At 37.3% G+C, this 69,653-nt stretch overlaps 2 protein-coding genes and 4 pseudogenes across 2 annotated transcripts; 5 read left to right on the top strand and 1 right to left on the bottom strand.

Moving 5' to 3' along the window:
* Window positions 1-6,751: 6,751 nt before the first annotated feature.
* On the bottom strand, window positions 6,752-7,003 carry LOC110214595 (normal mucosa of esophagus-specific gene 1 protein pseudogene; annotated as a pseudogene).
* A 2,277-nt stretch (window positions 7,004-9,280) lies between these two features.
* On the top strand, window positions 9,281-10,222 carry LOC110214594 (olfactory receptor 13D1-like). The gene has a single exon (XM_020995582.1). It carries the CDS (start codon window positions 9,281-9,283, stop codon window positions 10,220-10,222), a length of 942 nt encoding a protein of 313 aa, XP_020851241.1.
* Window positions 10,223-14,492: 4,270 nt separating this feature from the next.
* Window positions 14,493-27,139, top strand: LOC110214659 (olfactory receptor 13D1-like; annotated as a pseudogene).
* A 1,327-nt stretch (window positions 27,140-28,466) lies between these two features.
* LOC110214502 (olfactory receptor 13D1-like) lies at window positions 28,467-36,930 on the top strand (annotated as a pseudogene).
* Window positions 36,931-55,109: 18,179 nt separating this feature from the next.
* LOC110214577 (olfactory receptor 13D1-like) lies at window positions 55,110-56,079 on the top strand. The gene has a single exon (XM_020995562.2). The coding sequence runs from the start codon at window positions 55,138-55,140 to the stop codon at window positions 56,077-56,079; it is 942 nt and encodes a 313-aa protein (XP_020851221.2). The 5' UTR covers window positions 55,110-55,137.
* Window positions 56,080-59,345: 3,266 nt separating this feature from the next.
* LOC144456511 (olfactory receptor 13D1-like) lies at window positions 59,346-64,034 on the top strand (annotated as a pseudogene).
* Window positions 64,035-69,653: the final 5,619 nt, after the last annotated feature.

Below are 69,653 nucleotides of genomic sequence, written 5' to 3'. Positions count from 1 at the left end.
CTCCCTGGAAATCCCTTGTCAAGTTCTCATGGAGCCATTAATAATTCCTCTTTGAATTTGACTATTCAATCTGTTCTAAATCCATCTACTTATGTTATCATCTATTTCATGTCTCTACATTTTCTTTACAATAATAGTACAAGATATTTTATCAAGTGTTTTGCTAAGGTATAAATAAAACATATTCACAACATTCCCCTAATCAAAAAATAATTATAATAACCTGTGAAAACAGGAACAGGTTTGGTTTAACATGATTTGTTTTTAGTTTCTTTAAAAAAAATTTTAAGGCAGCTGGGGTTAAGTGACTTGCCCAGGGTCACACAGCTAGTAAGTGTCAAGTGTTTGGACTGAGGCCGAATTGAAACTCAGGTCCTCCTGACTTTAGGGCCAGTGCTCTATCCACTGCACCACATAGCTGCCCCTGACATGACTTGTTTTTAAAGAAACCATGCTCTTTCTTTGTAATCACTGCTTCCTTTTGTAGATGCTTGCTGATCAACTTTTTAATGATCCCATTCTGTAATTTTCCCAGCAATTCAAGATGAGTTCATTGGCATTGATTTTATAGACTCTTCTCTCTTCCTCCTTTAAAAAATAGGGGCAACATTAATCTTTCTCACCATCTTGTGGTGTTTTTCCATTTATTGATGATATTTCACACTGTCTGGATCAGCAATCATATCTGCTAGTTCTTTTGCAGTCATATGGGCCAGGGGATTTGAATTCATCAAGGATAACTTCTCACACTCATATCTCCTTAATTATCTTGAATATTAAGGCACTGTTAGCCATTTTTGTTTTGTCATTTCCAATGCAAGGGTCATTGCTTTCATACAGAAAATAAAAACAACTATGAGTATAACTTCTCTGTATCCTCTCTCTTAACTATCATTATCTCATTCATCCCCAAGCTATGATATTTCTCTTATCTTCCTACTTCCCTCCATATAGTTGGTTTTAAGCCTTAGCACTCTTAATACTATTTCATCAGGACTCTTGTCAAGACACTTAATATCTAAATACTCTAGGCAAATATCTAAGATTATAAATTGTAGTGAAGGTGCAGATCTGCATTATTTGAGGCAGTTCCCTGTAACAATGAAATCACAGTCCCTATCTCAGCTTTTTGTCTTATATCTATCTTTGGAACATTTATTTTTAAAACCTAATTTGGTTCATGAACTCTCTGAGCATTCATATCCATCTTTTTGGACAATTACAATTTTTTCTCCTCATTGAAATTACTTTCTTTTGTGCCTTCAGAATTTTATTCTTCAGAATTTCTTATATTACCTAGGGTGATTTCCCCTGTAGAATTTCATCCATGCAATCCTGCCTATTATTCCTCTGAAGACTTTGCAATCTTTCTAAAATTATGCCCAAACTATACCCAGCTTTCTTTTCCTACCCTGTCACAAATTTTAGTATCAAGTGGTCTCTTTTTCCCAGAGTTCCCACCATTTCTATCTTAACAACAGTGCCTCCCAGATAGTGACAGTCAAATACATAATATAATTTAATCCTAGTTGGTTTCTTGAAATGTTGACAAATAAATTGTCATTATTGCAAGTCAAGAAGTTACCATAGAGAAGGAAAGCTAAAAAAAAAAAAGCTGTCTAGATAATTGAAGATTCCAATAACTATTGTGTATCATACCTCTATACCAGGTCTACGTGTCTCCTAAACAATTCACCTGTTTCCTCTTTTTGTTCCAGTGTCCTGTAGTATGCTCTAATTACTAAATCACTTCTGTTCCTCTTTTCATTTATCTTCACGTAAGTGTACTCCAGTATGTTTTATTTTATGGTTTTCTGTATTTTCCAACATCTCAGAAAATTGTTAAAATATAAAAAAAACGATATTGTATTTCAAATCATGATTAGAGAAAACATATAAAAATACACTGCAAAAGTCAACAACAGAGATAAAACACATTACAATAGCAAAGAGAAACCCTAACTTTGATTCGCTGATACATATGTAGTTGTTTGTCCTTCACTTTTGAAGATGATCAATGACATCATTGGGCAATGGCTTGACTCATGTGTGAATTGGAGTTAAGTGAGGCTGAGTTGCACAAAGTCATCAGCATCCCTCTCTTTTCCAGAGTCATCGAAATCAAGACAAAAGTCAAGACAATTGGTGATGGCCTGGGATGCAATGGATGACCTTGGAATTTTTTATGTCTGGCCAAGCTCGAAGTGTTCCATAACACCTGATTTTGCTGCCTTAATGGCTTTTGAAACAAATTGTTTTCATCTAATCATTTTTCTGGGGATAGTCTTCATAAGCTTGTGATAGACATCCTGCTAACTCACCAACAGGTTTGAAGAGAGTCCGTTACCCTTAACATATAATCGTAAAAATATGGAATTATAATCACATACAATATTTTCCAAAGAACAAAAAAAAAGGAAAAAGGAAAGAAAGCAACAGTCCTAGAATAAAATTCTACTATTACCTTTTTTTTATAGTTGAGAAAACTGAATGAAAAAAGAACATAACCACTCCAGGAGGTAGATATTATTATGATCCCCATTTTACAGTTGAGGAGACTAAGATAAAGTTTGAATGGCTTGCCCAGGGATAAGAAGGAAGGAAGTATTTGAGGCCAGATTGGAACTCAGGTCTTCCTGATTGCAGGCCCAGTGGTCTATCTACTGCACTACTTAGCTGCATCTACATCCCCTAGTGTTCTAAGCCCAAGATTAGCACTCCTGGTATAGGGGAATCACAGAAGTGGCTGGCTCCTTAGAAAAGAACCTAAGATAGAGCCTGGTGAACAAGAACTGAATAGCATTCCTCTTGTGATTGACGTAGATGACTATCATCACCTATGCTGTTGAAAAAAGTTAACTGGATAGTGTTGAGACAACAATCTCTTTCTCACTTACCTTATATGAAGGAGAAGATGAGAGGCAAGAGATTGACAGGAACTATAGATACATCTTATCACAGTCCAAACTTAACATCTAAAATATTTAAGAATATGCTAAAAGTTGCGAAAGTAATTCTTAGCCTACAATTAATTAATCATGAAAATATACAAACATACATTTTAAAAGAGAAAGGAAATTGTTGACTTCAGAATGCCCTACTTGACACGTAATCAAAAAGATGAAAATTTGGACAACCTTGAGGTATCTCCTAATACCTATCAAATTAGCATAAATCCCTAAAGTAAATGAAACTCAAATTAGGCAGAATTGTAGATGGACAGATATGCTTGTTCACTTATAAACTTGCAGAATCTTTTTGAGAGCAATCTGGAAGGACATAGAAAAAAATTACAAAAGTAAACAAATTCTTAGACCAAATAAATCTAATGTTGGGAATATAACCTGAAAGAGTTATTAAATTTTTTGTTTTGGTTTTTTTAGGCAATTGGGATTAAGTGACTTGCCCAGGGTCACACAGCTAGTAAGTGTCAAATGTTTGGTCTCAGGCCAGATTTGAACTCAGGTCTTCCTGACTTCAGGGCCGGTGCTCTATCCACTGCACCACTTAGCTGCCCCAAGAGTTATTAAATTTTTTAAAAGAGCTATCTGTTTAAAGATTTTCAGATTAGTAATGGGGAGCAGAAACAACCTAAATGTCCAAAAGTAGAAGAAAGGTTAAATAACGTGTAAATTTGTGTGATAGAATACATGCAATTAACACAGACAAATATGAACAATAGAAGGAAATTTGGAAAGATCTTTATGAAATAATGCAAAGAGGAAAAAAAAACAGCAGAATGGATATACCCTAATGATTACAGTATGAGAAAAAGCATTAACAACAATGAATGGAAAAATAAAAAATACTAAGGATGTTGAGGTAATGACCAAAACATTGTTGCAATATCTGATGGGTAGGAATTGCTTAAAACATAGTTACTGAGAAAGTTGAGTTGATGGTGTTGGTATCCAGTTTTATTTTTTAATAAATTTTATTTTATTTTTTATTTATTTTTAAATAATTTTAATTTTTAATAATTACTATTTATTTTAATTTATTTTTAAGAGTAAAACCATGGGAATAAGGAGTCATCACAATAGCAGCACCCTCCAGACCACAAGTCCTACTTTTAGCTCAGTCCTCACAGTCATTATCCAAGGAAGCAAACCTATGGAGAAGAGTCAGCCATCCCTACCACTGTCAACTGCCACTCATTAGGTTGGCAAGCCAATGTAACTGAATCAACAAGACACCCTGGGGAAAGACAGAAAGCTGCATGTTCCAGGCAGGCCATCCACCACCACCACTTAGACCACCATCTTCCCTTAGACCTCTGTGGAAACAACCCAGGACCCTGAACCCAGAATCTTGGGAATTCTTCAGCCAAGTTCTTTCTGCCATCATCCTGAGAAGCAACCCATGTGGAGATATGGCCTGGCAATTGCTATCTGCAGGTGCTATAGCTACATCTAATGAAGACACAAAAAAAAAAGAGTTCTTTTCCCCAGAGGCTTTTCTATTGTCAGCTGGTTGAACATCAGAAACTGATATGATTTTATTAGTGGAAATGATATTAAAGAGGCATCCATTTGCTTTACCATTACATCTTAAGGACCACAGGATTTTTCCATATAACTTCTCTATGTTTTGTCTTCCCTATTACACTATTAGCTTCTTGAGAGCAAGGAATCTCTTATTTTTTCTATTTGTTTTTCCAAACTTATCGCTGTGTTTTGCATATAGTAAACATTTCATAAACATGTTACTCATTCACTCATTTTTCTAGTCTCTAAGGTTATTTTTGGATCTCATCTCTATAATTCAGCATATCATCTCTTCCTCTAAAGTTTACATCATACACAAATATGATAAACACACAAACCACTTATAAAAATTTTGAAAGCAACAGGGTCAAGGACAGATCTTTAGCGTCTACTAGACATCACCTGACACCACTGACATCAATATGGTATTCACCACTCTTTAGGTTCAGTCCTTTAATCAGTTCTAAATTCTTCTAACTGTACTCATACAGTCCACATCTCCCAATTTTGCCCACGTGACAACTATTTCACTCATGACTATAGATGGCCAAGTTCTAGCCTTGCCTGGAAGCTACACTCATGCTATATTCTTATTGTACATGCCCATTGTATGTTAGACTTTGGGGCTATTGAGAAGTAGGTCAACATAAGAAGATATTAGTAAGTTTGAATTGGAATTCCATAGCCAACAACACTCATAGATACAACAGAGATGTGGGAGATTTTGCTCAGTCATCTGCATAATTGTGTTCTTCCTCTATATTTATGTTGGTCAGAAGAAATTTGAAATTGTTTTCCTCTTTGCACTTTATTTGTTGTGCCATCAATTAACACCACCTAATAAGTTTGATGTAATTAGATTGTTACAACATCCCTAAAGCTTTGAAAGTTGTTAACTTCCATGCAGTTCTGTACAAAGATTTAAAAGTCTTCAGGGATTACAAAGTTTCCCCGAGGAACACTTTTGGGAAGGTTGTGGGGATGGAGAGTTAAACTGGCATCCAGATCCAGTGGCTGATCACTTGGAACCACCCATGGTCCACAGGCAATTGCAGGTATTTATGCAGAATTGTAAATAGAGTTCTCTCCTCTATTCAAATTAATGTCGTGGCCTTAGAGTGGAAAGGGAAACATTCTCTTGAGCCAGGCAATATTTCATGAACGTTTCTGAATGAAGAATGCAAATAGCATAGGAACAAAGGTAATGATGTAAACTAGCTTAAGTAAAATCAATTTTAGCCATAAAGAAAGCCAGTAGATAGGCCAGACAGGCGTAATAATTCTTTTAGTTCTCCCTCAAAGATATGCTTGAAAGTGTGCTTAAAGTAGTTTTTGTTAAAAGAAAAAAAAAACAGGAAGAACACAGTGAAGAGACGAGCAGCTCTACATCTCAAACTTAGAGGTAAATGGAAATGTGGGAAGGGTCGTTTTCAGAGATACCAATAAAAATGAAAGTTATGAATGGGCCTTTGGGAAAAAATACTGAAAATAAAAGTCATATAAAGTGAGAGGATTGGACTCAGTTATCTCGGTGTCCTCTCAGCTCTAAATCTATGATCCTAAAATCCTATGTCTTGTGACCGTCTGTAGGATATGTGGGGCAAATTGAAGAAACTTGTAATGGAAGCTGTAGGCAACTCCAAAAAAAAAAAAAAGGCAAGACAAAACAGAGAAGTAAGGTTGCTGGAAAAGGAAGGAACTATTTCTGATTATTGAAATCTCTCAACTCTCTTGCTTATGAATGGCTACAGCCTCAGAGCACTCTGTCATCCTGCACCAAATTGTGGAGAGTTAGATTTTGAGTCACTTTTAAATGCGTTTTCTCATCTGTGAAATCATATGAACTCTACAATTGCTTTCATTTTCAACATTCTATATTCTAAAGCAGAAGTTCTGAACTTTTTAATGTCATAGACACTTTATGAATCTCTTCTCAGAATAATTTTCTTAAAAGAATAAAATAAAAAGCTAATCGTATTGAAGTACTCTTATCAGATATAATTTACAAAGGCAAGTTGACATCTTAGGTTAAGAAACCTTAAAGAAGAACCCCTTTTACTTGAAGCTGTTCTATTTTATCTTCTGTATTCTAAGTTACTTTTCCACCTTTCTGTTTTTTCAAAGATACTTTGTGTCCCACCATTATGTTGTCTTCTAATATCTTTGCAAGCTTTAGCATACTTAATTCTATGTTCCAGATTTATTCTAGCTATAGCATTCTATAGTTCTATGGTTCCATAGAGTGTGATTTAGATGGAGACTCCTTATTTGATCAATTGTTCGACAGTCTGAAGCTCTTCAACAGGCTTCCACTTTTGGTTAATTGTGAAAAGCTTTTGAGGCTGATAAGGATTCACATTTTCAGGTGGTTCTGGATTTTTCTGTCTGTTAAGGATCACATCAGTTTTGAAAAGGGAGTATTTGGACATGTAGGCTGCTCCAATTCCAGCAAAACTCACAAATGTGATCAAAGGAATAAGTTCTTTCTTTTTCATCATGAATTGTAAGAGGTTCATGACTGCAACTTTTGGGGTGATCTTTCCTTACCAGTGATGATGACCAGGTATTTGAGTGACTGTTGCTAAAGCTGAGAACTGTATCCTGTCTATGGTTCCAAATACAATACTCTTAGACAAGAGTAGCTAAAGAGAAGTCACTGTACATATTTCAGAGAGAAAAGTTATTTATATTCCTTATTTACTTATCTCCTCAAATTATTTAAGGAGGTGGTTGAATATATAAAAAATTAATATGTAAAATAAATAATATGTGGATATTTAGAGTATATTACTTCATTCTTTGCCTTTATGGACCCCAAAGACTAGTGTAATGGCTGGTATATAGCTGGTGCTAAATAAAGCCTTGGTGATCAATTGTATACACTCTCATGATGCTACTGCAACCTGTCTCTTTGAAATTCCCTCTCCATTTCTTTTTCTGAATCGTCATATTCTTTCTATTCCTTTCAGCTGAGTGTTCTCTAAAGTTGAGCCTTCAGCACAAAAACTACTGTCTCTACACTTTTTCACCTGGTGAGGTGAGGTAAGCACATGTCCTCATTCATAAGTTTATAAATGAGACTGCTTAAATAGAGAAAGTTACTAGTAGGCCATGGTAAAGACAATGGAGGGACTTGTAATAATCAATGATGCTTGAGGGATTGGGAACAGCTGACCTCAAGAGCCATAGTTTCTAGAGCATTAGGCATATAACATCAAAATTTAAAAATCAAGCTGATTGGATCCTCTCTAAATTTATGTTATCGAACTACAAATGGGCCCTCAATGGAAAACAACATTTCTTTTATTTTGCCATAAAAATAATGAGTATGAAGAATTCAGAGGAACTTGAAAAGACTTATATAAGCTGATATGTGAAGTAAGTAGAATTAAGAGAACAAGTTACTAAGAATCATCTTTGAATGCCTACTCCTCAGCAGATAACCTAATATTTCTCTGTTTTATTTAAGACTTTAACTTCACAATCTCTTCTCAGCAGATCATGGATTAGAACATAGATCTAAAGCTGAAAGGAACCACAGAGGGTCATCTTGCTCTAAAGTTGAGGAAACTGAGTCCCAGGGAAAGTAAGTGGAGTATAGTGTCACAAAAATTGCAAGAATCAGAGGGGGGATTTGAATGCTGGTCTCCTGAGTGCAGAACTAGTGGTCTTTCCACTGTACCATTCTCCTTCTTATGTCCTTGCCTTTCTGACCTTATTGAGATCAATTTCTTCCAATGGATACTGCTTCAAGGCATCTAGCTGGCATAGTGGATACAGAGCCAGGGCTGGAAGAAGACTCATCTTCCTGAGTTCAAATCTGACCTCAGACACTTATTAGCTATATGACTCTGGGCAAGTCACTTAATCCTGTTTGCCTCCATTTCCTCATTTGTAAAATGAGCCAGAGAAGGAAATAGCAAACCACTCCAGTATCTCTGCCAAATGGGGTCATGAAGGGTCAGACATGACTGAAATGACTCAACAATAACAACAGTACTGCTTCAAAGTCTTTCTCCATTATGTACTCTAAGCTTTTGACTGTCTTCATCTATATTACCCTTTTCTAGATGAAGTTTAAAGAATGTTTTGGTTATACTTTAAAAAACAATTGTTTCACTTTCTAATAAGCCCTCACTCTATAGAAACTTTTCTCACAGCAAAGATGGACAAGCAAAATAAACCAGCACAAAATCCACTTCCACCAACATATGTTTCCTTCCACTCCTATAGACCTTCACTGATCTTCCCAGGGGATGAACATTGTCAGTATTCTGAAGTTGAAATTGCGCAATCGCACCAACCACTTTTCTGATATTTTCTGCCTTGTTTTCCTTTCCATCATTATAATCTTTTGGTAATTTGTTCTCTTAATCCTGCTTGCCTCATACAACATCAATTCATACAAGGCTTCTAATTTTCTCTGAATTCTTCATATTCATCATCTCTTAAGGCAAAGTAATTCTCCATTGCATTCACATGCTGCAATTTAGTCCATCTTTTCCCAGTTATGAGCACTGATTTTGTTGTTATTTTTACTCTCAAGTGAAAATTTTGTTACAAATATTGGTGGTCACATTTGCTTCGGGTTGCACGCACATTTTTCATATTTTCCTAATTTTTGCCCTTATGCATGTATTTAAATACCTGTACCACTGAATGAAAAAAAAATCAATATTGAAAAAAAGAAATAGTGCAAAATATGAAGCTAATTACAAATGTGTTACTATTCATTCCAGCTGTTTTGAGGTGTGCCCTTTCCTAAATCCTGCAGTTGGCACAGTTAAAATAGCATGAACAAGGAGAATTACACAGCTGTGACTGAGTTTTTTCTGGTAGGGCTTTCTCATTACCCAGGCCTCCTGCTAGCTCTTTATGTACTCTGCCTGGTGATGTACCTGGTGATCCTGTTGGGAAACAGCATCCTCATTATCATCAGCATCCTGGATCCCCACCTTCACACCCCTATGTATTTTTTCCTTGGGAACCTCTACTTTTTGGACATCTGCTACACATCCTCCTCTATCCCTCAAATGCTGATAAATGTTATGTCTGAGAGAAAAACCATCTCCTTCATTGGGTGTGCCCTGCAGATGGTTATTTCTCTTGGACTGGGGTGCACAGAGTGCGTTCTCCTGGCAGTGATGGCCTATGACAGGTATGTTGCCATCTGCAATCCCCTAAGATACACCATCATCATGAACAAGGGACTCTGTGCACAAGTGGCTGCTTGGACCTGGATAACAGGATTTCTGGTCTCTCTGGTACAAACTGTGCTTGCCCTTATAAAGCCTTTCTGTGGAAATATCATTGATCATCTTACTTGTGAAATCCTGGCCCTTCTCAAGCTTCTCTGTGGAGACATTTCCCTTAATGTTTTTATCATGACAGTTGCAAGTATTGTTATTTTAATTACTCCTCTGTTGCTGATTTTCTTCTCCTATATCTTTATCATCTTCACCATCCTGAGGATCACCTCTAGTGAAGGGAGGAAGAAAGCCTTTTCTACTTGCTCAGCCCACCTGACCATGGTGATCTTGTTCTATGGTTCAGCCCTTTTCATATACATGAAGCCCAAGTCCAAGGACACTAAGACATCTGATGAGCTTATCGGGCTGTCCTATGGGGTCATCACTCCAATGCTAAATCCCATTATCTACAGTCTAAGGAACAAGGAGGTAAAAAATGCTATGGAGAAATTCTTCATTAGAAATCTGCACTTCAAGAGAATGTGAAGTGCTTTAAGGTTTACAGTAGGTTTGTATTTTGTCTTGGACATTGTACTTGGTATTCAATGATAACATTGCTCTCCCTGGTGTCAAGTATATTATTATGGATGCAAAGCTTAATGTGTGATTCTTCTCCTTTCCACGCAGGGTATTAATGTGTTACATTTGAGGCACAGTTCCTATCCCTAGGTCTCTTGCTGTATGTGTTCTGCAGGTCAACATCTTGGTCTCATGTGGTTTACAAAACTTTTTATTATAATAAATCATATATAAACACAGAAATTGATTGCTTCATAGGTTGACAACTGAAAAAAATCATGTTTCCATTTGGTTAATGTCAGATTGAGCAAAATATGTTGCTAAGATATAGGAACTTTTGAGGTAAGACTATAATTTATATTAATATATTCATTCAAATATTCAACACATATGCATTAAGCACCCATAGTGTATACTACATTGTGATAAGTGATGAGAGATACAGGAAGTTAAAAAAATACAAGTTCCTTGTTCTCACAGAAATTACTCTATAATAGAAATCAAAAAAATGACAAAAAGGAAGATTTAGAAAGGACCTCAGGGATTTTCTTGATCAAATCATATCAGACCAAAATTCCAGTCTATATCATCTCCCAAAAATGGTCATCCAATGTCATTTGAAGGACAATTCACATCTCCAGCACCTAACAGAATGCCTGGTAAAGAGTAGGCACTTCAAAGTGGAGCAGTGGATAGAGTGCAAAGCCTGGAATCAGGAGGACCTGAGTTCAAATCCAGCCCCAGACACTTACAAGCTGTGTGACTCTGGGCAAGTCACTCAAGCTCTGTTTACCTCAGTTTCCTCGGCTGTAAAATGGGGACCATGGAAAGGGAAATGGCAAAACATTCCAGTTTCTTTGTGAAGATAAAATAGGTGATGTACCTGGTGATCCTCTTGGGAAACAGCATCCTCATTATCATCAGCATCCTGGATCTCCACCTTCACACCCCTATGTATTTTTTCCTTGGGAACCTCTACTTTTTGGACATCTGCTACACATCTTTCTCTGTCTCTCAAATGCTGATAAATGTTATGTCTGAGAGGAAATCTGTCTCCTTCATTGGGTGTGCCCTGCAGCTGGTTAATATGTTTTGGTTATACTTTTAAAAACAATAGCTTCATAAAAATAGGGTCATGAAGAGTCAGATGTGAATAAACAATTTAGCAAGAACAACAATTAATGGGAAAGGTGAAACCCATTGAACCAGTTTGTTTTTTTAAGAACCAGAACAATTTGTATATTTTGGAAATGAATAATAATACAAAACTTTTGTTGAAAAAACAACTTATCTATGGGAATTTTTAAACACTGATAACCATTTTCAAGCTAAACTTCACAGATGCTGTAATTCTGATGTGAACTTTGGAAAATTAATTGGATTCATCATATTGGAGCACCAATTAGTGAATATGTGTTTAAGGAATGTGACTCTTCCCTTGGGAAATTATTAATTTGATGTTATATTTAATATTTTAGGTAATTTGGACTTGATGAATTTCAAGATAACAATGGAATGAAAATTAGATTTTAGCTAAATCTATACGGAATTATTTTCTCATTTCTTATTACCTTCTACACAATGTCTTTCCTGATACCACCAACATGCTAGTGCCCTCACTATTACCTTGTATTTACCTACTTTATATTTCTTTTTATTTATTCTGAATACATTTATTCTGTGTGTGTGTATATATACATATATATACATTATACATATGTGTGTGTGTGTGTGTGTATATATATATATATATATACAATATATGCATGTGTACAAGTCTCCCCTCATCGAATGCAAGCTCATTCCAAAAAGGAATTGTTTCAATTTTGTCTTTATATTTTCAGTGCCTAGGCCAGTACCTGGCACTTAGCAAGAACTTAATACATTTTTACTTATTGATTATTTGAGAATGTCTTTAATTGGCAATATTAGTGGAGGGGAGTACACAGTTATTATCTAGTCCATCTTTGATCTTTGCTGTAGACCATAGCTGATAGACAATATCACGACACACCTTTTCAACTATTATGATTTTTTAGTAAACCAACACAGAATGCTAAAACTGGGAATTATAAATGTAATATTTCATATAGATAATTCAATGAATTAATGTCATAAGACTTCTGCAAAGTTTTTTGTTTCATGTAACATAGTTACTTACTGATATTTTGTTTTGTGTTTTGTGAAGCACCTTCATAAGTTTTTAGAATAATTCAGCCATTTTTGAGAACTTTATGAAATTATGCTATTAATGGTTGGGAAAAATTTACTGCATGGCTTAGAGAATGATGTATATATGACATTTAGGGTTACATGCTGAGAATCTGCCATAGTGATAGGTTTAATAATTAAAGTAATATCATAGGTCTTCACAAAACTCAACACACACACAACCACGTATAAACATATATGCACAAACACTCCCACTTATCTGTGTCTTTCTTAAACTGGTGTTCCAAAATGAAGATAGTACTTCAGATGTGGACTGGTCAGGAAAGAATACAGAGGGATAATGATTGTTATTCCTAAAAACTATCCCTCTCTTCCATCTCAAAATTTGCTTTTTGTGGGGCAGCTAGGTGGCACACTGGATAGAGCACCGACTCTGAAGTCAGGAGTACCTGAGTTCAAATCCAGCCTCAGACCAAACACTTGACACACTTACTAGCTGTGTGACCTTGGGCAAGTCACTTGACTCCAATTGCCTAAAAAAGCAAACAAAAAAAAATTTGCTTTTTGGGCTACTGCATCACATCAATGACTCATCCAATAAAAACCCCAGATCTTTTTTTTTCAAACTACTATTTAGGACTTTAGGACTTCTTTTATTTCTCCTTATTGGATTTCATTTTATTAGACTCAGTGCAATACTCTAGGTCAACAGTATTGTTTTGGAACCTTCCTCTGTCATTTGTGTCAATTATCCCTCACCACTTTGTGCCCCTTGCAAATGTGGTGAATGTGCCGACTCTACCTTTATCTTTCCTAAATCATTGATAAAAGTGTATGAAAAGAGGATAAATCATTGGAACAGTTTCCTGGAGACTTTTTGCTGAGCTGACATTGAACCATTAACAATTCTCGTTAAATAAGGCTATTCTACCAGTTCCAAATCTATCTAGTTAAAATTATCACTCCATGTATATCATTTCACAAGAATAGTAGGAAGTAATTTATAAAATGTTTTGCTATAGTTTAGGTAAAAGATTTTCATACTCTTCCTCTTATCAAAAATCCTATCCAAATAGAAAGCAATGTTGGGCTGACATAACTTGTTTGTGATGAGTTGATGTTGGCACTTATAACCAATGACTGTTTCTAGATTTCCTCTAATGAACTCTACAATTTTTCTAGGAATTTAAATCAAGTTCACTTCCCTATAGGTTATGGATTCTGTTCTTTTTCCTTTTAAAAAGTCAGGACAATGTTAACCTTCTTACTATCCTGCTGTATCTCTTATGTTATCCATGATATTTCCTATATGATTGATTCAGTAAGCACATCTGCAATCCTTTCATGACCTGAGCATGTAGCTCATAATTGCCCTTGTGGTGTGTGTATCTCGCCACTTTGTTTTGTCTGTGAATAATATCCCCACATGTAAGTCTGACTATGGCCTGTCAAATACTGGTGAAAGAAGTGGAGGTGGCACTCATTGAGACACCAAGGTCGAGAATCAGGACTTGGAATCTGGACCCATGCTGCAGCAGATGTTCATATACATAGCCATTGTGTGGAAAGATGTAATGGGTTTGATCCAGAACCATAGCTGCCTATACACGGAGGTATTTTTTAAAAATATGGGGATTCAAATCAATCATAATCATTTGCATAACTACATTACTCCTCTCATGTTTGGCTTATCAAGAAGAAATTTGAAAGCATCTCCCTGTTCTGCATTTTGTCTGTTGTGCGATCAGTTAAAAGCACCAAATAAGTTGAATTGAATGGAATCATTAGAATATCCCTAAAGCTTTATTTATTTATTTATTGGCTAGGCAATGTGGTAAAGTGACTTGCCCAGGGTCACACAGCTTATGAAGTGTTATGTGTCTGAGGCCGGATTTGAACTCAGGTCCTCCAGAATCCAGAGACAGTGCTCTAACCACTGCACCACCTAGCTGCCCCTTCCCTAAAGCTTTAAAAGTTAACTTTCATACAGTTCCTATATAAATGTTTAAATGACTGCAGGGATTACAAAGATTCCTTAAAGACCACTTTGGGGAAGGTTGTGAGGATGAAGAGTTCAACTTCATCCAGACGCAGTGGTAGATCATTTGAAATCATCCAGGGTCCACAGGCTTCTGTAGGCATTAGGATGGAGATGCTTACATAGTGCTGCTCTCTACTCTAATATCATGGCCTTGCTTTGGGAAGGAAGTATTCTTGAGCAAAGCAATATTTTATGAATGTTTTTAATTACATAGGAAAATCACATGGAAGAAAAGTAATGATATGAACTAGTTTGAGTAAGAACAATTGTCTCTATAAAGAAGGCCAATAGATAGGACACAGAGGCTTTATGTTTATGACTTTGGTGCTCCCTCAAGTCACCAAGACTTGCTTGTTAATGTTCTTAAAGTAGTACCCTTGTGCAAAAACAGGAAGAACACCAGTTCAATAGAGAGGAAAGAATCAGTTTTACATCTCACACTTAAAGGTAAATGAGAATGGTGGGGACTGTTTGGGAAGGATTGTTTTCAGAGATGCCAATGGAAGTGGGAGCTGGGAATGGGACTTTGGCTAGAAATATTGAAAGGCCATGTCAAAATATAATTTTGAACTCAATGACCTTTAAGAGTCCTCTCAGCTCTAAATCTATGATCTTAAAATCCTACATTCCATGATCTTGTGCATAAGACTTGGTGGGAATAATAAAGAAATAAGGAAACTTTTCATGGAAGCTGGAGACAGTTCAAATGAAAAAGAGGAGAGGGAAAACAACAGAAAAGTATGGTTGCTAGAGTAAGAAGAGTTCCATGTCTGAGAAAAAGAATCTCTCAACTCTCTTGCTCATGAATGAACTCCAGAGTACTTTTTGCCAGCTTCCACCAAGTTACTTTGTGACTAGCTTTGGATTCACTTTTAGATGAATCTTCCCATCTATAGAATCATATGAACTCTAAGGTTACTTCTAGTTCCAACCTCTATGTTTTAATGTTTCTCATACATCTATTATTTTACCTTCTATATTCTTTTTTAAAATAGTATTTTATTTTTTCTCAATTACATATCAAGACAATTTTTAGGTGAGGTTTGTGGCTGGTTTGCTGGGACACTTCCTATCCTAGACCACGCACCCCTTTTGCCCAAAATAGACTTTTCCTGCTGATCTTTCAAGTTTCTCAGGCTCAAAGATTGTTTCACCCCATCTTTTTACTGGTTCTGCCATCAAAGATTTGTTTTGTGGTTCTATTTTATGGTTGTTTGGAGGTAAATATGGGAGAATTAAGGCAATTTACTACTTATTCTGCCATCTTGGTTCCTGGAAATACCTTTTATATTCTTATTCTAAGACATTCTTCTACCTTTCTGTTCTATTATTTTCAGTTTTGAGGTTCTTTGAACCCTGCAAAATAATGTCTTCTAATATCCCTGACAATTCTGACATTCTTATTTCTATGTTCCAAGATTTGTTTTAGCTCTAACATTCTATAGATCTATGATTCCAAATTCACTTAAAAAATGGATCTAGAATAAACAAAGCTAAACAGAGACCACTATACATTCATGAGAGAGAAAATAATATGTGTCCCTTCTCTCTTCAAAAATGTGCCTAAGAATGTGATATGTAGATAGATATACACACATCTGAATGAGCTTTATTATATATATGAGATACCTATCTCATATATATCATAGTATATTATGAGAATGTGCTTTATTATCTATATGTGTATGTAGATATATGTATATGTGTATGTACAACATGTATATGTATATGGGGAAATTGAAAGTATGAGTTATTTCATTCTTTGTCTTTATATATCCAAAATCTAGCATAATGCCTGGTACATAACAAGTGATAAATAAATACTTAGCAGTTGATTTGTTGTGTGCATTCCCATGGTTCTCCTCTTCAAACCTCTTCAAACAGTCCTTCCTATATTTTTCTAGCTCTCTGTGGTCTTCCCCTTTCTTACAATTGAATACCTGCCACAGTTGTGTCCTTGACACTTTCCTCTACTTTTTCAGTATACTTTCTCTCCCTGTGATGAAAACCCCAAACTATGTGTCTTCATAGATAAGTCTATAAATGAGATTGCCTCTTTTGACCAGGGAAAAGTATTTAGCCTTGATAAAACTTGTAAAAGAATTTGTAATCAGTACTGGCATTTTAGAGGATGGGGAGATTGCTGACTTCAGAAGGCATAAGTTTATAACAATTGGTCATATAACCTCTAAAGCACAAAATCATGCTACCTGGTTCCACTAAACAATTTATGCTTTTAAACTTCACATGTGCCTCCAGTGTTACATAGCATTGATTTCATTTTTCTCTGCATTTTCCTTAGCTGATGATCTAACACTTCTCTGTTTTACTGAAGTCCCCAATTCTACCCAATCCCTATTCTCAGCAAAACAGCTTGTAGATCCATAGGTTGAGGGGATTTCAGAGGTCATCTAGTTCAGAGGTATCAAACATTCAGCCCATAAGCTGCATTACAGCTGCAATGCTCCCACCAATGGCCAGAACCAAAGTAAAATGTAATTGGGAAATATTTAGCAAAATAAATAAAAATACTATAGAATTTAGATAATGTTAATATGTAGTTTTTTAAGTCAATATGCAGCTTGCAGGGATCCTTATATATACCTTAGTGGCCCCTATTTCTGTGAATTTGACACTACTATTTTAGTCCAACCCTTTCATTTTATGGGTAAGGAAATGGAAGTCCAGGAAGACTGAGTGACTTACCCAATGTCAAAAAAAGAGTAAGTATTCTCAGACCTGTATTGCCCCAACTTCCCTTCTCCATTACTCTAAACCTCTGTCTTCATCTATTTTACCCTTCCCTAGATTTTGAAAAAGCTCAATATCTTGTTTATACTTTAAAAAAATGAATACTATCATTTTCTAATAGCCCTCACTCCATAGAAGACTTCTTTATAAAAAAAAGAAAGATGAGTAAGCAAAACAAACCAACATAGTCCATATCAAATTACACATGCCTCATTCTACTCCTATTAACCAAAACTTTAATACCTAACTTTTCTTCTTCGGTCAAGATTTGGTACTGACACTTTTCTATCTTTTCTTTTACATTATTGAGTCATTCTATATAAATTGTTTTCTTAAGGCTTCCACTTCCGGGAGCCAAGATGGTGGAGTGAAAAGGTAGTCACTCTCACCCTCCCCTATCAACCTCTGAAAACCCAGAAAATATCACCCTAGAAAAAGAGAAACCTGGAACAGCTGAACTAAGAAGAAAGACAGGGAACAGCAGTGCAGCAACCCAGCAAACCAGTTTCCCAGTGGCTCAGCAAAAATAAGGGATGCAGCACTACAAAGGGTCCCAGGCAGATAAGCACCCTGCAGCATTCATCTGAAAGGAGCTGAAAAAAACAACCTAGAGTCTTCCTAAAGTCCCAGTCTTGCTGATTTCAACCCAACACCTCCATCAACCAGGAGGAGATCCTGAAGCCCAGGTGGTACAGCAGCAAACACCAACACCTGGACCTCCAAGTGCCTCAGTGAGGGTGGGGGGAACCAGTGGAAACCAGCTCAGAAAAACACCATGTGCCTCAGCACTCTACCGTAAAGGAATCTCCCAGTGCATTAGCAGAAACAAGGGAGGCAGCATTGCAAGGGACCCCAGGGAGACAAACACCCTGCAGCACCCATCTGAAAGGAGCTGAAGAAAGCTAAAGGAAAGGAAAAGCAGGCAACCTAGAATTACCTGAAAGTTCCAGCCTTGCTGATTCCAGCCCAATATGAGGTAAGCTGCCAGAACCCTACAGCCTCCAATTGCCAACATAAGAGGCCCCAGCACACAAAGCCAGTGACCAAGACCTAGGCTCCCAGCACAAGAAACTTGGGTCAGTGCCTTCTGTTCCCCAGCAGAAGAGCTCAATCTCTTTAAAGGCCAGGGGGAAAAGAAACGATGAGTAAAAAGAAACATACCATAGATTCATATTATGAGAAGATCAAGACAGAAATTCTGAAGAGGACGACATGGTCAACAAACCCACATCTGCAACATCAAAAGGGAATATGAAATGGTCTGAAGCCCAAAAAGCCTTCTTAGAAGAGCTTAAGAAGGATTTTAAAAGTCTAAGGAGAGAGGTAGAAGAGTCCTTAAAAAATGCTATTGGCCAATTGGAAAGAAAGTACACTGAAGAAAACAAGTCCCTAAAAAGCACAATTGGCAAACTGGAAAAAAAATACACTGAAGAAAACAAATTCCTTTAAAATACAATTGGCCAATTGAAGAAGGAAGTACAAAAACTAACAGAAGAAAACAATCTGTTAAAAACTAGAATTGGACAAATGGAAACTAATGACTCTATGAGAGAGCAAGAATCAGTCAAACAGAAACAAAAAAATGAAAAAATGGATGAAAACTTAAAATGCCTCATTGGTAAAACAACCAACCTGGAAAATCGATCCAGGAGAGACAATCTAAAAATCATTGGACTACCTGAAAATCATGATGAGAAAAAGAGCCTGGACAGTACCTTTCAGGAAATCATAAAGGAAAACTGCCCGGAAGTCCTAGAACCAGAAGGGAAAATAAACATAGAAAGAATCCACCGATCACCACCTGAAAGAGATCCCAAATTGACAACGCCAAGGAATATAATAACAAAATTACAAAATTACCAGATGAAAGAGAAGGTGCTGCAAGCAGCCAGAAAGAAACAATTTAAATATCATGGAACCACAGTCAGGATTACACAGGACCTTGCAGCTTCTACATTAAAAGACCGCAGGGCGTGGAACATGATATTCCATAAGGCAAAGGAGCTTGGATTGCAGCCAAGGATCAACTACCCTGCAAAAATGAGCATGATTTTTCAAGGGAGAAGACAGATATTCAATGACATAGGGGAGCTCCAAACCTTCCTCATAAAAAGACCAGAGCTCAACAAAAAATTTGATCTTCAAGTCCAAGATTCAAGAAAGACATAAAAAGATAAATGGGACAGAAAGACACAAAATGTTGTTAATAAGGGTGGACTGTTTACATCCCTACAAGGGAAGATGACACTTGCAACTCTTGAGAACTATATTGTTATTACATCATGTTAAAGGAATACACATAAATGGGGTGGATATTAGTTGACTTTGATGTAATGATAAAAAAAAATCTAATGAAGTGGGTTAAATGGATCCAAGTAAGTGGATTAGTCTGATCTTAGAAAATGTTCTGAGAAAGAAGGAGGCAGACAAGGGTAAATTATGTTACAGGAAAAGACAGAAAATCTTATTACAGCAAAGGGAAAGAAGGGGGGGGAGCATTGTTTGAACCTTACTCTCATCAGATTTGGCTCAAGAAGAGAATAACATAGTCAGTTAGGTATGGAAATCTAACTTGCCCTATGGGTAGTAGGAGGGAAAAGGGGAAAGAAAAGGGGGGGGATGGAAGGGAGGAAAGAAGCAGTGGGGGCAAAGGGGATGAGGGAGGAGGGGGAAAATAGAAGGGAGGAGAGACTGAAGGAAATGGTGGTCAAAAGCAAAGTACTGGTGAGTGGGGGAAGGGAGAGAGGAGAAAGAAAAGCATAAACAGGGTGAAAAAAGGATGGAGAAAAAGACAGATAGTAATCATAACTGTGAAAGTTGAATCACTATCTTTTTTTTCTCTTCTGTTGAATTTTGTTTCCTCTTTCTGATGGTTCCTCCCATTGGTTTAATTTTTACTTACAACTTCACTAATGAGAAAACATGTTTAATAGAGAAGTAAATGTATAGCCTATATCAGATTATGCACCATTTTGGGGAGGGAGGTAGGAAGGAAGGGGGAGAAAAATTTTAAATTGAAAAGCATATGGAAGTGATTGTTGATAAAAAAGTGATTGTAAATCAAAACAAATTAATAAAATATGGAAAAAAGGAATTGTTTTCTTGATTCTCAATCTCTATCTTCACTCTTGACATGCAACATCAGTTCATATGAGTCTTTCCAAATTTCTCTGAATTTTTCGTATTCATAATGTCCTATGGCAAAAGTATATTTTATTATATCCATTTACCACAATTATTTTTCCTACTACTACTTGATAAGCATCATCTTATTATACTTCTTTTCTTTTAATTATTGCACAAAAATAATGCTACAATCATTTCTTTATAGAATCATAAGTGTAGGGCTATATACTTTTCAAAATGTTTCTTCCATCTCTGAGGTATGTGGCAATTGTTCTTCAGTTGTCTTTCAGTCATGTCCAATTCTCTATGAACCTTTGGGGTTTTCTTGGCAAAGATACTGGAGCAGTTTGCCATTTCTTCCTCCAGATTATTTTACAGATGAGGAAACTGAGGCAAACAGAGTTAAGTGACTTGCCCAGGGTCACACAACTAGGAAATGTCTGAGGCCACATTTTAACTCAGAAAGATGAGTCTTCCTGACTCCAGGCACTGAATTCTATCCACTGTGCCACCTAGTTGCCCATATGGACAGTAGTGTTATTGTATAGTTCACTGATATTTTTTGCATAGCCTCAAATTGTTTTCAAGAATAATTTGACAAATTAATAGCTCTAACTGGTCAAACACTCCATGAGTGCATCTGCTTTCTGACAGTCTCTCAAATGTGTATCATTTTTATGGTTGTCATCTTTGATGTTGTAATTTGTATGAATGAAATGAATTATATTAATTTGCATTTTTCTTATGATTGGTAATTACTGGTATTCTTTCTCATGCTTCTTCATAGTTTGTATTCATCTTTCAAAAGGTCTCTGTTTACATCCTTGAATTGCTTATTTATTGGAGCTTGGCACCTGTATATCTTTGTATATATTGAATAAATTTTCTATTTGTCTTGGGAAACTATCTTTATTATAGATACTTGTTATGAAAATCTTCCCCAGTAGACGCTATTCATATTCTAGTTGCACTGATTTTATTCACTGTATTCAGAGGAAGAAGTATCCATATTTTTTGTCAAGTTTAAATTTTCTCATATTTTTCATCCTGCCTGATTCTATTTCTTCAAAGACCCTTCTTCATCAATCAACCTTCTTTCCTCAGTCTCTCCCTTTCTAGGGACTCCATTGCTCCTTTCAAAGATGTTCCATTCTAGTTTATTTTTTTTTAAAAGGTAGCATTCTACTCTTATCTCTCAATTTATCACTCCTCTCCTTGAAAAAGCCTTATGTATTTATTGCTTTTATTTACTCTTTTCCCATTCACTTCTCTGCCTGGGAAATTTGGCTTCTAACTCTGCCACTCAACTGACATTATTCTTTCAAAGGTTCCCAATGACACTTAATTGCCAACTCTGATGAACAATTCTTAGTTCTCATCCTTCTTGATCTCTCTGAATCATTTACATAATTGACTACATTCTTCTCTGAGATAATCACTCTTTCTTGAGTTTCAATATTGCTGGATTGCTATGTACATCCCACTCCTTTAATGTGAATGTACCTAAGGCTTTTACAAAGAATCTCTTATTTTCTTTCTAAACACTTTCTCTGAGTGATCTCATGAGCTCAGAAGGATTCAGTTATCTTTTATATTGAGATGACTTCCATATATACATATATGTGTGTATAGATGTAGCCATACTCTTGCTTTTGAACTAAGCATCTTCAACTGGATGTACCACAAGCATGTCCAACGTCAAATTTCCAAAGCAGGACTCATCATCTTATACCCTAACCCTTCCTCCAAACCTCCATATTTCTAACAAAGAACCATTATCTTTCTATTCACTTAAGTTGCAAAACTGAGCTCTTTCATCTCTTTCAGGCCTTATATCCAATCTATTGTCAAGTCTTGTCTATTTTGTTCCATATCTCTCACAGCTATTCCCTTATCTTCATTCCATTATCTTCATGAACCACAATCCTGGTTCATGCCCACTTCACTTTTCTCCTGGGCTTTTGGAAGAGCCTCCTAACTGAACTCCAAGCTTCTAGACTCTTCTCCCTTTAATTGACTCCCTACACAGTTAGCAAAATAGTGATACCAAAACCTATTTTATCATACCACTCCATGTTTCAGTAGCTCCCTATTGCCTCTAGGACAAATTAAAAACTTCTCAGTATAGCATTTATTGGCCCTCACAATCTGGCCATAGCTTGTCTTTCCACCTTTTTGGTTTACTGAACATTATTCCTCGCCTTGACCCTGTTTTCAAGTCCATTTGGCTTATTTCCTGTCACCTGAACTCAGCACTTAATCCCCTAGCTCTGCCCTTCTATAGGTTTTCCAGGGTGCCTGGAATGCCTTCCTTCCTTCTAGAAACCTTGGGAGTTCTTCTGGGCATGTCCTATTGAAAGCTTTTGCTGATTTACTTAATTGTCACTGCTTTCTCCCAGATCCCCAAATTATCATATAATTATATAACAATTTGCATATTAAGTCCTTCAGGTAGAACAAGGGTTTCTTGAGGGTTGGGCTTATTTTTCATTATGTCCTTTCATGCTATTTATTATTCTTCATGTACCTAGCAAAGTGCCTTGAGTATTGCTGATCTTTACTAAATATTTCTCAGACTGTCAAACTTCAAGAAAGTATCATCTCTGCCACTTGTCTCCATTTCTTCATGACCTACACATTCATTATGCCCCTGTAATCTAATTTCTTTACCAAAACTGTTCTAACATCACTAATAATAACCCTAGTTAGATCCAAAGGCCTTTAATCTATCCTAATCCTATTTAACTTTGTGCAACATTCAACACTGTCAACCACCTCTTCCTATTAGATACTCTTTATTCTCTCCATTTCTGAGCTGCTTCACTATCATCCTTCTCTTACTTCTTTGAATAGTTCTCTTTCTCCTTCATTAGCTCTTCAAGCTCTTTGCTACTCTTACATGTATGTTCCCAGACATTAAGAGCTTGACTTTATCCTCTACTCTCTCCACTTTCTCTGCAGTAACCTCATCTAACCCTGTGTATTTAGTCTCTATATAGATGATTCCCTAATTGTTATCTCTTCCACCAACATTGCTGCAGATCTCAAGTCCCATGCCCTTTTGCCCATTAGATATCTCCATTATGTTACTCTAAATTCAATATATTGAAATTTTAACTGTTCAGCTTCTCCATCCAAATATTACTCCTCTTCAAATTAAAAAAAATAATAATTATGACACCACCTGGCCAGAAAATGAGGCTTGAAAATTTGGCATCCCCTATGATTCCTCCTTCCCCTTACGTCCCATATCTGGTCAATTAACATATTCTGTCAGTTCTAGCTTTGAACTACCACTCTCATCTGCCATCTCCTTTAGAGTACTCTATTATCATTCCACTTTTGGGTATTTATCATCTCTTACCTAGAGTACTATAATAACCCTTAATTAATCTGCCTCTGTTTCTTTTGTCTCAAATCTGTCTCTATAACTGGTGCCAAACTACTTTTCCAACTTTCCAACCCTCATCTTGGCTTATTTACTAAAAAAACAAAAACAAAACCAAAAAACTTTTTTTAAAAAATTGCTTGTTGAATTAATTTTTAACTCTTTGGCCTTCTGTAATCTAATTCCAACCTACCTGTCCAGTCTTATCTAACACTACTTGTTATTTTAAAAATATTTTCCATTCTGGACAAATGGAACTACATACTCTCCCCCATTCTCATCCTGCCACCAATACCACTCCCATCTCACTTTTATTGTTCACTCTGTCCTCCACACCCAGGACTGATTCCTCTACATATTTCTGCCAATTACAATCCATCTCTTCCTTCAAGGTCTAATTCTGTTGTATCTTCATCCAAAGAGTCTGTAAGTCTTCTCATCTCACTAAGTAAGTGCTACATACTTCCCCTAAAATAAAGGTGACATGCTATAGAATGCTTTCCATATCCTAATTTCTTAAATCATCAGGCACTCCTTTCAAGTATTCTATATGATTAAATGTATTACAACACACCAAAGGCAAAAAACCCCCAATATCCACATTGCTCATTTTAGTTTCCTTTTTCAAGATGGACTCAGAAATATGGCAGTTATCAGTATTTAAGCACATAATCATTTAAAAGGTTTCTTAAAGCAATTGGTCTGTCTTGTAAGGAAAATATCAGAAAACTGGCTTTCTGATTTTAGCCTGCAAACCAATACTGTTTTATTCTGTAGATCCATACCTCCATTGTAAAGCATATTGGAGATCTGCTGCATATTGGAGTGGAGAATAATCCTAAGTGCTACAGTCACATGCTAGATACACATAAAAGAGCTTTGACAATGTACAAAGTACATGAATCAATGCAGGGTAAAGAGAGCAAAATCAAAAGAATCAAACACACATGCCTGCATATTATATAAACATATATATCTACAACATATATATATATATATATATATATATATATATCTCCATATTGATGACTGCCATTCAATTCAAGACAACAACAACAGCAACAAAATCATGTTATAATATTGATATACATATTTTGATCAAAAGATAATTAGTAAGGGGGCAGCTAGGTGGCACGGTAGATAGAACTGGGCCTCGGAGTCAGGAGGACCTGAGTTCAAATCCAGTTTCAGACCAGACACTTGACACCTACTAGCTATGTGACCCTAGGCAAGTCACTTAACCCCAATTGCCTCACCAAAAAAAAAAGATAATTAGTAAATAACAGAAGTTACAGAGATATACAATTATTTATAATTTCTTAAGGTGTTTGTTATTTGTTGTTTGTGCTTTTAAATTTTACACTGAGAGCTCTGATTTCTGTATGAAATTCACTAGTAACTTTTTTCTTGAATAAATTTTGTTGTTCTTTTAAATCATTTTGTGCTACCTCTTGTTCTTGTTCCATCATATCTAGATTGTCCACTGGATTCTCTCTTTTATCTGATCGTACTGTTTTCTTTTCCTTCATATTATATATATTTTAGTGTGCTTTAGTTTTTCTTTGTAGGATTCACTGATCCTTCTAATTTTATGTTTCTCTTCGTTAATGTTTTCTCTGTATGTTTTCTCTCTGGTTCACCTGTTGTGAACTAGGCTTTCTTTCTTGGTCTTTTGGTCATTCAGGCTTCCTCATATTTCCCATAATTTGACTTTTGAAATCCTGTTTGCTCTTTGGTTTCTCCATCTTCTATCACTGCACAAACTCCTGAGGCCAGGCTGCTTGGCCTGGGATATATGAGGGTTGGCCAGACTTCACTTCCTGTCCTGAGTAATTTCCAGGGGGTAGTAGACTGGGCCAAGCTATATTGCCATTCTCTTTTCTCTCAGGCCTATACTATGATGCTCCCCTCTGGTCTATGGCTACAAACACAGTCTTCATCTTCCTTCCTGATGCCTTCTTCCACCCTAGCCCATCTATGATCTCCCTTTCCTTTGAATGGCTTGCCAGAATTAGCGCTTGAGGTAAGCGGAAGAATGAAAGGTGATGACAGGGTCATTTCTGTAGAGTTCACTTGCAGCTGTATCCTGAGTCACAAGTCTGGAAACTTATTTTTCTTTACTGATATGAGGATATAGAATCGTTATGACTGAGGACTCTGAATCAATGTTTGAAAATTTTAAGTCATCTGGTGTTAATTCATAGATTTTTACCTACAATGGGAAGTGTCTTCTATGAATTCAGTAGTCACTCAATATCTGGCCTATAACTTTGTTTTTTTGAAATTTGTCAGGAGCTGAAGAAGCTTCTAGAACGTAGCTACCTTGGCATCTACCTATTCATATTTGTTTCATACTACATGAGTGCTTTTATTTTTCTCTTTGTTTATGCTATTTATATATATATATATATATATATATATATATTTAAACACTTGTACTTGTTAATGTAAATCATAGCAAAAATCATACTGGAAAAGGGAAAAGGAATATTTCAAAGTATGAATTTGATTACGAATGTTACTATTATTCACCGTTACAAATAATTTAAACTTCTTTGAGCTGTGTCCTTTCCTAAATTGTGCAGTTAAGAAAGATCAAATGACATGGAAAAGGGAAATTTCACAGCAGTGACTGAGCTTTTTCTGGTTGGGTTTTCTCATTACCCAGGCCTCCAGCTATCTCTTTATGTGTTCTGCCTGGTGATGTAACTGGTGATACTTTTGGGAAACAGCATCCTCATTATCATCAGCATCCTGGATCCCCACCTTCACACCCCTATGTACTTTTTCCTTGGGAACCTTTCTTTTCTGGATATCTGCTACATATCCTCCTCTATCCCTCAAATGCTGATGACTGTTATGTCTCAGAGAAAATTCATCTCCTTCATTAGATAAGATTGGCCTGCAGTTTTCTTGTTGCCATCTGCAATCCTTTAAGATACACCATCACCATGAACAAGGGGGTCTGTGTGCAGATGGCTGCTTGAACCTGGATTATAGGGTGTCTGAACTCTTTGGCACAAACTGTCCTTGCTATGATGATGCCTTTCTGTGGGAACATAATTGTGAAATCCTGGCCCTTCTCAAGCTTATCTGTGAAGACATCTCTCTCAATGTATTCATCATTACAATGGTAAGTATTGTTTTCTTAATCATACCTCTGCTAATCATTTTCTTCTCCTATATCTTCATCCTCTCCACCAGCCTGAGGATCAACTCTAGTGAAAGGAGAAAGAAAGCCTTCTCCACCTGCTCAGCCCACCTGACTGTGGTGATCTTGTTCTATGACTTAGCCCTTTTCATGTGTCTGAAGCCCAAGTCCAAGGACACAAAGACATCTAATGAGCTTATTGGTCTGTCCTATGGAGTCATCACCGCAATGCTGAGCCTATTATCTACAGCCTAAGGAACAAGGTGGTGAAAGGGGCTATTGAAAAAGTACTGATCAGAAACTTGTACTTGAAAAGAACATGAAATACTGAGGCTGGTAGCAGAGTCTGTTTTGTTTCTTGGACACTGTCCTTGGTATTCAAGGATAATATTGCTCTACTTATGAAAGGTATCAGTGTGGCTACAAAATGTAATGTGCGATTCTACTCCTTTCCATAAGACATGCATGTACCTTATTTGAAATACAATTTCTCTCCATCGTTTCTTATTTTACATGCTCTGCAGCTGTGCAATCTCATTGGGGTTTACAATACCTTTAATTAAAATAAATCACACACACACACACACACACACACACACACACACACATACACACAAACTGAGCTCTCATGTGCTGACAGATGTGAGGGAAAGATTGTTTCTACTTCCAAATGCCAGATCCAGTAGAATTAACAAAGTGGGCAAAACATGAGCTTTCTGCATAATGATACAAATTATATTTATATATTATTATGTTTCATACACATTTACTAAACCACTACAATGCATAATACACTGAGCTTGGTGGAATAGATATAAGGATAAAAAGACTTGGCCCCTGACTTCAAGGAGCTTATAGTAGAGCAGGAATCAGAATCATGGGATCTCAGATTTGAAAGGGGTCTTAGAGGTCTTATAGACCAACTCAAGCCTGGTTCCAGCATCCAGTCTATACCATATTCAATAAATGATCATCTAACCTCATGTGAAGGGAAATAGGCCACTATAAGGCAGTCCATTCCATTTTCAGATAGTTTTAATTATAAGAGAAGTTTTCCTTACATCACACTTGACTTTCAGGAGTGTCCTAGAGTTATTTCTGGTTCTGCTATTTAAGGTGAAGAAGAACGTGCCTAATCTTTTATCCATAGTACAATTCTTCACACATTTGAAGATATCTTTCCTGTGACCTGTTAATAATATTTTCTTCCAACATAATATCCTCATTTCCTTCTGAAATGAGAATCTGGCTATGAGCCCCAGTCCTTGTGAGCAGGTATAGCATCGCTTGGGTGATACAATCTCCATGTAGATTGGGAGCAGGCATGGACAATCAGCACCTGTTTCAGGTCTGCTTGCCATGGGATGAAGATGATTAGCTGCATAACTGGAACTTGTGGAAAGGAGGCATTCAAAAGGCACCAGTCTAGCAGAACCAGATCTCTTTCAAAGGACTTCTTCCTGACAGGTGGCATTCTGGGGAGACAAAAGATAAAATGCTCTAAGTGGAGAGACCTGATGATGTGGAACCTTGAATGTAGTCTGTGATTATGGGCCTCAGCTTTTTATTTTAAATGAAGGAGATGGGAGGCTATGACCATATGATGGTCATTGAAAGGTCAGGTGAGTGAGCCACAAGGAATTCCAAATACAGAGTCAGAGCTAGGTTTTATAGCCAGTGGATTCAGTGTGGAATCCATGAGGAGTAAGGATTGACTTCAGAACTCAGACCAGTGATAGCTGAGCCAAGTAGCTTACTTAGCAACAATGCCAAATTTAAATATTAATTGGGTGGGACAAACAAAATGTAAAAACTGTATAAAGTCTGAGACCACCTTCACCCAGGGTCTGAGATAGTAAAGGGGCAAAACATCCTTGAAAACTTGGCAGGGAGAGGAATAGAGGGGTAATATTTATATTATTCTTCTTGCTATATTTTTCAAGTAAATAACCTTTTGTAAAAGCTCATCAATGTTAATTGGTTAAATAGCCCTGACTATTCCACCATTAGTTGAAAGTAGACAAGATTACACTAGAATGAGAATTTGAATTGATAGCATTCAAAAAAGGACACCTCCAACCCACTAGAACCCTGAGAGAAAGATACAACTGGCCTGCTTCTAGGAGAATGAGGCTGAGATACTAGCTACTTCAATCAGTTCTCATATGGCATGACCTCAAAGTCCAACATGTTGCTCTCTTTTCCCTGGAAACACTCATACTTTTTAATATTCTTCCTAAAATACATTGTTCAGATCTTTAATACAGTATTCTAGAGGTGAATACTATATTCAGAGTAGAGTAGGATATTGTGCTCCTACCATTCTCTGGTCTTAGTCACCATATTTCTTTAACACTACCTTAATGTGAATTGTGAGACGTTGGTAGTGTATCTCCCACAATCACAACTTAGAGTAAGCCTCTAAAAGTGCACTAGAAAGACAGTGACAAGGAAAACTAAAGAGAAACAGCTCTAAGTTCCTCCATTTAGTCTATGACTGCACAAAAACTATGAGGAAACTCTGAGTAGAGATCAGCCAAGGTAGGTAGAAAGCAAAGTATGCAAACATAGATACACAGTAGGCAACAGGGCCAAACTAGCACCCAGCCTATGGTCCAGCTGGACCAGGAGATCATATCAGTACTTAGCACAGGGCCCACCCCTAAGCCTCAGCAGGACACAGGGTGAGACTAGCACACAATACAAGAACATCTTTGCCTCAGATATGAGAGGGGGAAAAGGGCCAGATCAGCACCAAACATAGGGCCCAGAAATCCTAGGCCTTACTTATACATGAGACAGAGCCCTACCAGCACCCAGAACAAGGTGCAGCTCAACTCTCACAAACTTTTTGGATCTCAGCTCTGTCATTCCTGCATATTATCTCTTCCTCCAATTTGACATCATTAACAAACATAATAAGCTTTCAAGGTGCTGATAAAATATTGAAGGTGATGGGGCTAAAAGCAGGGTTTGGGGGCATTCTACTAGACCTGCCCTACAGGTTAGTAACAATCTAGTAATCATCTCTCATTAAGTTCAGTTCTTCAGTCATCAGTTCTGCATTCATCTAACTGGATTTTCCTTCAGTCCACATCTCTCCATTTTGTCCACAAGAAAACTGTAGGCCAATCTCATCTGCAAGTTGATGTTTAGTCATTTTTCAACCATGTCTGACCCTTCACAACCCCATTTGGGGTTTTCTTAGCAAAAATACTGGAGTGATTTGCCATTTCCTTCTCTAGCTCATTTGACAGATGAGGAAACTGAGGCAAATAAGGTTAAGTGACTTGCCTAGAGTCCCAAAGCTAGTGTTTGAGGCTGGATTTGAACTCAGGTCTTCCTGAGTTCTCCAGGCACAGTGCTCTATCCACTATGACTCCTAGCTGCCCACCATTAATATAGATAGTCTGGACTGGAAGCTCAGATGTTCATAGGAGTGTGTGTATGGAGCAGAGCAGGGCATTGGGGAGTGGGAGGTCAATTCATACATGAAAACAATAATAGATTTGATCCAGAGTCTTCCACAGGTACCAATATCTAGAGGTGTCAAAGAAATATTGTATTGGACCGGAAATATCAAAATAATTGCATCATTCTCCAAATACTTGGCTAGAAGAAACTTGGGCATGTCTTCCTGTTTTGCATTTTGTTTTTGTGTATGTGTGTGTGTCATCAATGAAACCTACCTATTAAGGTTGATGTAATTAAGTTGTTAGGACTTTATCCCTACACCATACAAAGGTTGCTAACTTCCACACGGTTTCTACATATCATTTTAAATTACTCCAGGGATTACAAAGAGTTCCTAGGAACACTGAAGACGAACAGGGGTGGGAGGGTGAGAAGAGGCATTTACATCCTTTGTAATGTTCCAGGGACCACAGATTGAAGCACACGTTTACTAGAGATGTGGAAAAATAGCGTTCCTGTTTATACAAGGTATTGTCATGAGACTGGTAGAAGTTGTAGCATCTTGTTGACTCTGCCAATGTTTCACAGCACTCCCGAATGGTAAGAGTCTGACTCTTTTTTTCATATGATATCATAGGATCAGCTTGGGGGGGGTGTTGTAAGCTACCTTAAAAGCGAGCAATTGCTGCTATAAACAGGACAGGGAGATAGTGTCTGGGACCATGTCTCTGTGTTTCGTTCTAGCTCGAGCCATTTTTGGAAATGTGTTTAAAGTTATTCCTTTGTTCAGAATGGTGAGAGAGCATCAGCTAAGTTGGCTTAAGAGGAGAGGGCTTGGATCTAACCCAGAGAGGTAAATGAGAAGGGTTGCAAGTACCTTGGGAAGGATAATTTTCAGAGATCGAAAAACAGAAATGGGAGTTGGGAATGCAGCTTAGGAAAGTAATGTTGAAATGGAAAGAAATATAAAACAGGTGGGGCCAGTTGAGAAACCTTGATAGAGATGGTCAAGCTAAGTGGTGGCACAATGGACAGGGTTGGACTTTAAATCAGGAAGACATGAGCTCAAATTCTGTCCCAAATACTTGCTAACTGTGTGGTTCTGACCAAGTCTGACCAATTTCTCAATCTCAGTTTCCTTGTCTATAAAATGGGGATAATGACAGCACCAATCTCCCAGAGTTGGTGTAAGGATCAAATGAAATAATATTTGTAAAGCACTTTGAAAATCTTAAAGTATTATATAAATGCTAGCTAGCCATTATTAAACTGAAAACCAAAGAGAATCCTTCAAGATGCATTTTGCTTCAGTGGGAAGAACATATTGCTGACAATTAGTTCCTCATGTCACTTATTCATGAATGATTACAGTATCAGTTCAAGCTTTATTAGGCTCCATCTAGCATGTTTGGTGATGATCCATCCCTATACTCTCTGCTACTCAGGTCTCTCTTCTAGGAAAATCAGGGCTTTGGGCTTATAAGATCGTAAAGATTCATCTTAGCTCTCACATTCTCTGTTCATTCTACTAATATTCCCAAGTATTTATTATGTTCTGGATTCTAAGATTTCTTGAACACTGACATTCCAAATTCTATTTTCTAAGGTCCCATCTAGCTCTGATGCCCTTTCATGTTCTAGTTTCTAAGGTCCCTTATAGCTTTTAAGATCTGTTTTAAAAGTTATTATACTCTAAATATTCCATAGTTCAGTGATTCCATATTCATTGGATTCAAGACAAAGGTAGCTAAGCTAGAAGCCACATTGCATACGTGTAAGAGAAAAATATTCTCCCACACTTGCTTCTCTCTTCTAAAATGTTTTCAGTACAGTGCTGTGTTAGTAAATAATAAATAAATCAAAGAAATAATATGGGAAAGTGGGATTAGTTGATAAGGTAGGTAGTAGAGGACTTCATTTGTATATCTATGAATGAAGCTGTCTCCTTGACCCAGTGGAAGAATGGGGCTCGAAAGTATCGTGAAGTTCAAATGAGATAATGGATTTGTACTTTGCAAATATTAAAGTATTCTATAAATGCCAGCTTTTGTTATTAGTCTAGAATCACCAGGTCTCAAGTCTGGCAATTATTTCTTTCCCTGAGCTTTCTACTACACTTCTGCTTAGCTCAAGCATGGTTTATAGAAGGATCCCTGAGTGTGCTGGTAAATATTTATTTTATTTTTATGTTTTGGCTAGGCAATGGGGTTAAGTGACTTGCCCAGGGTCATACAGCTAGTAAGTGTCAATTGTCTGAGGCTGGATTTGAATTCAGGTCCTCCTGACTCCAGGGCTGGTGCTATATCCACTGTGCCATCTAGCTGTCCCCTGTGCTGGTAAATATTTGATAAATGGGCTGGAGGGTGGGGGCAGGGAGAATATATACAATTTTTAGCTTAATCTGCATTAAAATTTTTCTTAATTCTAGACAATCAACAAAATATTCAAGCCCTGATTTGCAGAGTTTGTGGATTCCTGAGGTGTAAAGCTCACACTAAAAACTTAACAATGGGTTTTCATAATCAGATTAGATTTGGCTCCAGCTTATTCTTGGAAAGGCAGGTTAAAGCTTGTAAAGGAACTTGTTGTGACCCATACTGCAACAGACAAAAGGTCTGCCCTTGACAAGAAGGGGCCATACACAGAAAAGTAAGATTCAGAAAAGAGTAAAGGCATCTTTTGCTCAGTGATAACAACCAATGAAAAGTGGGCATATAGAGAAAGTTTAAGGTAGAGAGGTAGGAATTTGAGAAAGTAAAGTTAGGAAGATTTTTCTGGTTGCTTAAATAAGAAGTAGAAATGGGTGCATTTGAAATATAGGCATAATTACTTTTAGTGAACAAAAGGAGATGATTCGTGTAACATATTCTTTTTTCTCTTTTTTATGTAAAGTACTCTTGAGAATCTTAAAGCAAAATGTAAATGGTAGCTATTCTTCATTTAAGTAATCAGTTGATTTAATGGCAACAGGAACTCATTGGATTTTTTAATTAGGGATTTTCCTAGTCATTTACAAAGACATTCTAGCTATTCAGCAAGTGCTCTGGACTTGGACTTACCACTTGCTAATTGTGTGATCTTACAAAACTTGGTTGACCGCTCTGAGCCTCAAGTAACTGACTCGCAAAACATGAATAATAGTAACAATCCTGCCTCTCTCACAGGGTTATTATAATATCATTTTTAAATGATTAAGTGCTGTATACAAATGTAAGTTCTATTTATTAGCATTATGTGAGGGGCAGCTAGGTTGCTCACTGGATAGAGCACTGGGCCTGTAGTCAGGAAGACCTGTGTTTAAATGTGGACTTTACTAGATGTATGACCTTGGGCAAGTTAATTAACCTCTGTTTGCCTTAATCTACTTCAGGTGGAACTGGAAAACCATTCCAGTATCTGTGCCAAGAAAACCCCACAGATAGTACTGGCAGTGATATGGTCCATGGGGTCATGATGAGTTGGATATGACTGAACAAGTAAAAAATAACAAATCCTTATGTGAGCTGGCCCATATCTAGGAAAACAAGTATTTTATTTTGTGATGACAAGCAGAGTCATATCTCTTTGATCTCCTTCTACTACACACTCTATAGCACACATTGTTTTAAAATGTTTTCTTGATGTTCTTTTTCTTTATATCACTGTCACTTCCCACTAAGTTCTTCTTCTGTTATAACCCTTTCTTATAACATAGAAGTAGAATCAAACAGAAAAAAATTGGACGCATTGGCCAGCACAGCCAATTGGCTTTTCCTTCCTTTCTGTCCTTGTGCCCTTGGTATAAATGCCTAGCAGCAGTTTTCTTAGTCAAAAAGGATGAAGGGTCAAAGAGATATGGGATAATACCTAGAAGAGGTGGTAGGATCAGGTGAAAGATTTTTGAAGACAAGGAGACGAGGCTTGCTTACAGGGAGCTGGAAAAGAATTAATAGAGATAAAAGATTAGAGAGAGAAAGGGACTGTTAGAGGGGACAATCAACCAGAGAAAGTGGTATGAGCTGGTATCAAGTTTGCATGGAGAGTGGCTTGCCTTAGCAAAAATAAGAGTCACATTTGCATGTGAGCTAGGGGTAAAGGAAGAGAGAAGGAGTTATCCAAGGCTGGCATTTGGCAAGGCATTACTGGTGGCAAGACAAGGGAGCAAGGCATTTAAGTGTAAAGAATAGTTAGAGTTCAAAGTAATTCACCAAGGGATCAAGATTGGGAAGGGAAGAAAGTGCATCCTGTGCAGAGGTGATGAGTTGGAAAAGACCTAAGAGGTGTAGAGTAATATGCACGGGAAATGAGTAATTTGAGGAATTGAGATGTTAGCGTACTGAACTAGTACATACGTGTGTGTGTGTGTGTGTATGTGTGTGTGTGTGTGTGTGTTAAAGTCCATTAGAATCATGGCAAGAGTTGAACTAGAAAGAGTGTCCACGAACCAGGAACTGAGCTTACTGATGAAGTATAATGTCCTCAGAGTAAATAGATAATAGTCATCAGAATCTGGATTGGGTGATAAATCTGAATAAAAAGAGCTTCACAAGAGGAAAGGTCACTAATTGATAGTACTGGAAAGTGGCAATGGGGATCAAGGAGTATTCCCACCCCACCCAGTGAGTAGGGGAAAAAGGTATGAGTGAAAATGCAACCAGTGCTGGAAAAGATAACCAAAGATGCTGGATCATCACCGGGGAGCCAGGTCTTAGTGGCTGCTACAAGATGGAAAGAGTGAAAAAGGAAATAGTGTAAGACAAAAGCTAATTTATTGATTCTGAAGTAGTCATTCCAGACAACAGAGTAGATGGAATAGATAGAGATGGAGTAGAACATTTGGGGGTTAGAGCTGAGAGCAATTGGAGGGAAGAAGAAGGCATTTGGATCTGAACACAAACGGCCAGGGTGTCTAGATCACTGGGATGAGAAAAGTGCTACTAGGTATGAGTATCCTAGCCTCTGAGGAATGAATCCAGGCAAATTATAATGGTTTGAAGAAAGGACAATTGATCATGGCAAGTGATCAGACTGTTCCAAGCCCTCTCTTAAGGTTTAAGCTCACAGCAAGAGGTGATATGGGGCCTAGGGAGGTCGCATAGGAAAGTAAAAAATAATTTTGGACTAGCAGTCAGGAGGCAAGAATTGTCACTGCAAAGAACTAGATGGGCAACCCTAGACAATAACTTAACTTCAGATTCCTTAGTATCTTCATCTGTAAAACAGAGATTATAAAGCTTGCCAATGACAAGGCACGTTATGACAGTCAGTTAAGATGATAAATGTGAAAAGATTTGAAAAAGTCCAAAATATAGGAAGTCATGTGGAGTGAAAAAAGCAGAATCTGAAGACTAATACTTAAAATTCAATGAAACAACAATACTAATAAGTTGATATTCACACAATGACTAAAGTAAAAAGAAAAGGACAAAGGAAATGAGGATTATGTAAGTCTTTCTCATGAAAGGTAGTTTCAGTAAAGAACAGAAATTATACACATATGAAATCATTAACCAGCTCTGTTATGTGTTTGCATGAGTTTGAATTACTATTTGTCTTAGTAATTTTTGGTCATATACTTGAAAATCTGTACCTGTTAATGGAAATCCAAATAAAATTAATACCAACCAAAGGAAAAATTAAAAGTGCAAAGTGCATATGATATAATGTAAATCACTGTTACTGCTCAGTCCCATTGCTATGACCATATCCTTTCATAGCTTCTACAGATGACACAGAAAAAATACTATAGACAAGGGAAATTACACAGCCATAACTGAGTTTTTTCTGGTGGGGCTTTCTCATTACCCAGGCCTCCAGATAACTCTTTATGTGCTCTGTTTGTTGCTGTACCTGGTGATCCTATTGGGAAATAGCATCATTATTATCAGCATCCTGGATCCCCACCTTCATACCCCTATGTACTTTTTCCTTGGGAATCTCTCCTTCCTGGATATCTGTTATACATCTTCCTTCATTCCTAAGATTCTGATTAATTTTATATCTGAAAGAAAATCCATCTCCTTCACTGGGTGTGCCCTGCAGATGGTTATTTCTCTTAGATTGGGGTGCACAGAGTGCATTGTCCTGGCAGTGATGGCCTATGACAGGTATGTTGCCATCTGCAATCCCCTAAGATACACCATCATCACAAACAAAGGACTCTGTGCACAGTTGGCAGCTTGGACCTAGATAGCAGGATTTCTGCTCTCCCTGGTACAAACTGTGCTTGCCATGATAAAGCCTTTTTGTGGGAACATCATTGATCATATTACCTGTGAAATACTGGCCCTTCTCAAGCTCATTTCTGTAGACATATGTCTTGATGTGTTTATCATGACAATTGCAAGTATCATTATCTTAATCACTCGTCTCACACTCATTTTTATCTCTTACACTTTCATCCTTGCCGCTATCCTGAGAATTAATTCTAGTGAAGGGAGGGAAAAGGCCTTTTCCACTTGTTCAGCCCACCTGGCTATGGTGATCTTATGCTATGGCTTTGCCCTTTTCGTGTATATGAAGCCCAAGTCCAAGAACACAAAGACTTCTGATGAGATCATTGTGCTTTCCTGTGGGGTAGTGACCCCAACAAAGAGGTGAAAAGAGCAATGAAGAAAGTTCTATTCAGAAACCTGTTCTTACAGAAAATATGACAATTTTCGAGGTTTTAAATTCCCTTCTTTCGGGGCAGCTAGGTGGCGCAGTAGATAGAGCACCGGCCCTGGAGTCAGGAGGACCTGAGTTCAAATCCGGCCTCAGACCAAACACTTGATACTTACTAGCTGTGTGACCTTGGGCAAGTCATTTAACCCCATTGCCTAACAAAATACAAAAAAAAAGGACTAAATTCCCTTCTTTTGTGTGTGAGTATGGGGGAGATTTATTTCTTTGTATCCAAAGATAGCACTGTTATTCCTGTTATCATGTAAGACTGTATTGGCAAAGCCAAATTTGTGATTACTACTCTTCTGCATACACTTTACATATTTCTGAAAGATATCTTACCTCCACTGGTTCTGCTACTATATGGCCTCTGGATATCGCTACTTTATATCCTGGGGTTTAAATATTTCCTATTAATTAATATCCTATTCAGAGGAATTATCAGAAACATATTAAAATACCTAAGGTTTGTATATGAATATAGCAAACTTTCACAATGAATAGAGCACTGGGTCTGAAGTCAGGAAGACCTGAGTTCAAATGCAGCCTCAGACACTTAATACCTGTGTGACCCTGGGCAAATCATTAACCTCTGTCTTCCTCAATTTCCTCAACTGTAAAACTGGGGATCACAATAGCATCTACTTCACAAGGTTGTGTGAGAACCATATGAAGTAGTATTTACAAAGTCCTTAGCACAGTGTCCAGTGCACAGTAGGCACTTTGTAATTACTTATTTCCTTCCTTTCACTTCCCAGGGAAATTGTGTAATTGTGTCTTTGAGAGACTGAAGAGAAGGAAGAGGCTAATGAGAGACTCACAGTTTAACTGTCATTCTACAGTCTGTCTACAGAGATACTGAGGTACAGAGAGGACTAAAAGAATTTCTTTCCTAAGAATATAAGTTTAAATTTTAACTTGTGAAGGATTATTTTGTAGGGGACGGAGCCAAGATGGCAGAGTGAAAGCAGTGACTTAATTGCTTGAGCTCTCCCCCAAACCCCTCCAAATACTCATAAAAAATGGCTCTAAACAAATTCTGAAGCAGCAGAACCCACAAAAAGACAGAGTGAAGCAAATTTCCAGCCCAAGACAACCTGGATGATTGATCAGAAAGGTGTATCGCACCGGGCTGGAGCGCAGCGCAGCGCGGTGTGGGCGCGCAGGCGGCAGCAAACCTGGAGCAGGCCTCAGAGGACTGAATCTCGGGCAGCTGTGGAGGTTTCCAGACTCCTCAATCCACGAATGTCAAAGACAACTTAGAAGGTCAGTGGGAAAAGTCTGTGTCTGTCGGTGTTCAATGAGGAAGGCGGGGTCTCAGCTCCATTCCCCAAGAGCCTGGTCGGGGTGGGGGGGGGGGGAAAGCTGCTTCCCGAGCTTCCAGCCCACAGGCTGAGGGGAAATCCAGTGGCTGATCAGAGAGGGACTGCAGGGATCTCTTTGCCAGTGCTGAGGCAGGAATCTCTTGCTTTGCCCATGATTGGATCTGGGTCACAGTTCTGGGCGGCAGTGCTAGGGTAAGGAGGATCGCTGGTGTGGTGGAGCTTGGAGTGGCTGTAGAGAGGAACCCCTCCTCACAGTTAAAGAACTGAAAGGAATGCCTGTGGTCACAGGCCAGGAAAGGAGTAAACACCTCGCCCCTTATCATACCACCTTGGAAGAACTGAAAATTTACAGGTCCCTACAAGTATCTCTGAAAACAGCTATACAAACCCCCAAAGCTTGGGACAGTACATTCTCCACATTGGAAGCAGATTCGTACCTTAACAAGGAGTTTAAAACTCAAGTAATTGGCTGGGATCATGAGCAAGCAGCACAAAAAGAGTCAGACTATATTATCTTACTTTGGTGAAAAAGAAGATCAAAATATACAACCAGAAGAAGACAACAAAATCAAAGCTCCTACATCCAAAGCCTCCAAGAAAAATATGAATCAGTCCCAGGCCTTGGAAGAGCTCAAAAGGGATTTTGAGAAGCAAGTAAGGGAAGTAGAGGAAAAACTGGGAAGAGAAATGAGAGTGATGCAAGAAAATCATGAAAAACAAGTCAACAGTTTGCTAAAGGAGACCCAAAAAATACTGAAGAAAATAACACCTTAAAAAATAGCCTAACCCAAATGGCAAAAGAGGTCCAAAAAGCCAATGAGGAGAAAAATGCCCTAAAAACAAAAATTGGCCGAATGGAAAAGGAAGTCCAAAAGATTACTGAAGAAAATACTTCCTTAAAAATTAGAATAGAGCAATTGGAAGACAGTGACTTTATGAGAAATCAAGACACTGTAAAACAAATCCAAAAGAATGAAAAATTAGAAAACAATGTGAAATATCTCATTGGAAAAACAACTGACCTGGAAAATAGATCCAGGAGAGAGAATTTAAAAATTATTGGACTATCTGAAAGCCATGATCAAAAAAAGAGCCTAGACATCATCTTTCAAGAAATTATCAAGGAAAACTGCCCTGATATTTAGAACCAGAGGGCAAAATAGAAATTGAAAGAATCCACCGATCTCCTCCTGAAAGAGATCCCCAAAGGAAAACTCCTAGGAATATTATAGCCAAATTCCAGAGTTCCCAGGTCAAGGAGAAAATATTACAAGCTACCAGAAATAAACAATTCAAGTACTGTGGAAACACAATCAGGATAACACAAGATTTAGCAGCTTCTACATTAAAGGACTGCAGGGCATGGAATATAATATTCTGGAGGGCAAAGGAGATAGGATTACAACCAAGAATCACCTACCCAGCAAAACTGAGTATAATCCTTCAGGGGAAAAAATGGTCATTCAGTGAAATAGAGGACTTTCAAGCATTCCTGATGAAAAGACCAGAGCTAAACAGAAAATTTGACTTTCAAATACAGGACTCCAGTGGAACATGAAGAGGTAAACAGGAAAGAGAAATCATAAGAGACTTATTAAGATTGAACTGTTTACATTCCTGCATGGAAAGATGATATTTGTAACTCATGAGAACTTTGTCAGTATTAGGGTAGTTGAAGGAAAAAATTAGTATGTATATAGATAGATAGAGGGCACAGGGTGAGTTGAAGATTAAGGGGTCATATCTGGAGAATAAAATTAAGGGATGAGAGAGGATGATACTGGAGAAGAAAGGGAGAGGTAGAAGGGGGTAAATTATCTCACAAAAAAAAACAGAAAAGAAAAGTCTCACAGTGGAGGGGAAACAGGGGAAGGTGAGAGGGAATGAGGAATCTTATTCTCATAGGATTTGGCTTAAGAGAGAATAATACACATTCAATTGGTATGGAAATCTCTTACCCTACAGGAAAATAGGGGGAAAGGGGACAAGAGAGCAGGGGGTGATAGAGAGGAGGGCAGATTGGGAAAGAGGGTAATCAGAAGCAAATACTTCTGAGGAGGGACAGGGTCAAAAGAAAGAATAGAATAAATGGGAGGGCAGGACAGGATTAAGGGAAATAGAGTTAGTTTTTTACAACATGTCTACTAAGAAAGTGTTTTGCGTAACTGCACATGTACAACCTATATTGAGTTGCTTGCCTTTTCAATGAGGATGGGTGGGGGAGGGAGGAAGGGAGAAAATTTGGAACTCAAAGTTTTAAAAACACATGTTTTAAAAAAAGAGTTTTCACATGCAACTGGGAAATAAGAAATACAGGAAATGGGGTACAGAAGTCTATCCTGCTCTACAGGAAAATAGAAGGGGAAGGGGATAAGAGAAGGGAGGGGAGAGATAGAAGAGAAGGCAGACCAGGGAAGGGTATTCAGAATGCATGCCATCTTGGGGTGGGGGGAGGGGTGAGAAATTTGGAACTCAAAAACTTGTGGAAGTGAATATTGAAAACTAAAAATAAATAAATTCATATTAATATTAAAAAAAAGAAATATTTTTTTAAATTTTCAGTTCCAAATTTCCACCTTCCATCTACACCCTCCCCCACCTATTGAGAAGGCAAGAAATACAATACCCGTTGTACATATGAAGTCATGCAAAACATTTCCCCATTATCCATGTTCCAAAAAAAGCAAAAAAATAAAAAATAAAAATAAAAAAGAGAAAAAAATATGCTTTGATCTGCACTCTAAATTTTTCAGCTCTCTATCTCTAGGGGGATAGCATTTTTCATCATGAATCCTTTAGAATTGTTGTGGATCATAGTACTGATCAGAGCTACAAAGTCCTTCACAGCAGGTTATCTTTATAATGTTTCTATTACCATGTGCATTGTTTTCCTGGTTCTGTTTACTTCATTCTGCATCAGTTCATATAAGCTGAAGAAACTTTGTAAAGAGAATCCTTGATATGCCCTGGCAGCTATACTGAAAGCACTGAATGGTAGAATTGTAACCATAGTGATGACTTTGGCTGTAATCTTTTTCACAGGAAATACAAATTAAGTAATTATTTATGGCTTTTATTGTTTGCTACATTCTTAATAACTTATATGCTCAATAACCTTGATATTTACTTATGCCTAGAAAATCAGGGGGTTGATATAGAGAGAAATGAGAAAAATCTTATGAAAAAAGACGTCTTTTGGGGCAGCTAGGTGGCACAGTGGATAGAGCACCAGCCCTGGATTCAGGAGGACCTAAATTCAAATCTGGCCTCAGACATATAACACTTACTAGCTGCGTAACCCTGGGCAAGTCACTTAACCCCATTGCTTAGCAAAAGAAAAAAAAAGGAGACTAAGAAAAAAAAATTTTTTAAAAGACGTCTTTCCAGATTATTTATTTTTAAACAAAATTAATACTTTTGGAACCTTGGGACTAGGTGAATGATTATTGAGAGATATTATAATTTTCATAATTAATGTAGAAATATCACATTATACAAGGGCAGCAATGTATCGTCATGGATCAATGTTGGGCTTGGAGTCAAAAAGACTCATCTTCCTGAGTGTAAATCTGACCCCAGACACTCACTAGGTGTGAGTCATTTAATCCTGTTTGTCTCTGTTTCCTCATTTGTAAAACGATTTGGAGAAGGAAGTGACAAACCACTCTAGTATCTTCATCAAGAAAACTCCAAATGGGGTCATGTAGAGTCTGACATGACTGGAACACTGAACAACAACAACAATCAGATCATACTCTCATGACTGCCTTAGAACCTGAGATAAGGATAAAAGAAGAAAACTGAAATAGTAGCAGCTAAAAGAAGGTGTTACCATGTCACATGGGCTACATGTAGAGGTTTCAACCTTCAATCCTACTACACACAAAGTTGGCGGGCGGGGTGGAGATTTTTTCCTTTTCTTCATTGTTTAAAAATTCCTTGTTAATATGTAATCAACCTAATGAGCCTCAAGGAGCTGCCCCATCAATGAGAACCCCTTGTTAGATACCTGGCTTGGTCACTCTTGTTCATAGTCATGGGAAATTTCCCCCATTCTCCCATATTCCCTAAAGTGACAGGAGTCCCTGTATCTCTCTCTCTCTCCTTTCAGCAAGACCACAGGGAGTAAACAATCACTTCCTCATCCATGCATTACACCAAAGCTTTATATTTGACACAAAATTGCATTATTCAACATATGGCGTTTTTACAATCTCCATATATGAAAAGGAACATCAAAGGAACTCTCCAAATCAATAAAGTGCTTCTGCAATGTGAAAAGCCTACAGTATAAAATTATCTCCCAGAATCTCAAATTAATTAGTCAGTACAACAATCCATAAGTATTAAGTGTCTGCTATGTTTCAAGCTCTGAGCTAAGTACAGACAACATAAAGAAAGGCAAATGATTGTCCCTGTTCTCCAGGACTTCATAATCTAATGGATTTTTGAAACATTGATGAATGAGATGAAAGAGGAAACAATAGGAAAATTTAATTAGATAATAATCATAGTAAAGTAACTAGAGCAGTACTCTAAAGAAGTTTGTAAAACCACAAAATAAAGTAAGCAATGATTAGGAAAACAATATAATGTTCAAAGTTTTCAAACAATAGTGGAAACCACAAAGAACAGACTCAATCAATAAACAGGCCAAAGACCAATCAGTAATAAAAATTAAAATAAAGAGCAGATGATTGGAAGCAATGGTTCCAATGAGTGAGTAGATGTTTTGATGCCCTAAGGTGGCCAGGAAGCTGCAGCAATATGAACAGAGGTTACCAGAAAGGTGATCTTGAGCTTTACCTTACCATCTGCCAATGAAGTCCTACCTTTGTCACCTTTTAGGGAAAAACTAGACTAACCCATATTAGGCATGGTGGAAGGGGGAACGCTGGTAGATAATGGCCTTATCACAAAAGCAAACCACAACTATAAAGACACGAAGGAAAGACATTTGATAAATTCTAATTATTCAAGATAAAACACTTGAAAGAATAGGTGTTGAGAGTTCTTCCTTAACATAATGAATAGAATCTTAAGCCAAGAGTCAAAATTGCATACAATAGATAAAGAATTTTATAAGAGGAAACACAAGTTGTCAATATTCACTTGAAAATTGCTCCACCTAACAATCAGAGGTGCAAATTTAGACAGCTTAGACATATCACCTCTTACCTGTCAAAACAGCAAAATAATAACAAATAATAACTTAAACCAAAGAAATTAAATGCAGAAATTATTACAGATGACCAGGTACATATTTATTACTCATAAAAATCCAAATTTGTAGACTCTTTCTGAAAGCAATCTGACAGTACTAAGAAAAAAATACAAAAACAGTCAGATTCTTTGTCCTGATAATTCCAATGTTGGGAATATATACCGAAAGTTTTATTAAAAATTTTTAAAAGGCTCCATGTTTAAAAATTTCAGAGAAGTAATTAGAGACTGGAAACAACCAAAATATAAGAGACTAGATAAATCATTTGTGGTATATTAATGTAATAGAATACTATAATACAATTAAGACAAGTATGAGGAACAGAAAGAAATATAAAGATTTTTATGAAGTAATGCAAAGAGAAAAAAACAAACCTGACTCCCTTTTACCTTTCCATTCTTTTTATATCTTACTGTCCTGTCATCTCCAGTGACACTGACCTCTTTGTCATTCTCCATCCACAATCTTCCATCTCCTGATTCCAAGTGTTTTCACTGGCTGTTCCCTATCCCTAAAATGTTCTTTCTTCTTCTCTACCTCCTAGTTTCCTTGGCTTTATGTTTCAGAAATATTTTGCCATTCTTTCTTAATATTTTTAAAAATTGTTTAATATTTTATTTTCCCCAATGACATATAAAAAGTTTTTAACGTTCTTTTTTTTAAAATTTTGAGTTCCAAAAGCTCTTCTTCCCCTCATTCCCCCCCCATTAAGAGGTAAACAACATGTGCAGTCATGCAAAACTTATTTCCATATTTGTCATGTTGTAAAAGAAAACACAGACAAAAAATAAGAAAAATAAAATTTTTAAAACATGCTTCAACCTGCATTCAGCCTCTATCAGTTATTTCTCTGGAAATAGTATTTTTCAACGTAAGTCCATTGGAATTGTCTTGGATTATTGTATTGATGAAAATAGCTGTCAGTCACAGTTGATTATCATATAATATTGTTGTTACTGGGTGTAATGTTCTACTGGTTCTGCTCATTTCACTTTGCATCAGTTCATGTAAGTCTTTCCAGGTTTTTCTGAGAGTACTCTGCTTGTCATTTCTCATAGTCCAACAGTATTCCATCACAATCATATACCATGACTTGTTCAGCCATTACCCAATTAATGGGCATCCCTTCAATTTCCAATTCTTTGCCACCACAAAAAGAGCTACTGTAAATAGTTTTGCATACACAGGTCCTTTTATTTTTTTATCTCTTTGGGATACAGGCCTAGTAGTGGTATTTTTGGGACAGAGGGTGTGCATAGTTTTGTAGCCCTTAACATAGTTCTGAATTGCTCCCCAGAATGGTTGGATCAGTTCACAACAACCCACATTCCCTCCAACATTTGCCATTTTCCTTTTCTGTCATATTAGCTAATTTAATGAGTATGGGGTTATGTGTCAGAGTTATTTTAATTTTCATTTCTCTAATCAATAGTGATTTAGAGCACTTTTCATATAACTGTAGGTAGCTTTAATTACTTTGTCTGAAAACTTCCTGTTTATATCTTTGAAATCCTTTGATAAATATTAGTTGGGGTAGCTCTTATCTTTATAAATTTGACTCAGTTCTCTATATATTTGACCTTTTACTTTTAACTCTATGTTATAGTTGTGCTCTGCTCCCAGGGTGTAGGGAACACTGTCCTAAGATTCAGGTTTTTTGTGCAGCTTTTTTCAGAGCTAGTTCTGGGGGTCTATCAGTTTTCAGTTCCTCCAAGGTGATGTTTTCTAAGGAGAGGTATGTTTACTACTGTCTTGTACTGTACTCTTATCTGTGAGTGACCACAAGTACTGTTCTCTGCCCTAGAACTGTGACCAAGATCCCTGCTGCCCTGTGACTGGGAGCTCTAATATACCAGTACTCCTTCTTTCCCTGGGACTGTGACCCAGGACTGCAATCTGGATCTGCAAAAGAGCAATACAATAGATAACTGCACCCAGTGCTAGCAAAGGGACCCATGTAATCTCCTCCCTACCAGTTGTCTGACCCCCTTACTGTTGGTGGAGTGAGAGCTTTGGAAGCCACTGTTGCCGATTCAGTTGTGTCCAAGGCCTGCTGCTGGTTTGGTCGCAGCGGCTGGCTGCCTTGAGCAGGGGCACAGGGCCTTGCTGCTGGCTTGCTGAGACAGGCCTGCTGCTATCTAGCCAGGACCTTGCTTGGCCTGGCCTGAACTCTATTTTCACCCCAGTGTTACAGAACTTTTCTTCTGAGCTTCTAACTTGCCTTAGGCTAGGAAAAAAAAAAATCACCCTGTCCTTTTGTAGGTTCTGCTGCTCCACAATTAATTTTGAGGAATTATTTGAAGTTGTTTAGAGAAGAATTTAGAACTCTGATGAGTACCTGTCTTTTTTCCATCATCTTGGCTCTGCTCCCATTCATTTATAATCTTAGTGCCTTCCTTGTGAAGATAGATAGATAGACAGACAGACAGACAGACAGACAGACAGACAGACAGACAGATAGATAGATATTTGGATGGTTTGATTGTGTATATACATCTTGTTTGTACATAGTTGTCTACACATTGTATCCTCCATAAAGCCAAATTCCCTGGTAGCAAGAACTTTTTTTGCCTTTCTTTGTATCCCTAGCATTTAGCACACTGTATGGCACCTAGTAGGTGCTTAAAATGCTGTGACGCAAAAAATTATAGGCTCATCTCTCCTATAGGCATAGGTCCCAATATTCTAGAATGAACTAGAAGTGGAATTTCTATAACACCACATATATTGGTGCACATGTCCAAGTGTGTGTGGAGGGGAAGGAGAATTGGGGAATAGGATATCATGAAATAGACGAATATGTTTGATTCAGAGTCCTCAACAGTTGTCAGTATCCAGAAATGTCAGAGAAATATAGAAATCTGGCCTGAAACATGCAAACAGGGTTAAATGACTTTCCCAGCTAGTGAATGTTTGAGGACAGAATTGAACTCCAGAAGATGAGCCTTCCTAACTCCAGGACTGGCACTCTGTGCACTATGGTGCCACCAACTTCCTGAATCGTACAGATGACTGTATCACTCCACCAGTGTTTGACCAGGCAGGAAGAAACTTGAGTCTTCCTGTATTGCATTGTTTATTGTATCATTTCTTCTACCTATTAATGTTAGTGTAATTAGGTTGTTATTACTTTGTCCCTAAAGCATCGAAAAGTTGTTCACTTCCCCACAGTTCTTTCATACCACTTTAAATTACTTCAGGGAATACAAAAAGTCTCTAAAAACACTAGGGTGGGGTTGTGGTGGGAAGAAGAGTGTTAAATTGGCATCTGTAGCTAATGGTTGATCCTTTGGAAATTTGCAGGGACAACAAGTTATAACATACATTTACAGTAGATCTGTAAATGTATTGACAAGCTATTGTCATAAGGGTAGTAAGAGTGGTAGCATCCTATTGATTCTGCCAATTTTTCACAGTATTTCTAAACTGCAAAAGTTTGACTCTTTGTCCATATAATATCAAAGGAACAACTTAGAAGGAAAGAGGAAGTTGTAAACTGCCTTCAATAAAGGTAACTTCAGCCTCACATACAACAGGGATGTAGCATCAGGGAGCACAGCTATATGTTTGGTGATACCTAAAGGCACCATAAATTTCTGGAAATGTGCTTAAAATAATTTATTTGTTCAGAATTCTAGAGAAACATCAGCTAAGTGACCTGGCATAAACAAAGGAGAAGGTTTGGATCTCACTCTGAGAGGTAAATAAGAATAGTTCAAAGGACCCTGGGAAGGGTGATTTTTAGAGATGAAAATGGAAATGGGTACTGCTGACACAAGTTGGGAAAGACATGTGGAATGGAAAAAAATGTAAGATAAGTGGGGCCAGATTAGGAATTCTAACATGGAAGGTCAAATGGTTTTAAGGCAAGAAAATGCAAATTGAACAGGAGACTTAAAGATGTATTCTGTTGAAGTGGTAAGGATGTATTTCTGCATCACTTAACCCTATTTGCATGATTCAGGCCAGATTTCTACATTTCTCTGACATTTCTGGATATTGACAACTGTTGAGGACCCTGGATCAAACATATTCATCTATTTTATGATATTCTATTTCCTAATTCTCCTTCCCCTCCGCACACACTTGGACATGTGCACCAATACACGTGGGGTTATAGAAGTCCCACTTCCAATATTGGGACCTGTCATCTTTGCTCATGAATGATTACATCATCAGTCAAATGTTTATTGAATTCCATCTAGCATTTCTAGTAGTGACACATGCCTGTTATTTTCTCTTGTAGTCAAGTGTCTCCTCTACAAAAATAGTCCATCGTAGCTCTTATATTCTATGTTCATTCTGCTAGTGTTAAGTATTTTTTATGCTCTGTGTTCTAAAGTTTCTTTCACCCTGCCATTCTATCTTCTGTGTTCTAAAGTGCCTTGTAACATGGACATTCCAAATTCTCTTCTGTAAGATACCATTTTAACTCTGATCTTCTATGTGCTAGTTTCTAAGTTCCCTTCTTGTTCTTAAATTTTTTGTTCTAGAACTTGTGTCTTTCTAGCCCTAATGAGAAACAATTTGGTGTTGTGGATAGAGTTAGCCTTGAAGCTAGGAAAACTTGGGTTCAAATCCTACCTCTGACACGTACTGGCTGTGTGACCTCGGGTAGGTCACAATCTCTAAGTCACCTGAGTAATTCTAAAAATATGAGTTCAAGATAAGGTGGGATCTGCACTGGTAGAGGGAATTTCCATGCTTAAGGATTCCTTATGCCAATGAAATCACAGGTAAAGGCTCCAACTCTATCTATCCGTAATGTTCTGTATTTTGATAATTCCAGGATTCAGTGCTGCTGGATCCAAGATAGGAATAGCTAAACTAACCACTAGCATGACAATTTTAGCAAGAAACCAATTCTCTTACCCTTATTTTTCTATTCTCAAGTGTTTTCAAGGAAGTAGTTATTATCAGAAGTAAATAAATCAAAGAAACTGTGGGAAATAAGTGATTACTTGGTGAGGAAGCAACCGTGGGGCCTAATCTAAAGAGCTCTAAGTGAGGTTATCTTCCCCAACTTGGTAGACGGAGTGGCCTGTGAAGGAAGCTGTTATAACCAAGGAGGCAGATGAGAAAAAACTGCTCTTGAGCAGCATAATATTTGAGATCTCTTTATTAGCCATGCAACAAGTAAAAGTAGATGAGGTGCTAGCACAAAAGGAGGAAAGAGCAGGGAGAACCTCAGCGGATTAGTGGCAACAAGAACCACCTTGAATGAAGCAAAGCAGTGAGAGGGGAATGGTAAACTGGAGGGAGCATTTCTAGAAGTTCAGGCAGAAGTAATGCAGAAAAGATCAATGGCATGATAGCACAGTACAAAACCAAGATCAAGTGAGTTTCTTTCAGAATAAGGGAGACAGGAATATGTTTGCAGAAGGGAAAGACCAAGTGAAAAGAAAAATATTAAAAGAAATGGAAATAATTTACATAGAAAAGGGGTGATAGGAAAGGATAGGATCAAGAACATAGGCACAACAGTCAGCTTTGGAAAACAGTAGGGACATTTCTTCCTCAGAGATAAAAACGAAGGTGAGAATATGGAGAAATTTCGAAGATGTGAAGAGGGACATTTAGAGAATACAGTTGGCAAGATCTCCTGATTCGGATCTTTTTAGATCAGAAATAGAAATGCATATATTTAAAACAACTATACATAATTATTTTTAGTTAAAGTGCTGGCTAGGGAAGCTAGATGGTGAAGTGGATAATGCACCAGGCCTGGAGTCAAGAAGATCTAAGTTCAAATTTGGCCTTACTAGCTGTGTGAACCTGGGCAAGTCATGTAATCTCTATTTGCTTCAGTTTCTCACCTGAAAAATGGGGATACAATGGAGAAGGAAATGGCAAACCACTCCAGTATCTTTGCTAAGAAAACCCCACGGGGTCACGTACAGTTAGACACGACTGAAAATCTAAGCAATAACAACAAAACGCTAGCTACTTTGTGGTGATTTAACTAATAAGCTCATTCAATGTGCTGCTTACCTCCTAACAGAGAAAGAATGGACTAAGTCTTCAGAAGGAGACACACATCTTTGGGCATGGCCAGTTTGGAAATGGGCTTTACTTAAATATGCAGATTTGTTACCAGGATTGTCCTTTTTTCACTGGGGGAGTGAGAGGGAAAGAAAATAAATGCTTATTAATTGAAGCAAATAATTAATTCAATGGAAGTGCAGGAGTTAATGTTTCTAATTACAGATCTTCTGTAGCCATTTCCCAGGACACTCTGGGAAAACTATGCAGCAAGTGTTTAGTCATGGAGCCAAAAGATCTGTGTGTGCCCCTTAGGCAAGTCAATTAACTAACATTCTGAGCCTCAATTTACTCACCTGTAAAACAGAAAATAATAACAATTTTGCCTTCCTTGGGGAGTTATTGTAACAATAAAATGAGATAACAATGAATACATAAGAGAATGTTATATACAAGTATGAGTTTAATTATTATCACTATTGTCATTTATTTTTACTTGAGCTAGCCTGTATCTAGGGGAAAAAGCATCCTACCCCTTGAAAACATGAGAAAAGGAACACAGTTTCCTTCTCTTGCCCCAGAGCACATATGTTTAAAATATTTTATTCATGCTCTTTTCTTTTTTCATATCACTTTTGTTTTCCATTGGCTCTTGCATTTCTTATGACCTTTTCTTGTAAAAAAAATGTAGTCAAATAAGACAAATCAGCACAATGACCTTGTTTAAAAGGTAGATCTCTTGCGTTCCTCTCCTATAGGATACCATCTCTCTGCTGAGACTTCAGTCTTCTGAAATACTACATTGATTAGAGTTTTGATGCTATTTTCATATACATTTTTCTATGTTATTTTCTTATACATTCTTCTAGTCATTGTATAAATTGTTCACTTGGTTCTGCCTACTCTCAATCAATCATTTGTCTTCTATGTCTTTTTTAATTAACCAGTGCCATGGCTGTAACTTTCTACCTCCAGAAATGAGGCTGTTATGAATCACCATTATTACCATCATCATCATCATTATCATTATTACCTGTATGCTTGAAACTACCAGTATAACTCCCCTTTTTGGAGAAGCCTTTCCTTGGTGGGAAAAATAATTTGAATTACTACATTTTATCACAACCATTTTTTAATCCATATTATAATGGGCAGCCAGATGGCACAATCAATAAGGGTACTGGGTCTGGAGTCCAGAAAGACATGAGTTCAAATCTGGCCTTAGATACTAGCTTTGTGACTCTGGGCAAGTTACTTAAGCACTGTTTGCCTTAGTTTCCTCATTTGTAAAATGAGGATAGTAGTAGCACCTTCCTCTGACAGTTGTCATGAGAATCAAATGAAATAATCTTTATTTAGAGCAGGGCCTGGCACATTAATAAGTGCTATATAAATATTAGATGCTAAATATTATGTGAGTGAATAGCTCCCTTTAGGTGATATTTGCTTATAATTCCATAATTTGCATGCTAAATGTTCAGTTCTTTATTTTCTTATAACTTTTGCAAAAGGGTTTGCCAACCCACATCTGAACTCTTAGATAACAGTAACCTGTTTCAAGGTTGTTCTAACAATAAATATTAGTACCTAACCAGAACAGACCATCTGTCATAAGAAAACTATCACCTCCCGAGGTCACTGTGTATAATGAGAGTACTAATTTTGAGGATATTAAGTATCTTTAATGAGTACCAAGGGTAAGTTTCTCAGAAACACCAGTCATGAGCTCAGAAAAATTCTGTCTGCAAGTTCAGGCACTCTGAACAATTGACTTTCAATAAAACCTGAAAAGCAGGCTCTCAAGAAATAATGTCAAAACTAAAATATTTTCCTCTCTAATAAAAAGAACACTGCATTTCAAATCATACTGCTGCCAAAGACTCATCCTGTGATCCTCGTATAGGTAGTGGGACTTATATCAGTATGGATCACTGGGAACTTTACAGGCAGAAAGCTGTGTTCCTTGTCTTTAAGCACCTGAAGCATCCTTTGCCATTTTCTTATTCCCTGCACTCATTATTCATCTGAAATCTGGCCAACTCTGCCTTATATCCTTCAATAATTGCTGCTTGCCACGTGCATGAGTTGTGCATTAGGCTTTGTTTTTACCTTTTAGTGGTATGGAGGTAATGTTTATAACAAAAGTATCCATTTAGAGAGCATTTTCTGCTGAATGTTGGGAGAACCAGTGGGAGATACTGAACCCCTCTCTGACTCTTGGAGTTAGACCTATTAATCTAGGATATGTCCCCACTCTCTCATAATTGTTTAATCTCTCTGTACAGTACAGTTGGTCTTGAGTCCCAGAAAGAAGAGATAGCTCAAAGACTAAATGTGAACTGGGAAGCAGGCTATCCCACTTAGTTTTCAGGTAAGGTGGGGTGGGGTGCCTTTGAGTGGAGCAAGTGAAGCAAAAGAGTAAGTATTTCTTCTTGGTGCAGTGGACAGAATGATGGGCCAAGACTCAGGAAGACCTGAGTTCAAATCTGGCCTCAGACACTTGCTAGCTTTGTGACCCTAGGCAAGTCATTTAACTTCTGTTTGCCTTAGTTTCCTCAACTGTAAAATCAGGATAATAATAGCATCTATTTCCCAGGGTTGTTGTGAGGATTAAATGAAATAATATTTATAAAGTTGTTAGCGCAGTGCCCAGCACATAAATTCTTATCCCTTTCCTTCTACTGCTAGAGGGTCAGGTCTTCTCAGGATGCCCCTGCCTCCCCTATCCTGGGAAGCTTCTTATTCCCAAGCTGCTTAAACTTCCCCTCAGAATAGACTCCAACAGAGTGGCTAAGCTCGGGGTCAGGGTATACCTGGAAGGTCTCTCTCCCTTCTCAGCTTCTTACTCGGAATCACAAGACTAGGGGATCCTCCCCTGGGAAAGGCCAATTACCCTATTCCCCCAAGAAAAGCAAAATGTCAACAACTTGAGTGAAGAAGCACTGAACTAAAATTTAGGAGACTTGAGTTCCTGCATTCCAGTCTCACCTTTGAAACAAATTTTGGCCCTCTGTTTCCCATTCCACAAAACACAGGATTTGGACAAAATGGCTTCTTGAGTAACTTTCAACTCTAGCATGATATTTTGAGTCCTCTTTTTGCCCATTTCCCCAAAGTATTAATCGTGAGGATTACCACTCTAACCCATCACCTAGTAATAAGGCTTCTTGGATACCAGTTGTGAGGAAATAATTACCTTTGCATTTTGTTATGTGTGTGTGTGTGTGTGTGTGTATACATACATACATACATACATGGATATAGATATAGATACAGATATCACATATATCCTCCCCCCTCCATCAGTAATACAGTTAGAAAACACTCTTCACCTTAGAGACTTAGAGATGGGAGTTGGGTATCAGGAGGGAGAAGGTAAAAGGATGGAATGTGGAAAGAAGTTAAATGATTTGCTTATGGCAGTATTTTAATTTAGTCATTCTTGATTCTGAATCCAGCATGTTATCCAAACTGATAATCTCTTAGTTAGTATCTATGCCTCTAAGTCTTGTTTCTCTTAAATCCTTCACAAGACTACTGACAAAATACTTTTCTTGCTGCATTGCTTTGATATAGTCTCTTCTGTACTCAAAAACCTTCAGTGAATACCCATTGCTTATGAAACAAAACCTTAACTCTTGAATAAGGCTATGTCTATTGTGCCAAGCTGTTAATTTCCTTTGCAATTCTCTCTTCCATAGTTCTCATTCTTTTCCAATTTTCTTCATCATGCTCTCATTTCATTTATTTAAAAAAATACTTTTCTTAACTATTTCTGTAGCACACTTCACTTCCAGGAATTACTGTTGAATTTGTTCTTATGCTGTGTTTTTCTCTGAATTTTCTCTTTGCTTGCAGATGTTTTGGGGTCATTGTCTTCTGGGTTTGTGTCTCAAGGGTACCAGTCACCATAATAGCTTTTCATGATGGGATTCTTTTTTTTTTCCTCAAAATTCTTCCTGTCTGTTTCTTGATTTCAGACTTTAGAGTAGGGCCAAGTTTTTGGAGGGTTTCTCCTCACTTTTCCTTTTTAGGACATTGAATGTTGTGTTTTTTTCAGCATCTCAGACTGGTCACCTGTAAGGAAAGCTGAGCTTGGAAGGCCCTCTCAATATGGATCCAACATACCGTTCCAGACACTACTCTACATTTGGCCAAAGTGGATCATGCATTCTCCTCTGATTCTTACCCTGCTGTGTTCCATCTCCTTGCTTTTGTTCACCATGTTCCCTAACCCAGGAATAAAACCCTCCTATACCTAACTATTTTAAAAATCTCTTCCTTCCAGACCAATTTCTAGTGTAACCTCTTCCAAAAACTATTCATTCATCTCTCCTGAAAGTGCTTGTTCTCTTATTGAATTTCTCCTACTATTTTCTCTTGACCTTTATATTTACCACAATTTGTCTTATATCAGAGTTAATCAAGTACAATCATCTTACTCCCATTAGAATACATAAGGACTAAACTTGCTTCTTTGCAACTTCTACCAATTATTCTTAGTTCTGCATTCTCCTTTTAAACAAAACAAGCCAAATCCCTCTTTCACATAATAGTCATTCAGATTCCTTACGGGCTCTCTATATGTGTCATGCCTACTTTCCAAGTCTTGCTGAGAAATACAATCAAATTAATAATACCACTATATCTGGAAAGGATATGATCTTCACTTATTGTACTCTACTTCCCATTCCTATGGCTGCCCAAACCGGATCTTTTGCCTGGCCACCAATCTCCTATATGCATTATCTACTTTACTGGAATGTAAACTTGTTGAGAGCAGGAACTCTCTCACTTTTGTATTTGCATGCTCAACACCTAGTATTGTGTCAGATGCATAGCAGTCATTTGAGAAATTATTTTTCACTCATTTACTTTCTTTCCTATCTATATGTAATTTGCAAATTTTATATACAAATATAATCTATGTCTTTAAGTCATTAACAAAGACACTAAAGACAATAGTGACTTGAAACATTTTAATGAAGATAGTTTTTTAAATTGACATCATACTATTAAGAGCTACTTTTCATCCTTTCATTTAGATTAAATGTATGTCCAAGGGTCAGGTCATAGGAAGGTACACAGAATTGGATCAAAAAAAAGGTTTTGTTGAATTTGGTAAACTTGGGCAAGAAACCTTAAACACCTCCTGTTCACCTAGGCCACACTTTTGAGCTTCAGGGAGCAGAGCTAACTGTGCTTTCTTCCTCAAGTTGATGATCTAGAACTGCTAATGCAAGGAATTCAGAAGCTGATCTTGTTAAAATTTGATTAGATAATAATAGTAAGAGCTAACATTTATGTAGCCCTTTTTGGACCCTTTAAAATTAATAATAAGGAGCTTTTGTTTATGTGAGTTATATCTCAATATTTACCATATTAGAAATTAAAACTGATAAATTTATTAAACATTTACAAGTATTAATATCAGTTTTTTTATTTAATTTCAAATGCATGTTTTTCTTCTCTTCTTGTTCCCATTTGTGTTCATATATTTGAAAATCTGTAGCCATCAGTGAAAACCAAATAAAATTATTAACCACTATAAAAAAGAAATACCACTAAGTATATGCAATACAAATATAAATCACTACTATTGTTCAATCCAACTATTATGACCAGTGTCCTTCCATCACTCTCATAGGTAACCACAATGAAATAACATGGGCAAAGGGAATTACACAGCTGTGAGTGAGTTTATCCTGATTGGACTTTCTCAGTACCCAGGCCTCCAGATGTTTCTTTATGTGATCTGCCTAGTGATGTACCTGGTGATCCTTCTGGGAAACAGCTTCCTTATTATCATTAGCATTCTGGATTCCCACCTTCATACCCCTATGTACTTTCTCCTTGGGAATCTCTCCTTCCTGGATATCTGCTATACATCTGCCTCTGTTCCCCAAATTCTGGTTAATTTTATGAGTGAGAGAAAATCCATTTCCTTCACTAGGTGTGCACTTCAGATGTTTATGTCCCTTGGATTGGGGTCCACAGAGTGTCTGCTGCTGGCAGTGATGGCCTATGACAGGTACATCGCCATCTGCAATCCCCTAAGATACACCATCATCATGAATAAGGAACTCTGTGTGCAAATGGCTGCTTGGACTTGGATTATAGGGTGTCTGAACTCTCTGGTACAAACTACACTTGCTATGATGATGCCATTCTGTGGGACTATCATTGACCACATAACCTGTGAGATACTGGCCCTTCTTAAACTTATTTGTATAGGCATTTCCCTCAATGTGTTTATTATGACAATTGCAAGTATTGTTTTCTTAATCACGCCTCTGCTATTCATTTTCTTCTCATATGTTGTCATCCTCTCTACTATCCTGAGGATCAACTCAAGTGAGGGGAGGAAAAAAGCCTTTTCCACCTGCTCAGCCCACCTGACTGTGGTGATCTTGTTCTATGGGTCTGCTCTTTTCATGTACATGAAGCCCAAGTCCAAGGAATCCAAGACTTCTGATGAGATCATTTCACTGTCCTATGGAGTGGTTACCCCAATGCTGAATCCCATCATCTACAGCCTGAGGAACAAAGAGGTAAAAGGAGCTGCGGAGAAAATTCTATTCAGAAATCTATTTTTAAGAAAAATATGAAAAAGTCTGAGGTTTTCAGTTCCCTTCTTTTGCAGGGGGGACTCATTCCTTTGCATGCAACAGTAGCACTGCTCTTCCTGGAAAGAGGAAGTGTGACTGTTACTACAAAGAAGAATGTATAATTTTCACTCTTTTCTACACATGTAACAAATATCCAAAATACAGTATCTCTTAACTCATTAGGCTTCTGTACTGCCTTGGCAGTTTTGCCACTCTGTAGCCTGGGGTTTATGGTTGTCTTTCATTAAAATAAGTCACATACATTCAAGCTGAGTGAGTATAAGTTGATGATGAAAAATTAAATTTCCTATTGCAGAATATCAAATTTAGAGGAATTATTAGAAACCGTTCTTAAAATACTTAAGCTCAAATGCTATAAATCACTATTGATTAAAGAAATGAAAGTTAAAACAAGTCTGAGGTACCTTGCATCTATCAGATTGGCTAATATGACAGAAAAGGAAAAGGATAAATGTTGAGGGATGAGGGGGAAATTGGGACACAAATGCACTATTGGTGAAGTTGTAAACTGATCTAACCATTTTGGAAACAACTTGGAACTATGATCAAAGGGCTATAAAACTGATCCAGGAATACCACCACTAGGCCTGTATCCCAAAGAGATTTTTTAAAATGGAAAAGGACCTATATGTATAACACATTTATAGCAGCTCTTTCAGTGGTGGCAAAAGGGATACCCATCAATTGGGGAATGGCTGAACAAGTTGTGGTACATGATTGTGGTGGAATACTATTGTACTATAAGAAATTACGAGCAGGATGCTTTCAGAAAAACCTGGAAAGACTTACATGAACTGATGCAGTGAAATAAACAGAACCAGGACAACGTTGTTCACAGTAACAGCAATATTGCACAATGATCAACTGTGACCAACTTAGCTGTTTTCAGCAATACAGTGATCCAAGAAAATTCCAAAAGACACATGATGAAAAATGCTATCTACATCCAGAGAAAGAACTGATGGAGTCTGAATGCAGAGGGAAGCATGCTTTTTTTCACTTTATTTTTTGTGGGGTTTTTTGTTGGTGTCTTTTTTCACAACATGACTAATATGGAAATATTTTTGTTTGATTGCACACATATAACCCATATCAAATTGTTTATCATCTTGGAGGGGGGAGGCAAGAGGCAGGAGAGAATTTGAAACTCAATTTTTAAAAAATAAATGTTAAAATATTTTTGTAAAATTGGTAAAATATAACACCAACTTTAATAATCTCTCCATAAGGCCTATGAATTCTATTACTTTATCTCTTACAGGGAATAAACCTATAAAGACAGTCTGCTTTATTTTAATATGGTAGTTTATTAACTATGCTATCTGGAGGGAGAATGAATAAGATATAAAGATAAAGAACTCTGAGAACTTCTTTAATTAGGACCTGAGGTAAGAACATTATGAAGAGAATCCTTGAAATGCTTTTACTGCTAAGCTTACGTGGCTGAATGGTGAGACTATGTTCATAGAATTCAGAAATCAGTAGTAGCAGTGATCCAGGTAATTTTGACCACGATAATTTTCATTTAATATACATTGGAGTGGAGATAGATAGATAGATAGATAGATAGATAGATAGATAGATAGATAGACAGATAGATGGATGGATGGATGCTTCAATCTTTATCGAGAGAGAAACAAAAAGATTATGGGAACAGAATATTTAATAAATAATATTTAATTAACTAGATTGGAACTTAGAGCTATTTAATTAGCTTTAAGAGAGATGCTGCAATCTTTGTTTACCATTTATTTTAAACATATTAAATTCTTATAAATAAAGTTCTATTGAACACTCCTGTATATGCTGCATTTTAGTGATTAGCTTTTCATTCTTGATTATCATTATAACAAACGTCATGTTACAATGACTTGAAGGATAGAACCTTACATGTTTAATAAGTACAGTGATTCAATAGATATAAAACAAATACTCTAAATATTAGAAATGCATTCTTATTGTAAGAATATGAAAAGATGATTATTAAAAACTGAAAAGGAGTTGGGAAAATCCCAAGTGATATTTAGCAGGATAAAATCTGAACAAAAAATCAGTCAGTATTTTGTGAATTCCCAGATTCAAAAATTTCTGATATAGTGACATTAGGGTACACCTTAGCTACTATACTGAGATGGATGAAGGGTGAGACCATGTTTGCAGAATTGAGAAGTCAACAGGAGCCCTGATAGAGTTAATTCTGGCCATCATCTCTCTCATGTCTGATACATTGTAACAGGGTTTTGATAGATGATCAGGATTGATAGAAAAAGGAAATACACAAATAATGAATAATCAGAATGACCCAAATGAGCAAAGGAATTGAAAGCATGGTTTGGTCTAAAGGCATATTTAGTATGTAAGAAGATAAACATGACTCAGAGGCAATCATTTTTAAAAAATAAAAATATTTGAGGCTGAACCCTGTAACTCAATTAAGGAAAACTCAATTTCAAGAAACGCCTTAATATTTTCTTCACTATGGGCTAAAGAAGCACAGAAATACACTGATAATACTGCTTTAGCCATTGAACAGAAAAAAGTGAAAAAGCTTTCATAGACTTGATTAGTCACATTACACATTCATTGGTGTTGGTCTCCAAATAAGCCTTTTGTCTTGCTTATGTATATTAGCTTGAAAAGCTTAAGAGAAATCTTGTACCAATAGAGTGATGTTGATCAGAAAGCAGTTCACTTCACCAGTAGAAGGCTAAGTGACAGATTTGCTAACAAAGATATAAAGTGGAGTTCTTAGCTTTGAAGTACATTGTTACTGAAATATTCAAAGATTATCATCGCAGAACTAAATTTCAAATGAGTACTGACAACAAGTACTGACATGTTTTCACTAGTGCCAACTTAAATGTTTGTTGGCAGAAAAGACTACTAGCATTAGGCAATTATTAATGCAGTATACACTACTGGCCAGGAAAAACCAATGTGGATACTTCTATTCAACCTCAAAGGCCATGTGACACCAACATCATAATAAAGTGAGTGAAGACTCCAGAGAAATGGGTCACAATCCAATGGAAGTGTAGCTAAGGTTTTGAAATTTACACAAGATAACATGGCAGCAATATGTTTGTAACTCATTTCATTAGACCAATCCTTTTCTCTTAAGTTGACTGTGTAGAGAGTGTGAGTTGCTTATGAAGAACTCTGAGAAGTAAAACAAGTCAAGAAAAAGTAAGTAAAGCTAAATAATTCAAATTTCATTCTCTAGAAAGTGCCTTATTGTTAAGACAATGGTAGAAGTTGGCAATGTAATGGTGAGTTGTACTGGACTCTAATGGGATTCCAGAACACAGTGCTACCAGTTTATATTGGTTCATGGCCAAGAAAGCACTACAGAATGACTTTTGACATATAAGCCAACAGAGAACCCTTGAATGAATAAGAAATCAATTATATTGATCTAAGATGATTGTATGCCTAAAGAAAGACAACATGGCATACTGCACATAGAAACCACCATGCCTGGGAAGACCTCAATTCAAGTGCCATCTCTGACACATACTGACCATGTGATCCTCGAAATTCATTTAACCTCTCAGGGCTGTAGACAACTTTCTCAGGCAAAGAGAAGGTAACTCTCTTCATTGGTAGAGTATATTTTGTCTATGTCAAGGAAATCACTTCTCCACCCCCTATCCCTAAGTTGGCAGCAACTGTTACATAAAAAGTGTGAGAATTTTAATTAATGTGTTCCACAAGAGTAATACCAACTCCTGCTATATATTTGGAAACTGAACCTGGCTACAAAAGGATATGGATTATATTTACATATTCACTCATATTTCACATACATTTTCTTGAGCACCTACAAAGCATAATATATTATACTAGGTGATGGAAGAGATTCAAGGATAAAAGAGACATGGCCTTTGTCCTCAAGGAGTCTCAGAATTGGAAAGTACTTCAGAGGTCATTTAGACCCAAACAAGAATTCAGATTAAAGTCTATCCCCAAAGTGGTCATCAAGCTTTTGATGAAGGACCCCAATGAAGTTCACTACTTCCCACAGTAGACCATTCCTTCTGACTACCCTTCAAATACTTGAAGACAACTAACATCCCTTATAAGTCTTCTCCTCTCCTCTCCATATCAAAACCTTCATTTTCTTTTTCTTTTTTTTTTTAGGCAATTGGGGTTAAATGACTTGCCCAGGGTCACACAGCTAGTTAGTGCCAAGTGTTTGGTCTGAGGCTGGATTTGAACTCAGGTCCTCCTGACTTCAGGGCTGGTGATCTATCCGCTGCACCACCTAGCTGCCCCCCAAAACCTTCATTTTCTACAATGGATTTTGATATAGCATGATCTCAAGACCTTTCACCATTCTAGTATTTTTTCTTTAGATATTTAGTAGCTTGTCAATCTTCTTATTAACATATGTTGGCCAGAATTAAATACAATATTCTAGATCTGGGCTGGCTTGAGCAATATGACTATTAACCTCCCCAGACTTAGACAATAGGCTTCTCAAAGACATCTAAGCAAGTTAACTTTTTCTGTTGCCATTATGTTCAAATTTTGAACTTTCAGTCCTTTAAAATCACCAAATATTTTTCAGCCTCGCTACTATGCAGCAAAAGCTCTCATATTATTCTTGTAAAATGGGATTTTTGAACCCAAGTCTAAGATTTTATATTATCCCCTACCAAATTTCATCTTTCTAAAATACCCCCAACACCCTTACCTGCTTGGAGATTTCAGGATCCTGATTCTGTCACCTAATTATCAAACCTAGTTTTGTGTCATCTGCCAATCTGACAGGTAGGCATACCATCTATAGTGCCATTAGCCAAGTCTTTGAGAAGATGTTAAACAGCAAAGGGACAATCACAGATCCCTGGAACATTCCACTGGAGAATTTCTTCCTGAGTGACATTGAACCACAAGTGGCTGTTATGGCTCTGGCCATGTGATCAGGTGTATAGCCACCTAACTGGATTATAGTCTAGCACACACTTTTCATCTTATTCACAACGAAAGCATAAAAATCTTGGTTATGACAATACAGGGGGAGGAGCCAAGATAGTGGAGTGAAAGCAGTGACTTGCTTGAGCTCTCCCCTCAAACCCTCCAAATACCTGTAAAAAAAAATTGACTAAACAAATTCTAGAGCAGCAGAACCCACAAAAAGACAGAGTGAAACAAATTTCCAGTCTAGGACAACCTGGATGATTGAGAGCAGTACAGGTCAGTGTGGGCCAGGCCAGCAAAGATGGAGGCCCAGTGAACCTGGAACAATCCTCAGGAGACTGAATCACGGGAAGCTGTGGCATTTTCCAGACTTCTCAACCCAACTTAGAAAGTCAGTGGTAAGAGACGAGCACTGGCCAGTCCTGGCCTAGCACAGGCTGCTTCTGGAGCTCTCGACCCACAGTGGGGGGATCGAGTGGCTAATCAGAGAGGGATTGCAGGGATCTCTCTGCTGGTGCTAAGGCAGGATTCTCTTGCTTTGCCCGTGCTTGGATCTGGGTCACAGTCCTGGGTGGTGGTCCTGGGGCTAGGAGGAGTGCTGGTGAGGTGGTGCTCGTGGCAGCGATGGAAAAGAAATATTCCTCATAGTTCCAAGGCAAAAAAGAATGCTTGTGGTCACTCATAGACCAGAGCACAGGTCAGGAGTAAACACCTTGCCTTTGATCATACCACCTGGGAAGAACTGAAAATTTACAAATCCCTAGAAGTGTCTCTGAAAACAGCTGCATAAAACCCCTGAAGCTGGGGACAATACACCTTCCAAGCTGGAAGAGCTGAAAAAGGATTTTGAAAAGCAAGTAAGAGAAGTAGAAGAAAAACTGGGAAGAAAAATGAGAGTGATGCAAGAAAATCATGAAAACAAGTCAACAGCTTGCTAAAGGAGACCCCAAAAAAAAATACTGAAGAAAATAACACCTTAAAAAATAGCCTAACCCAAATGGCAAAAGAGGCCCAAAAAGCCAGTGAGGATAAGAATGCCTTAAAAAGCAGAACTGGCCAAATGGAAAAGGAAGTCCAAGAGCTCACTGAAGAAAATAATCCCTTAAAAATTAGAATGGAGTAAATGGAAGGTAATAACTCTATGAGAAATTAAGAAATTATAAAACAAAACCGAAAGAATGAAAAAATAGAAGACAATGTGTAATATCTCATTGGAAAAACAACTGACCTGGAAAATAGATCCAGGAGAGAGAATTTAAAAATTATTGGTCTACCTGAAAGTCATGATCAAAAATAGAGCCTAGACATCAAACTTCAAGAAATTATCAAGGAAAAACTGCCCAATATTCTAGAATCGGGGTAAAATAGAAATTGAAAGAATCCACCTATCACCTCCTGAAAGAGATCCCCAAAGGAAAACTCCTAGGAATATTATAGCCAAATCCCAGATTCCCAGGTCAAGAAGAAAATATTGCAAGCAGCCAGAAAGAAACAATTCAAGTATTGTGGAAACACAATCAGGACAACAAGATTTAGCAGCTTCTACACTAAGGGATTGGAGGGCTTAGAGTATGGAATTCCAGAGGTCAAAAGAGCTAGGATTAAAACCAAGAATCACCTACCCAGCAAAACTGAGTATAATCTTTCAGGGGCAGTGGGGAATGGACATTCAGTAAAATAGAAGACTTTCAAGCATTCTTGCCTCGGGGCTGGGCCAGTACTGGGGCTGGACCATGCTTCTCTCTCACCCAGCTCTGACAGATCTTTCCTACTGACCTTCTAAGTTGTCTTTGGCATTTGTGGGTTGAGATTTCTGAAGACTGCTATAGCTGCTAGTAATTCAGTCCCCTGAGGCCTGCTCCAGGGTCACTGAGGCCTGGTCTTTGCCTGCGCAGTCCAGCGACCCACGATGAACTGCACTCCTCTCCCAGCTTGGTGCAACAGACCTTTCCCATCCATATTGTCTTGGGCTGGAAATTTTTTTCATTCTGTCTTTTTGTGGGTTCTACTGCTCTAGAATTTGTTTAGAGCCATTTTTAATAGATATTTGGAGGGGTTTGGGGGAGAGCTCAAGAAATTCATGGCTTTTACTCTGTCATCTTGGCTCTGACCGCAACAGAGTTTTTTCTTCTGAGGTTTTCTCATTACTCAGGTCTCCAAATGCTTCTTTATATGCTCTGCCTATTGATGTACTTGCTGATTCTACTAGGAAACAGTATCCTTACTATCATCAGCATCCTAGATCCCACATTCACACCTCTATGTATTTTTTCTTGGGAACCTCTCCTTTCTGGACATTTGCTACACATCCTCGTTAATCCCTCAAATGCTAAAAATTTTTATATCTGAGAGAAAATTTGTTTTCTTCATTGGATGTGCCCTGCGGTTATTTCTCTTGGATTGGGGTCCAAAGAGTGCATTCTTCTAGCAGCAATGGCTTTTAACTGGTAGATAGCCATCTGCAATTCCCTAAGATAGACTATCATCATGAACAAGGGATTCTGTGTGCAGTTGGCTGCTTGGACTTGGATACTAGGGTTTCTGAACTCCCTAAGAGAATCTGTGCTTGCCCTGATAATGCCTTTCTGTAAGAACATAATTGATAACCTTACCTGTGAAATCCTGGCCCTTTTCAAGTTTATCTGTGGAGACATCTCACTCAGGGTATCTATCATTATAGTGGGAAGTATTGTTTTCTTCATCATGCCTTTGCTACTCATTTTATTCTCCTATATCTGCATGATCTCCACCATCCTGAGGATCAACTCTAGTGAGGAGAGGAAGAAAGCCTTTTCCACTTGTTCAGCCCACCTGACTGGTATTCTTATTCTATGGCTCAGCCCTCTTCATGTACATGAAAGTTTAAGGACACTAAACTTTTTGATGAAATCTTTGGGTTACTGGGTGGTTACCCACTGTTGAATCCCATAATCTACAGCCTGAAGAACAAGGAGGTTAAAAAGGGTATAAAGAAAATCCTAATCAGAAATTTGTACTTAAGGAAAATGTGAAATATGAGGCTGACAGCTGGCTTCTTTTGTGTGTGGCAACTATGTCCTCTATATTCAAATCCAACACTGCTATCCTTAGTGTCAAGAGGATAAAGTGACTAAAAAACCTCACATGTGATCCTCACCCTTTTTCATACAGAATAAACATTTCTGAAGCATAGTTCTATTGCTAGGGCCTGCTAATTTCCCCACCAGCACCTCTGCTTGATTTTCTTGGCTTTGTGATGTATTTTGTTAAATTGTCACACATATTCCTATAATATATTGCCATAATTTATTGTTAGTCAAGAAATTACCTTTTTAATTTTCATTCATTACTTACAAATGCTTAAATTCTGATTTCATAGATATTAGAAACAGTTGTTGAAATCTTAATTCTTTGTAAAAATGTAGATTGCATTTACATATTCAGTTAAGCATGGCCTATGTGCTAGGCCTTAGAAAAGACAATAATAAATGTATGACTTCTATTCTCCAGGAGTTTATAATATAGCCAGATTATACAACCAAATAAAGTCAGAGTTAGCAAAGATCTGAGAGGCTCACTAGTCCATCTCATACTATACAAAGAATCTAGTCTACTATATACCAAACAAATGGTTTTTCAGCCTTTATTTCACAACCTGCAGTGAAAACAACCCACTACCTACTAAGTCAACCCATCTCCACTTGGATAGCTCTCATCCTGTAAGAATTTAAGGAAACAGCAATGTGAGGAAATCTGTCTTCTTTTTGAAACTTTCATTGCTTTCTCCTAGTTCTATCATCTACGTATAAGCAATCAGTCAGTATATTAACATTTATCAAGTACTTAGTATGCACTAGGCATTGTGCTAAGCATTAAAGATGCAAAGAAAATAGTGTGAAAATATAGTCCTTATTCTCAAAGAGCTCACTCAATATAAACTCTCTTCTACATGACACTCCCCTGAAATACTTAAAGATAGATAGGTCCCCTTCATATATTCTTTAATCAAAGCTAAACATCCCCATTACATTCAACTTATTCTCATATGGCTTGACCTTAATATCCCTCATCTTCCTAGTGATCCTCTTTTGCATGCTCCATAGTATATCCACCTCCTTCCTGAAATGTAATGGCCAATACATAATATAATATTCCAGATGTTGCCTGATCGAGGTAAATTTTAGTAATGATAACTCTATAATCTTACATGAAGTGCCAGTCAACTTGTAGCACAATATTACAATTCTAGAATCTCTGTCAACGAAGTCAGTAGAAAAATGAATTATATAACAAGTTCATTTGAACAATGCAATGGGAGATTTAATGATTAAAAAAAAATTTAATGATAGAACCTTAAAACTGAAAGGGACTTCAGAAGTAGCTAGTCCATATTTTCATTCTTTTCTACAATATCGCCAATAACTGTATAATTAAATGGAGAAATCATTACATCTGAGCAACTCATTCCATATTTTCACCCTTTCTGTTAGGAAGTTTTCCATATGTTGAGCTGAAATATTCTGGTATTTGAAATGTCCCTCATCTATAACATGTTTCTATATTTCTATATCAACAAAAATATTGATATTTTTCCATATCAACAAAAATAGTCTGATTTCTTATGTCCCCTACTATAGATGGAAATGCCAAATTATGGATTTTTAGATACCTGATCTTCCTAAGTAGGGGTTCTTAGATTATTTTTATCACAAACCTCTTTGGAAGTCTGGTGAAGCCAATGGACCTCTTCTCAGAACGATGTTTTAAAATCCAACACAATCTCCTCCTATTTAATTCTGGCTGCAGTTCGTTGTCCAGTTATTATGTCTACCCAAGCTTTTTAGCTTCTGTGCTGAGGAATTTTAAGAAATGGCCCATCCTTCTACATATTTTAAATTGGACAAAATGTACCCTTCATCCACCATATTAGTCTCATAAACATTACTAACTTAAACTTTTTCTTGAATGGATTTAGAATGCACTAAGTATTGCAAGGCACAATACAGTCAGCACAATGCTATACACATACAGGAACATATAAAGAACTACAATATCAATGATGGATTGCTTTTCCATTTGTAGATAATAAAAATTGTTTTCTATGGCACTACTAAGTACCTTTGGTAAGGATGTCTGTTTGATGATTTGTCAGATGATAACACTCAGAAAATCACTGAACTCCAAGTTGCATATGTTATAGAACATTTTATTATTTTATTGTACACATATTAAACATTTTATCCGAGTTACAGAATTTCATAGTTGATAGGAACTTCAGAGGTAATTGGGTGTACCTCATACAATGAAAGTATCTCCTTTACAACACACCGAACAACAGGTTATACAGTCCTTCGATGTAAGAGAACCCACCGCCTCCCAAGAGAGCCCATTATACTTAAGGACATGACTAATTGTTAGAAACTTTTTCTTGACATCAGGGCAAAATTCACTATTTTTGCAGTGTCAACCCACTGTTACAGTTCTGATTTCTGAAGCCAAAGAGAACAAGTCTAATATCTCTTTCACATGAAGACCTTTCAAGTAATTGAAGTTATGTTTTCACCCAAGTCTAATCTTCTCTAGGATAAACAGTTCCTTCAACTCATGCTCATATGGTATAAAATGGAGGGCCTTTACTCTCCTGGTTGCCCTTCTCTGGATGACTCAAGTGTATCAATCTCCCTCTTACAATTTGAAGTCTTGAGCTGAAGGAAAACACATAGGATATGATTTGATCTGGACAAAGTACAATGGAACTAATACCTCCCTCTCCCAGGAAGCCATGTCTTTCAATGCAGCCCAAAAATCCCATTAATGCTTGTGACTTCTAAACCATCACTGACTTATATTGAACTTGAAGTCCACTAAATCTCTCAGATCTTTTCCAACATGTCTAACCATGTCTTCTTTATCTTTTATTTGAGAAGTTTGACTACTTAACCTTAGTGTATGATTTTTCCTTTGCCCCTATTCTTTCCTCTTACCCAATTTTGACCAATTTGGACCAGTTATTTTTTAGATTCTGGTTCTCTCATCCAGTGTGTTACCTACTCCTCCAGCTTTATGTCATCAACAATTCTGTTTTTCTAATGCACACTACCTATGCTTTCATCTAAGTCATTGATAAAATTTTTGAGCAACACAGGAGCAAGAACAGATCCCTGAGAGACCCTTTGCCAAAATGATATTGAGCTATTAATGGTATCTCTAACTCTACCCATTCAACTAACTGTGAATATATCAAACAGTATTATCATCTGACCCAGGTCTCTCCAATTTTTCCCTATGAGTAACAAGAGGGTTTTTGCCAAATGCCTTGTAAAAACCTTGCAAAACTATATACTTTAGCAATTTAGCAACCTTGTCAAAAAGGGAAAGAGTCTCAGGCAGGCAAGACTTCTTCAAATTGAATCCATCCTATTTCATTGTGATGTTCATTTTCTAGAGTTTCGCTAATCATTTCTTTATTACCTGTGAGATTATTGACCTTTTGTGCCTTCAAATGAGTGCCATTATTCTTTTTTTCAGCTCCATGAAAGAAGTCTCTGGCAGTTTGATTGGTAGAAGATGGAATACATTCATTTAGACAGTATTGTCATTTTTATCATATTGACTTCATCTACTCATAAGCAATTGGCATTTCTGAATTTAGGCCTGTCTTCATTTCTGCAAAAGAGTGTTTTGTAGTTGGATTTATATGGCTACTAGGCGTGTCTTGGTAGATTTTAAATATTGTGAAGAGTGATATGTATTTTATTTGTATGTGATCTACTTAATATTTTATTCATTTAGTGGTTATTTTGAGCAGGACTTCCTTTCTTCTACTCTTTCTTCTGGGTTTTGTCAGAAATAAACAGAAAATCTGAGGCTTTTGTAGATTTATTTTATATTCTGCTGCTTCATTGAAATTATTGCTTTAATTAGGGTTAGTTGAGTCTATAGAGTTCTTTAATTAAACCATATTATCATTTGCAAAAAGCAATAACACTTTCTTTTTGCCTACATATATTTCCCTCATTTTCCTTTTTATTTTGTCTCCCTGATATACATAGCATTTCTAGAATTATATTATGCAATTGTGACAATGGATATCTTTTATTTGTCCCTGATCTTATTGGTAAGACCTTTAGGGTTTTTCCATTACAATGATGTAATGCTTTATTTTGTAATGTAATGTAATATAATATGTAATGTAATGTAATGTAATGAAATGAAATGAAATGTAATGTAATGCTCTTTGCCGTATTTTCTAAAAGTTCCATTTATTTCTATTAAAAGCATGACAATGTATTTAATATAAATTGGTACTGGGTCAGAGCCAAGATGGCAGAGCATGGGCAGGAACCTGCTTGAGTGCTCCCAAATTCTCCTCCAAAAAACTTCAAAATAACACCTCAAAATGAAGTCTGGATTGCCAGAACCAACGAAAAGGTGAAACAATTTCCAGCTCAAGACAACTTAGAAGGTCAGTAGGAAAGATTTGTCTTACTGGGGTGAGACTGGAGTGCAGTCCAACACAGGCCACACCTCATCAAGCCAGCAGCATAATTAAGGGCTACTGAACTCACTGTGGCAGTTTCTAGAGCTCCCAACCCACAGATGATAAGAAGGTTGAAAAACAGAAGGAGATTAAAGGAGTCCCTTTAGTGACATAGGGTGCATTGCACATATACAATTCTTGATCATAATACCAGGGTGAGAAGGATCACTGGCACAGTACTAGAACATATGGCCAGAGGGAAGCATGAATTCAGACCACAGTTCCAAGGCAGAAAAGAATGCTTGTGGTCATTCACAGACAAGAGTACAGGTCAGGAGAGCAGAGACCACACCTCTCCTTAAATAATAGCTGCTTGGAAGAACTGAAAACTGACAGACTCCCAGAACTAGCTCTGAAAACAACTGCACAAAAAACCCTGAAGCTTGAGATGGTGTCCCCTTGACCCCAAGGGCAGAACACAACTTTAACATGAAGCTAAAAGTAAAAAAAAAAAAAAGACTAAAAATAGAACCAACGAAAAAAACAACAAAAAGAACCTGACCATAGAAAGTTACTATGGTGACAGGGGACATCAAAACACAAACTCAAAAGAAGACAACAAAGTCAAAAAAGCCTCAAGGAAAAATATGAATTGGTCTCAGTCTACCACCCCCAAAAAAATATTCCTAGAAGAGCTCAAAAAGGATTTGAAAAATCATGTAAGAGAGGTAGGGGAAAACTGGGAAAAGAAATTAGTAATGTGAGAAAATTATGAAATAATAGAACATCTTGGTAAAGGAGGCACAAAAATATACTGGAAGCAAAAACCTAAAATACAAAATAGGCCAGATGGTAAAAGAGGCACAAAAATCCCCTGAAGAGAAGAACTCCTTAAAAAACACAATTTGCCAAATGAGAAAAAGATGTAGAAAAATTCACTAAAGTCTAAAAGAACTCTAAACTGGCCAAATGGAAAAGGAGGTACAAAAGCTCACTGAAGGGCCATTTTTGCTTTTCTTTGAACCTCTAGTCCTAATCTCAGTGCCTTGCACATGGTAAGACATTAAGTCTGACTGACTAACCGACCTGCAGTTTTATTGCACCATTTTTGAAGTATTGTAGATTTGTCAAGTGTTAGTGAAAGATACATGAATGTGCACTCCTCAAATAC

This window comes from Phascolarctos cinereus, unplaced genomic scaffold (genome assembly GCF_003287225.1).
Source record: "Phascolarctos cinereus isolate Bilbo 61053 unplaced genomic scaffold, phaCin_HiC Scaffold_4;HRSCAF=312, whole genome shotgun sequence".
NCBI classification, from domain to species: Eukaryota; Metazoa; Chordata; class Mammalia; order Diprotodontia; family Phascolarctidae; genus Phascolarctos; species Phascolarctos cinereus.
Note: the sequence above shows the minus strand (reverse complement) of the source record. Positions and strands in the feature narration are given on the sequence as shown.

What these genes read in the sequence shown, in the direction of transcription:
- LOC110214594 (XM_020995582.1), top strand. Translation starts at nt 9,281, where the DNA reads ATGAACAAGGAGAATTACACAGCTGTGACTGAGTTTTTTCTGGTAGGG.
- LOC110214577 (XM_020995562.2), top strand. Translation starts at nt 55,138, where the DNA reads ATGGGCAAAGGGAATTACACAGCTGTGAGTGAGTTTATCCTGATTGGA.